The following is a 72,089-nucleotide window of genomic DNA, read 5'->3' as shown; positions in this document are numbered from 1 at the left end:
TGACCTGAGGACTTCAGGCACTACACAGGGCCACACAAACACAGGTTGCTGAGTCACAAAGAGTCTGAGGAGACCTCTGAGTTTTGTATTGTGCTTGACCTGAGGACTTCAGGCACTACACATGGCCATACAAACACAGGTTGCTGAGTGACAAAGAGTCTGAGGAGAGCTGGGGCTAATATTCTCATGATGTTTCAGAGGAGATACAAATTTGGATGGGCAACCCTCTCTTAGACTCTTTCCCATCCAGTTGTGACTTAATTCAAACCCAAATTCAACAAAATAAGGATTATTATTGTTAGTTCTCATTTTGTTTGATGGTTCTGGAAGGACTGGAGGTGTTTAGGAAGAGACTGGATGGGGTGCTTGGTGCCATGGTTTAGTTGATTAGATGGTGGTGGGTGATAGGTTGGACTTGATGATCTCAAAGGTTTCTTCCAACCTGGTTAATTCTATTCTCTTCTATTCTCTTCTATTCTATCCTATCCTATCCTATCCTATCCTATCCTATCCTATCCTATCCTATCCTATCCTATCCTATCCTATCCTATCCTATTCTATTCTATTCCAACCTTAATGACTCTATGATCAAGGTGTCACCCACGAGGCTGGAAATGTCACCCCAGCCAAAGCACACCTGAGCAGCATGGCCATGAACCTTTCACCTCCCTTCTGGGGTTGCTCAGCTCCTCTAACAGCCAACAGCACCTGAGTTGTCCCTAGCAGAAACCAGTGCTGTGTGCTGGAATCCCCTCCTGAGACATGCAAGTGCAGCACCCAGTCAAAAGGAGCTTCCCCCACCCACTCATTTCCACACCCAAGTGAGGTGTTAGGGTCTCAGGCAGAGCATCTGGGAGCTGGAAGGTGTCAAACTGGCAGTGCAGTGTTTGCAAGCCTCTTACTCCCAACCAGGGGCCAGTGAATTGCAAACCAACAGAGAGAAACATCCCTGCAAGCTGGGTTCAGGGGAAAGCAGGATAGCTGCAATATACCACCCACCACTTTTTCACCCTCTGCTTACTTTTCAAAGACAAGGGGAGGACTGGCCCATCCTCTGGGGTTAGGTTTCCTTGTAGAAAAGAAGTTTGTGACTTCCCTGACAGTTTTGAGCTCCATCCTCGCAGGAGGGATCAGCACCAGGTTCCACCAAAGAGACCAAAAGCAGCAGTGGGGCTCATTTCCAGCCACTGCCCTCCCTCCCCCTCTAACAAGAAATGTGGATCTGAGGATTTCTGTGACAAGCCACTGACTGTTCTCGCCCCATGAAGCAGCAACCACCCAAAGCTCCTCCTTACAGAAGCCCTTTGCAGCACACAGTCACCTGTGTGACACAATGCTGTTCCTCCTGCTCAGACCCATCTGCATACCCAGCAAGATGCATAAATAAATAGCCAGTGTCACACAATTTATCTTCATTTGTCAGGAGTGGCAGGAGAACTCACTTGTGACTCCCCTACTCCATCCTCTCCTCACTCATGAAGATTGATGCCCCTACAGACATCCCCCATCACGTATTCTTAGAGCCCTCTGGATGCAGGAGTTTCTTTGCCAGCAGCCTGGAAGTTGGTGGGGACCCAGAGCAGCTATGGCAGCAGAATCCACAGGGTCTCATCCCACAGCTGCAGAGGTACCCACACTGCCTGCACCTTCCAGGTGGTGTTTGGCTTATTTTGCTTCTGCCTCACAAGCTCTTACCCCAGCTTTGATGCAGCCTTTGGTCCTACCCCTCAGCACGTGTTCCTCAGCACACTGCCAAGCTTTGCCCCAGCCCAGAACCTCTGACTACTACACTGGGACAGAGCTGTCAGATGAAGCCAGGGGCAGACAGACAGACACCCACCCACCTCCAGTGCTGGGCACAGCAGAGTGGCCAACAGCTCTGCCCAGCCATGCTCCTGCTCCCCTGCACTTTGCCTTCTGGTGGCCATGAGGGAGGGCAGAAGGAGGAGACCAGCTTAGACACTGGGCCATGGCCAAGGTGGAGCACAGGAGCCATGGTGGGCAGCAGCTTCCCTTCCACCCCACTGCTGAAAGTCAGGTCCCAGGCTTACAGGAGCACTTGGCTCTGATGCTGTTCTGCCCCCAAAGGGAGGTTTTATTCCTATCTTTAGCTGAGCCATAGGGCAGAATTTGTTGGGCTCCTCCTGGCCCATCTCCCTGCCCACCTGGCCCCCTCACCTGGGCTCCTGCCAGGGCTTTGCACCGCTGGGAAGGTCACTTTACAAAGAGCCTCCTTTTCCAGTCATCCTTAACACCCCAACCTGCTCTGCTCAACACAGGCTGCTCCTTGCACGGGGCCACAGTTCCCAGCCTCTGCACACCAAGGGGCAGGGGTCTGCTGGCAGCCCCCTCAGCATGGCCCCTGAGCCAGCCTCTGCAGTTAAACACAGGCTGCCAAAAGAGCCAAAGCTCCCAAAGTGCTTCTCAAGCCTCCCCAGCTCCGCAGGCTCCGGGGGCTCGCCGGTCGGCTGCTCGGTCCAGTGGGTTTGGAAATTACTCACAAAAGCTTCTTATTTCAAACCCAGCTGGTGGTGAGGAAGCACATTTCCCCACTGTCTTATGGCCTGCCAGCATCCCAGGGGCAGCCTGCGCCCGGCGTTATGATTAGCAGGGAAATGCACAATGGCAAATGAGCAAACAGCTTCATCTAGCACGCACCTGTAGGACAACAACATTAGCGGCTGCCGTGTGGCAGAAACGAGCACAGCACCTTCCCGGGCCACACAGGAGCTCCCTGGGTTCCCAAATGAGATTGTGTGTCCCCTGTAATTACCCTGCAGTGCTCAGGCTGCTGAGAGATCACAGATTTCTGTCCCGCTGCCTGGCAAGAAACCTTTGCAATTCCCCAGAGAAGAGAATTATCTTAAGGATGGCATAAAGGATAATGACAAGATTACAACTCACCTAGTGAAAATAATAATGAATTAAGGTGGTGGCATTTCTCAGCCTTACTTCCAGCCTGAATGAATTGAATTTGTGCCAATTTCTTTTCTAGCTGCTGGCTGCTTAGATGGGATTCTGCTCCAGACAGCCAGAGCTGCCTGCAACTAGGAAATGTTACATGGGGGCAGCTTTGATAGTCCTGATCTGGCTGCAGCAGCCTTGAAAACACAAATAAACCAGAAGCTCAAGTGTCAATGTGGTAAATGCCACCTGGAACCTCACCTAAATACTGATTTAGTCATTTAAGTTTTTAAAACAGGGCTTTATTTCTCTCTCCCCAAAAAATCTGCTGCAGCCTTCAGGACAGGTTATCAGCTTCCCTTGTGTTATTCCTTTAAGGAAAGAGAATAGAATAGAATAGAATAGAATAGAATAGAATAGAATAGAATAGAATAGAATAGAATAGAATAGAATAGAATAGAATAGAATAGAATAGAATAGAATAGAATTAACCATGTTGGAAGAGACCTTTGAGATCATCACATCCAACCTATCACCCTGGGATAGGACAAGGAGCAATGGATGTAAGCTGCAGCACAGGAGCTTCCACCTCAACACAAGGGGGAACTTCTTTACTGGAAGGGTCACAGAGCCCTGGAGCAGGCTGCCCAGAGAGGCTGTGGAGTCTCCTTCTCTGGAGACTTTCAAGGCCCATCTGGATGTGTTCCTGTGTGACCTGAGCTAGATTGTATGGTCCTGCTCTGGCAGGGGGCTTGGACCCAATGATCTCTTTGGGTCCCTTCCAACCCCTACATCCTGTGATCCTGTGATCCTGTTAGGGGTTGGAAGGCACCTCTGAAGATCACCACGTTCAATCCCCCTGACAAAGCAGGATCACCCAGGACAGGTCACACAGGAATGCATCCAGATGAGTCTTGAAAATCTCTGAGGAGGGAGACTCCACAACCTCTCAGGGCAGCCTGCTGCAGGGCTCCAGCACCCTCAAAGCAAAGAAATTTTTCCCCATGTAGAGGTGAAACTTCCTGGGTTCCATTTTGTGTCCATTGTGCCTTGTCCTGTCCCAGGACATCACTGAAAAGAGGCTGGCTCCCTTCTTCTTGCCCCCTTCAGATGTTTAGAAAGATTGGTAAGATCTCCTCTCAGCCTTCTCTTCTTCAGCATAAACAGCCCCAGGTGTCTCAGCCCTTCCTCATCAGACAGCTTGTCCAGTCCCTTTATCATCATCACAGCACTGTATATTCCTGTCCCTCTTGAACTTAGGAGCCCAGAACTGGACAGAATACTCCAGCTGTGGTCTCACCAGGGAAAGATCTCAGATCCCTCTGCAGCACCACAGGCACAAACTGCTGCATTGCTTTTCTCCTCTCTTGGCATTGGGGTTTTGCTCCAGGAGGTAGCACAGCAGGATCTGGGCTCCCACGCCCGTGATGTCAAACAGGACAAGCACGGCTCTCCACAGCTCTCTCTCTCCTGAGCCCTCCATGCAGCCTCTCTCTTCCAGCAGCACCTGATGGCTCCTTGGTGTGAGTCTCTTACAAATGACATCGTTCTCTGAGCAACTGTGCAATAACCTCCTCCTTTATTGCTAACAGCCAACCTCCAAATGGAAAAGACCTTCAGATGCAATAAGGAGGAGGCACTGATAGCCCTCCCCCACCCCCCTCCAACCAAAACAGGGCATTTACCTTAGAAATATCAAATGATCAACTCAAGCAATTAGTGCAGAACTGCACATAGAGAGAGCGATTCCCCTCTAATTGGCTTGTTCTGGAAGCAAATTAACTTCCAAACGAGGAATGCTGAAAAGATTTCCCCCAAAATGATGGAGTCCTAATGACTGCAGAGGAAGGAGCCTGGCAAAGTTTAGCCACCCACCAGCACAAATGTGTGTGGAAACCACAATGCAAGACCTCCAGACCTCAGCTCTCAGATGCTTTATGATTTTTTTTCACTCAACCAGACCCATCCTGAGTGACTGAACAAGAGAAGCTTCCTTTTTCTTCATGAAGAAGGGGCAGCTGACGAACCTGCAGTGAGGCAACCAGCCCCAGAACAAGAGGACACAGTCTCAAGCTGCACCAGGGGAAGTTTAGGCTGGAGGTGAGGACAAAGTTCTTCCCAGAGAGAGCTGTTAGCTGCTGGAATGGGCTGCCCAGGGAGGTGGTGGAGTCCCCAGCCCTGGAGGTGTTCAAGAGGGCTTGGTGCCATGGTTTAGTAGTAATAGGATAGGATAGGATAGGATAGGATAGGATAGGATAGGATAGGATAGGATAGGATAGGATAGGAAAGGATAGGATAGGAATAGGAATAGAATAGACCAGACCAGGTTGGAAGAGACCTTCAAGATCATCGTGTCCAGCCCATCAACCAATCCAACCCACCTAAACAACTAACCCTTGGCACCAAGCACCCCATCAATCTCCTCCTGAACACCTCCAACGGCAGTGACTCCACCACCTCCCCGGGCAGCCCATGAGGTCTTGGGTAACAGGTTGGACTTGATGATGTTTGAGGTCTCTTCCAACCTTATTGATTCTATGATTCTATGATTTCTGACATGCAGGATGGGATGTCCAAGCTGGACACCCCTCCTATTCCACAGGATGTGTGCTAGACACCACCCAGCCTGGCAGTGGCCCTGCAGTAGCCCCTGCCCACTCCTACAGCTGAACCTGAGCAGACTTTCAGCAGGCTCAGCAATGGGTATGGTGGGGGCAAGGCTGTGTCCCAGCACAATGTGCTCTGTGGCACAGGCACCCACATTGCTCTCAAAATTGTGCCATGCCTCTAAGGAAGCTTCCCAACCTCCATCAGCCATCTCCAGAGTGACCCAAGCCTCACATTCATTCACCATTCTCCAGCAGCCCTGTGTGCTGGATGCAATCAGCTCTGTACCTGCAGCATTTTGCTCCTTGGCTGTTCTGGCTGCAGTTTTGCAGCTGCAATGACACCGCCTCCAGCCCTGTATTGATGGACTGGGCAGGGCAGGAGAGGAGGCTTCTCAAAAGAAAAAAGAGCAATCTGTATGAAGACTGAGAGAATAAATCCAAAAGCTGACTCTTGCAGCTCCAAGAAGGACAGAGGAGAACATCCTCACAGTTGCAATCATGTTCTAACAACTCCATTACACCTGAGAGTGCCACGTGCCTGATGTATTAATATCAAGGAGGTTGTATAAATATTAATAAGAGCTCACAGCTAAAGAAGGAGCCCAGAACTTCCATCCTTAATTAACCCAAAATTCACAACATCTCTAATCATACAGCAAATTTCTGTAATTTAGACCAGTGCCTAGAAGCACAGAGTTGTAAAAACATCTACCAGCAGTGAGTGCAAACAGCCATCCTCCTCCTCTTCTTCACAGCCCATCTTAGTCTTTGCAGTGCTTCAAGGAGCTTCATCTTTCAACCAGCACCAGAACAAGAGGACACAGTCTCAAGCTGCACCAGGGGAGGTTTAGGCTGGATGTTAGGAAGAAATTCTTCATAGAGAGAGTGATTTGCCCTTGGAATGTGCTGCCCAGGGAGGTGGTGGAGTCACCATCACTGGAGGTGTTTAGGAGGAGACTGGATGGGGTGCTTGGTGCCATGGTTTAGTTGATCAGATGGTGTTGGATGATAGGTTGGATTTGATGATCTCAAAGGTCTCTTCCAACCTGGCTTATTCTATTCTATTCTATTCTATTCTATTCTATTCTATTCTATTCTATTCTATTCTATTCTATTCCATTCCATTCCATTTTATTCTATGCTATGCTATGCTATTCTATTCTATTCTATTCCATTCCATTCCATTTTATTCTATGCTATGCTATGCTATGCTATTCTATTCTATTCTATTCTATTCCATTCCATTCCATTCCATTGCATTGCATTCTATTCTATTCTATTCTATTCTATTCTATTCTATTCTATTCTATTCTATTCTATTCTATTCTATTCTATTCTATTCTATTCTATCTTGCTCTGTGGAGACCAGAGAGGTGCAGGATGATGAAAGAATGTTTCTGAGACTGAAAGGGGACACTGCCCAGCTGGGCAGGAGAAGAGACAGTGCCTTGTCCTCCTGACCAAACTGACAGACCAAAGGGGAAAACCTCAGTGGTGGCACCAGCTGCTAGCTGGTAGTGTGGGTGGGATGGAGAAAAGGCCAGCAAAGAATGGCCACAAAAGGAACCTGACATTTCACAAAGCCTGGCAGTGCCATGTGCTGGAGGAGAAATGGGGCATCTGCCCACGGGCTGGCTAACACAGGCCAGATGGTTTTGACTGGAAAGGGACAAAAGAGAAGCTCCTTGGCATGCAGAATTGTGCTGCTTGGGGCTATGGTTTAGGGGTGAACATTGTAGAGTAGGTTCTGTCCTGGACTTGGTGATCCTGAGGGTCTCTTCCAACCTGAATGTTTCTGTGATTCTGTTAAAAGAAATGTAGGCTCTTAAAAAGAGGATTTTAGTGTAATCCCCAGAGTCTGGGCTCTCTCAAGGGAGAACTATTCCTCCATGGGCTCATTCCCAGGTGCTCATGTGCTGGCTGGCTGAGAAGAAACCTTGTTAAGAGCATTTTTCCCCCAGTTCCTCCAGCTCTCCTCATTACCTATTTGAGGCAGGCAGGTCTGGGATGAAGACAAATGCAGCTCCAGTGCTTAGGAAGTGCCAGGATCTACTGAAATAATGAATTTAATTCCTGGCATGAATCTTGTTTCACCTTGTGCAGTGCATGTGTAATTATTTGACAGGCTTTGATAGAAAGGACAACATTGAAGTGTCTGTGTATTGCCAGCACATGGCTGAATGAACTGAGCTTTAGGTATTGCTGCCTTCTAAATGGCTCTGAATGCACATCTAAGGAGGGACTGTAGCAGGCATAATAGGACAGGCACAGCAGAAAATAAAAGGAGCAGAATGTTTCAATTGGCATCTAAAAGGCATCAGTTGCTGTATGGGGCTGACAGTGTGAAAGTGCCTCTTAGAATAATCCATGGAAAATGCAAGAGATGAGTTAAATGTGAACCCAGGAGGAAGGTCTTGAAGATTGTGCTTGCAGCAAAAATCTGATCAATCGAGAAGGGAGAGCGAAACAATGGCAAAGCCTCGCAGCTAAGTAGGTCACCAGTTAACAAGAGTGACTCAGGCAGAGAGGGGGAATTGAATCTTAAAACACCAGCTCCAGAGTTTGCTTGAAATAAAAGGTATCCATAAATTTAGCAGCTGGTCAAATAAGATAAAAATTCCACCTCTTTTGTGGGGCTGTTTGGATTTTCAGGTGGCATTTGCTTACACAAGGCTTTGATGACTCTGACCATGGAAGTCTTGATTACCCAGCAGGAAGAAGCAGGTCCAGCTGCCCCTGGTGTCATCCAGCCTGGCTTTGTTTCCACCACCTGAATGAGGCCCACAATGCTCATTTCTCTGCTGTGTACAGTGTGTGGAGCTGATAGATTCAAGTTTCTTTGTGTCCTATCCCTTTGCAGATGTAATACAGAAATGTGTGTGTGTGTGTATGTGTGTGTGAACAGCACAAACCCCTTGATGTATTGCCAGAGAAAGTGGCTGCCCTACCAGTTTAATTGGTAGATCCTTTACAAGGCTTAAAGGATGTGCAAAGTGTAACTGAGGTGACATAATTCAGATCAATCCTCTCCTAACAGATTGGTCACATATGAGCAGTTCATTTTTACTTGTTTTTAATGCACTGCTTCTCTCCAGGAGCAGCTCCTAAGCTCCCTCCAAGCCCACTTCCAATCTTGGTAGCTGTAATTAGTGCTTTATCTCATTGATGAATGGAGAGAGATCTATAAGGCAGATCTTCAAGTCATTTAGCAATAAAACACTGTGTAATAATAGTGCCTTTGTCATATTTTTACCACTGACACAAAGAACTTGCACTTCCTCCTCAGATGCCAGCGCTGGATTTATGTTAATGAGAGGGAAATTCATTGTGGACCTGTCCAGCCCCAGCCTGTGCTGCTGGTAGTGCCCAAGCTGAGCAGCTGAGCTGTCTGTTCATGGAGGGACATGCTTAATCCTGATGATAACCCACTGAGAGGTGACATCTAGCCCCACTGTCTCCTTTTGTCTGCCACACAGTCTTCTGTTAGTGGGAAAATCTCATCCCATTTTCATGCCTGTGGCTTTTTTTTCCCACAGAGCAAAGGTTTTCTCCTAGAGTAGTCTTTTTTGCTTTGTTTTGTTGTATTAAGTCATCTATCTGCTGGTTAGCAGAGGGTCTGCAGCAGTCTTTGGCTGAAAGAGGGGTAAAAATGGGGCTAGAAACAGGCAGGGAAAGAATTGTTATTGTCCACACAGAGTCCCTGGTGCCTGTTTGTCAGTTCACTGCTGTAAAGCTAAGCACACCGTGCAGAGGATGCTCCTCCTTTGGCCCACAGAGTGCTGTGTCTTGTTCTTTTCTGGACCTCAGCTAAGCCTCCACCAGCTCCCCTTCAACAGAGTATGGAATGTCCACGTGAAGCTGTGCACAGATTAAATCAGAAGGGCTCTTCTGAGCTGTTCAATTCCAAACTGCAGCCAGCGACTAAAGGTGAGATTCCTGCTATTGTGCTTGGTCTTCTCCATTATCCAGAGCAGCTCCTTCTCAGGGGGTGTTGAAAAGCATCCTTGAGAGATAAGCACAAATTCAAGGCAGTGAAAGGGATTCAAGGAGCAGTAACATGTTTTGTATCTGGAAAACGCTTGAAGAGAGAGACTGAATCCTCACCAGGCTTTGGTGGTGGTGGTGGTGAAAGAGAAGCATCAGAAGAAATCCTTCAGCAGGGCAGGAGTGGAGCAGGAGCCAGGAGAAAGTCTGAAACAAAAGCAGAGTAATTGTCATGGAAAACTTCACAGAATCACAGAAACATTCAGGTTGGAAAAGACCCTCAGGATCACCAAGTCCAGCCCAGAACCCTACTCTACAAGGTTGACCCTTAAACCACATCCCCAAGCACTACATCCAAACCAACTTTAAACACATCCAGGGGTGGTGACTCAGCCACCTCCCTGGGCCTGTTTGTTTGGTTTCTTTCCAAAGCTCAGTCACCCTCAAAGCAAACAAAACCCAGGAACCACCAAACCTCCTCTGCAGGCAACTTCCAGCTTTTGGCAGCTTCCCAAGGTGAGGAGCAGCACAGCAGGGCCATGCCCCTGCCAGGGTGATGGAGTCCCTTTGCTTAACAGGTTGCCCAGGAAGGTGGTGGAAGCCTCATCCCTGGAGGTTTTTAAAGCCAGGCTGGATGTGGCGCTGAGCAACCTGCTGTAGTGTGAGGTGTCCCTGCCCATGGGTCGGGGGTTGGAACTGGCTGCTCCTTGAGGTCCCTTCCAACCCTAACAATTCTATGATTCCATGTGTCTGGAGACCACATAATAAGGTTCTGTAGACCTGGCTAGAAGAAACTGACTGTCTAGTGGCTGGAGGAGGACTCTGCATCCTTTCTGCTAGTGATGGAGAGGTGGGAGGGAAAAGGCTGTGGGGGTCACCTTTTGTTATCTACCTGCTGAACTTTATTCCTATTACTCTTAGTATTACCTAGACAGGTTGGACCAGATGATCCTGGGGGTCCCTTCCAACCTGGCATTCTGTGAATCTCCAGAGGATTCTTCTGGGGATGGGCACTTCTGGCCATTGCATTAGGAGATGTCACCTCTTGATGTTTGCAGCTCCTCTCAGAAGTCCAAGGAAGTTGAACCTGTGGTGTAAGAGGGACTCAAACAGCCCCTAAAAGCCTGCGGATAAATGAGAACTGCAACATCTCACTGAGATGTCCTCTAAAAACCATTCCTGGTGATCTTTAGCTGCCAGGAGCAGTGTAAAGGTGAGCTTTTCATCTGGCACCAGGCCCTTACACCTGCTAAATGCCACTTTCTGAGATTTCTCTAACACTCTTTTTATGTCTTTCTGCTTCTCCCCTCTTGGTATTTCAACAAGATGCCCAAAGTCTCTTGGGAGAAAAGCAAATTGAATACTTATTCTGCAGCACTTCAGAGAAGTGGCCTCCACAAAACCTCACCTCTACCACCTTTGGAGATACAACTAAATGTCACCAAGGAATTTGTCATCTCTTGAGGCAAATTAAACAGAGATTAGTCTCAGTTGTGCATTTGACAGCTGCCATTCAAACTCCCAGGGCATCTTTTCTCCCCCACTTTCCTCTGGCAAGCCATAGTCTGCTGAGCACCCCATAGGTTGATGCCACCTGCTGCTGTGACACCAGACAGAGAAAACAGGTCCTAAGTGCTGAGTTCATGTCACAGTGGTGAGACATGGAACAGATTGCCCAGAGAGGTTGTGGATGCCCCCTCCCTGGAGGTGTTCAAGGGCAAGCTGGATGAGGACTTGAGCAACCTGGGCTTGTGGGAGATTGGCAGGGGGGTTGGAACTGGATGATCTTCAAGGTCCCTTCCAACCCAAACCATTCTATGAATCTATGACTGGTCAGTGTCTTCTCCTGCCTCCTCCATTGTGGGACAGGCAACACCAGTGCTGCCTTCCACAGAAAATCCTCTTCCCATCACTTCATAGCCAGTTTTGTTTCTCTTCAAATGCTCTTTTCCAAATAAATCCTTGCCAAAAGCCACAGGCCAGCCCAGACTTTTGAAGTTCCAATGGCTATTTACCATTCCTTAACTTTGCAGATGTTCAAACCATGGCTTAGCTCTTCCTGAGGGAATTTGCCTTCTTTTTTACGCACAGTGACTGCAAGGGACACAAGGGAGATGATCTCCCCGCTCTGAACGGGTGCTGCTCACTGCCTGCTGTGACTAAAGGAGGTTACTCCACACTTAGGGCTGAGTCAAGCCTTGAAATTCAGGAATCAGGTTACTCACCAGGCAGTGCAGCTTAGAGGAGGTAACATTTGGGGAAAGAAGACAGAACTGATTGTCTGAAGAAGACACAGACAACTCTGCTCTGTTGGTACCCAGCCTGCTGCACACCCCACATACCACAGCCCCGGTGCAGGAAATTCCACATCAGTTGCTGGATTTGCAAAGCCAGGTCATATCTTGTCAATTCCCTCCTCAGACACCTCAGACAATTGGACTCTGCTCCACTGCCAGCCAGGAACACCCCACTGCAAGCCCTGTGCTGAGCCCCCTCAGCTCTCTGCTGCCAGCAGGGGACATGCCATGGGGTCACCCCCACTGTGCTGCTGCACAAGCACGTCCACTGAGCACTGAGGGCATGCAGCTCCTTCAGCAGCTCTTCCAGAAAACACCTCAGGATGAGGCAGTGCCAGAGTCTCCCCCAGCCATCGCCTTCTCCCTGCATCATAGAGTCATAGAATTGTTTGGGTTGGAAGGGACCTCTGAAGGTCATCCAGTCCAATCCCCTCTGCAGTCAGCAGGGATGTCCTCAACTAGATCCTCAACTAGGGTGCCCAGAACCTTGTCAAGCCTTATCTTTAATATCTCCATAGGTGGGGCCTCAACTACTTCTCTGTTCCAGTGTTCCACTACCCTCATAAAGCACATCTGCCCTGGAGGAACAGCTGCATGGGAGAAGCTTCCCCAGCACCTCCCTGGGACTTTCTGCTGAGCCTTTGCTGTCCTGCCTGCATTCATAAGCAGTGACCCTCTCCTGAGAGGACTGAACAGACCACTCTGTCCTCCTCCTGCTGTGGGTCTTCATCATTTTTGCACTCAGTTTCAAAAATTAATTTGAGGAACAACCCCAAAGCACAGCTCCCACCACCTCCCTGCTGTGTCTGCTGGGTGCCCTCACAGATCTGCTGAGCCATTAGCAGAAGGTTTTTTAGCCAGCTGAGTGCCAGCACCTCTGAGGAGTGAATCCACACGGGAGAAGCTGCTAAGTGACAGGACTCAGGCTGTGAGCTGCACTAGTGCCTGCCCTTGAGAACAATTCCTGTGATGGGCATCCTGGGCTTGTTTGCACCCAAACCAAATTCATGCACTTGCACAGGATGCAAAGGGTTCTGCTGGGGGTGATTGCTCCGTCCCTAGGAGTGTCCTTGGTAATCTCACGCTCGGTCATCTCCCCTTGCAGAGCACACAGCTCAGGCTGCAAGTGGCAGGGTGACAAAGCTGAAGCTTGCACTAATGTAGCAGATCAATCACTCGCCTGAAAGATACACAGGCTCAGAAAACATGGTTTATACCTGTCATATTCAAGGGTAAACTTCCAGCACTTGAGAGAGCTGCTCAGATAACTCTGGAAGGCAGACAGTTGTGCTAGCCTCAACGTCTAATCAAAAGGAAAAATATGTTGTCTGCTTAACAATACCAACAATTTGGAGACTCCTCAAAGCAGTTGACCTGTGGGCACAGATTCAAAGGCGCCTGAAGTTTGGCGAAGGACTGACTTCTCTGATTGAAAACCCTTGATGTAAATTTTAGACACTGAAAAGTCAAGCTGAGCCATCAAAGGGGGGGAGAAAAAAAATAGTGTCTGGATCCTGACACCTCAGAGAACAGACAGTGTGCTTTCCAGGTGATAAACAGGGGGAGAGCACAAGCTTGGGAGCAGGAGAAACCTTCCTGCTTTATACTGCGGGGTGGCTGCAGCAGCTGGGAAGTTCAGACAAACTTTGTTTGAGAGGAGTTGAAGGTCATGCTGCGTATCAGCAGAATGACAAATTCTTTCTCCTAGAAGCCCTACAATACCTTTTGAAGAAGGACAGAGTAAGGAGGGATGCTCTGAGAGCTCCAGGCTGCACGTCAGCCCTCATGCCTCATTAGACAGCTGAGAATCCCAATCCGAGATGCACATCTCTGAGGGGGATCGATACGCAGCCCTCGTTAATTCAGCTGCTCATGAGCAACCTGTTTTCATTACAGCCATGAATTAGCATTTTCTCCTGTCCTACAGCAACCCACCGAGGGTAAAAGGGGAGCTTTCAGATACAATTATGCCAAAGCTGAAGTCGAGGCTCCAGGAATTGTCAATAAAATGAAGGTCTGAGTCTGTCTGGAGAAGCGGAGGTGACATCTGGCCGACGGGCACTGGATGGCTCCTGCTCCTCTGCTTGTTAAGGCTCCTTCAGCCCACTGCAGTGTAACAAAGAGCAGAGACTAAGCTGAGAGAACCAGGCCCCTTCTTGGTTGCTGCTGCTGCTGCTGCTACATGAGGCAATTAGCAGCTGGCAAATTACCCTGCAATTTGGCAGCACCTCTTCGCTGGGTTACAAAGGACCAGTTGAGACTCCAGTGGCCAACAGTACAAACTGGAGAGGTGTTTGAGTTCCACCTTGAGTTAATTTGCCTTATGACTTTCCCCATTTCAAACTGTCTCTTGAGAAACCAATGCAGGACTGGCAGCAGTGCTGAGATGATGAGGGAGCTGGGGTTGTTTAGCCTGGACAAGAGGAGGCTCAGGGGAGACCTCATTGCCATCTACAGCTACCAGAAGGGAGGCTGTAGCCAGGTGGGGGTTGGTCTCTTCTGCCAGGCAACCACCGACAGAACAAGAGGACACAGTCTCAACCTGCACCAGGGGAGGTTTAGGCTGGATGCTAGGAAGAAATTCTTCCCAGAAAGAGAGATTGGCCATTGGAATGTGCTGTCCAGGGAGGTGGTGGAGTCACCATCACCAGAAGTGTTTAAAAAGAGCCTGGATGAGGCACTTAGTGCCATGGTTTAGTTGATTAGATGATGCTGGGTGATAGGTTGGACTGAATGACCTCAAAGGTCTTTTCCAACCCAGTTAATTCTCTATTCTGTATTCTTTGAACTACAAAGGTGCTGACACCAAAACCTCTTCACTCTCTGGGACAAAGCAGATCTTCCAAGGCTTCACTCAGATGAGTGTGTGTGAAACCATGCAGGGCAGGAGGTGAAGTGCCAGGTCAGATCTTCCACTTCTGACCAGGGCTAAAGTCTTCAAGCTGGACAGGCACAATGGGTGACAACCACAGCACTCAACAAGAAGGATGGGCTGTAGGATCAAGACCTTGCAGGGTAAAGAACTTTCCATGCAGAAATTAAAGCACCTGCAGGACCTGATCCCATTCCACACACGCACGTGTTGTGACACTGCAAATAACTCAGAGAGCAAACAGCCACGGAAAAACCTTAAACCAGCTTCCAGTATCTGCATTTTCGTCTTTGTTAGAGTGACCTCCAGAGGTACTAGGTAACAACTGAAGTTCTCAAGCATGAAATGACAAGAGTTCACTCCAAGACTGTAACTGCAGCTCACTTCTGTACCAGTTACTGGGGAAGTTTAAGCTCGAGGTGAGGAGAAAGTTCTTCCCAGAAAGAGAGATTGGCCATTGGAATGTGCTGCCCAGGGAGGTGGTGGAGTCCCCATCCCTGGAGGTGTTCAAGAGAGGATTGGATGTGGCACTTGGAGCCATGGTTTAGTTAGTCATGAGGTGTAAGATAACAGGTTGGACTTGATGATCTCTGAGGTGTTTTCCAACCTTATTGATTCTATGATTATGTCAGACATGAAGGTGGAAATCCCATTGGAACAAGTGTATTGGGATAGAATCCACATCCCACCCACACAGCTTGCCTACAAAGGGGACAGCTCCTTAAATATGTGATTTGTTTGAAATCCTTCCTCCTAGGCCTGCCACTAGCTCTAACAGCTCTGACAGTGTCCTCATGGTCCCAGGCTGCTGGACAGCAAAGTACACAATGCTCAGGTCCCACTCTGAATCAGTAAGTGGTGTGATTGCTGGAGGGATGGAGCAAAAAAGTTCTTTACCATGAGAGCGGTGAAATTCTGGAACAAGTTGCCCAGAGATGTGTTGGAGTCACCATCCCTGCAGACATTCAGAGTCAAACTTGATGTTTCCCAGAGATATGTTGGAGTCACCATCCCTGGAGACATTCAGAGTCAAACTTGATGTGGCCCTGAGCAACCTGCTCTAATTGGAGGTATCCCTGCTCACTGCAAGGGGGCTGGATGAGATGAGCTTTGAGGGTCCCTTCCAAACCAACGCATTCTGTGATTTCTCTGAAGGCTACATGCCCACAAGCTGAAAGAGCCAACCAGCTGGTCCTAGACCCCAGATGAGTGTCACAGCCAAGCTCCAGGAACCAGATCAGACAACAAGCATGTGGGATTTTCACTCCAGCTCCTCCAACACCCCCTGAAGCCAATTCCCCCCTGAGATGAAGGGAATGGCACCAGCAGTGAGTTACAACCACTGCAAGCCACAGAAGGCTGGAGCTGGCTGTGTTCACTAACCTAGTTTTTATTTCCTACCACAATTTCCCATCTAGGATGGTGTTTGTAAAGAACATTATGCAACAACTCATTAAATTCTTCATAACTGCACTACTTCATCCCACTTTCAATTGCAGACAGAGCCTATTTTTATGCAAACAAATACTTTCTGAACAACTTTGAGTTCTCATGTACACTAATTAAATGTGTCACATGCACAGTGGAACCTTAAATTATATTTACCCAATCCTTCAGCAGTAAAATGGTGCTTTGAACCAAGCACATGACGAATGAAATCTCATTCCTGGGCCTGCTTAGGGGAAAGGAAGTGGGAATTCCTCCAAAGCATCCTAAGTTCGATTCCCTGTCATTGTGTATTGAAGAATCAGCCTGCTGGAGAAGCATCACACCAGGCTCAGTGTCTCCAGAGGACATTCTGCTTCATAGGGGTATTTCAGGAGATATTGGGCACAGACTGAGGCTGGGAAGGCCAGGAATTGTACAGGAGGACATGCAGTGTCCTCTCCTGCACAAGGCAGAGGATTCATGCAAGTATTTCTGTGGCAGCGCCACCATTGCTATCTCAGCTGGCACCTCTCAAACCTGTGCAGGCTCAACTCAAACATTTGAGCTGGCTGAAAATCCACCTCATGGTGTATGGAATCATAGAATCAACCAGGTTGGAAAAGACTTCAGAGATCATCAAGTCCAACCTATTACCTAACACCTGACAAGTAAACCATGGCTCCAAGTGCCACATCCAAGCCTTTTTTGAACACCTCCAGGGATGGGGATTCCACCACCTCCCTGGGCAGCACATTTCAATGGCCAATTACTCTTTCTGGGAAGAACTTTCTCCTCACCTCCAGCCTAAACTTCCCCTGGTGCAGCTTGAGACCTCTTTTTCTGGTGCTGGTTGCCTGGGAGAAGAGACCAACCCCCACCTGGCCACAACCTCCTTTCAGGAAGCGGTAGAGAGCCAGAAGGTCTCCCCTGAGCCTCCTCTTCTCCAGGCTGAACAACCCCAGCTTCCTCAGCCCCTCCTCATAGGGCTTGTAATTTTGTCTCCGGGGTCACAAAACCAAGAGAGGCAGAGAAAACTGATGCAGCCCTTATGTTCACCCTGCCTGGGCTGTGGCATCTGTCGTGCAGCAGCCAGTGCCAGGGACACACAAGGGTGCTGGAGAGAGATCCTCTCTTCACCTACCTGTCTGAACAAGGGGGACTCAGGGGACAGGGATTTCCTTGGCTGCAGAGCTCCTGTCAGTGACCTTGCTGCAGAGGAGCTCACCAGAGAAACCAAACTGAGCATCTGGACTCGCTCCACACACCTCAGCCACAGGAAGAGCCATCCCACAGTCAGTCCCTGCATCCTTGCCTGCATGCAGAGCTCTCACTCACTCCTAACACTTTATTAGTGGATAGGGAATAGCAAAGCATTCGAGCTAAAGTGGTGGCCAACTGGGAAAGGACATTGCACATTTCTTAGCTTTAAGTAGGAAGAGTCAATGGGAATGGTCTTTAAGCTCTGTTACAGTAATGTGCAGTGTGTTTGTCATGGACACAGCACACTCCTGATTACCCTGTGTTTCTGGGAGACCAGCATGCATTATTCAGAGGAGGAGATTGAGCTGGAGCAAAAATATCCCTTCAGTTCATATCTCTGAGCTGCAAAAGACTTTTCCCTCCCAGTGCTTGCACTACTTTTTAAACACCTTAGATGTGTCCCCTCTGCAAAGCACTTAGCACATCTTGCTTGAAATCAACACTAAATACAAGTTCTCCTGTTGGACAGCAGTACCTCCTCCCCAGCTACTCTTTACCCTTTCCCACCAGCTCTGCTTGGAAGGGGCCATGCTCAAACCACCTCCCTGAGCCTGAGCATAGGGCAGCCCCAGCGTGGATCAGTGTTCAGGGAACCATGCAATGTTTGGTTTTAATCCCAAGTGCCCAAGGAGGGTACCACAGGCAGAGCCAGGTGGTAACTTCTCTTTTTTTGGCATTTCTTTCCTCAGGAGCCCACTGCCTGCTTTTGCCAACACCAGAGTACCCGCAGAGCCTGGGCTGTGGTTGGGTGCAAGATCTCCCCACAGCCAAGGGATCTCAAGTCACCACACAGCTCCTATCCTCCAGAGGAGAGGGAAATCTTCCTCTCTGAAAAGCTGACTGGTCTCTGCAAGGACTGGTTTCCTTCAATCATAGAATTGTTAGGGTTGGAAGGGACCTCAAGAATCAGCCAGTTCCAAGCCCCGTGCCAGGGCCAGGGACACCTCACACTACAGCAGGTTGCTCACAGCCACATCCAGCCTGGCTGCAAACACCTCCAGGGATGAGGCTTCCACCACCTCCCTGGGCAACCTGTGCCAGTGTCTCACCACCCTCATGGTGAAGAACTTCTTCTTAACATCCAATCTGAATCTCCCCATTTCTATTTCTTTTTTTTCCGTTCCCCCATGTCCAATCCATAACCAATGCCCTGCTCCAGCCCAGCCCTCCACACATCCTCCGTGCCCAGCAACCTCCTTCCTGCCGGGAACCACGCGCGGCGCCGGGAAGCAATCCCGAGGAGCTGCCAAGGCTCAAGCGCAGCTTTCCCCCTCTAGGGCCCTTATAACTCTGCCATCCCATATCCAAATAATCCTTCCAGCTCATAACATATTTTTAGACATCCCATTAATATTTAACGAGGCAGCCCCCAGCAAGTGAGATAGCAAAGCAATTAATTGTTAACCGCTGACATTTATTACAGCATGTAACTGCTACCTCACTTGCTGTGGGCTATCTGGATAAATGTCAGTTAAAGAGCTAATAATTCTTTACAATTTAATATGAACATTAAAAAAAAGAAGAAGAAAGAATGGGGGGGGGGGGGAAGCTCTGTAATTATCAGTTATTTATAAAATTTAATTGAGAGTTGAATTTGGGCTTTTTGGGTTTCCCTCTCCCCCCTCTGAGGCTGAGTCGGTTGTGGTAATTAATTTCCACATTGATTAATTTCGTTTCATCTGATGTTGAAAGCCGTGCTCGTAAGGCCCAAGGCAGAGGACAAAACAGGACCCTGCTGGATGTTGCAGCAGCAGCAGCAGCAGCGAGCAACGAACCGAAGGGAATGGGCAGAGCCTCGACCTGCAGCCGGCAGGGTGGAGCTTGGAGGTGGCTTCAGGTTAACCCTGCCCCTGCCTGCCAGTCCAAGGAGATTCCTCACACCTCGATTAAGGGATGAAGTATTCATTAGCGGCTTTGAAACCTCGGAAAGTCCTTCTAAACAACAACAACAACAACAAAATAACCTTCAACACTGTCATTTTAAATAGGAGGAAGAAAAGGCTTTGAGTTTATAGCTATCAAGAAGTTTTAGGGCAGGCTGCATCTTCCCAAAGCTACAAGAAATGATTCCATTTATTCAAGCAGAGTTCAAACACCAAAAATTGCACCTTCCCCCTCCTCCCCCCTTCAGAAATAAAATTGTCACAAAAGAACTATTTGTCTGGGGTGCACCCCTGTTAGAAAAGGGGTTTTGATCCAGTCAGTTGGAAGCTTAAGCATGAGGTAGGGTCATAGCAAAAAGGCAAAACACACTGGTTGCAGACAGCTGTGAAGTGGCCCAGTTTCAGGTTGGCTCCTTCCTGGTGAAGGCTGAGGTGAGCACAGTGACTGCAGCTGGGTTACAGCAGTCCCATGGGAACGTGAAGCAAAGGTCTCATTGCACAGCAAAGTAGCCAAGAATGTTTGCTCCCATCCTGGGTGATGCAGCCATGCTTTAGGCTTCGCAGCTTCCAGCTAGCTCCAGGATTGGCCTTTGAAGCCCTCCCCAACTCCAGCAAGGTTTATGAGCCCCAGAGCACCCAAACAGTTTGAAACACCCCAGGAACTTAAACACTTAGAATCACTGCATCACGGAATTGTTTGGGTTGGAAAAGAACTCCAAGATCATTAAGTCAAATCATTGACCTAACACCACTCTGGCCACTAAACTATGTCCCTAAGTGCCATGCCCACACTTTGCTTGAACACCTCCAGGGATGGGGACTGCACCATCTCCCTGGGTCACCTATTCCAATGCTAGACTGAAACAAAACAAACCCAACCCCAGACTCTTTTCATCCCCCCTGCAGTACAAATGATCTACACCCACAGCGCATGGCAGGATGGAGTTACTGGGACCGCTCCCCTCTCCCACAGTGCTGCCTCCCCACACCCCTGCACATCATCAGCTCTGGCAGTGGGGATGCTCCAAGCTCCAGCCATCCATCAGCTGCCTGGAGAGAGAGGAACAGCCTCCAGGGCCTCATCTGCAAACACCAAGGGGACTTCCCCCTGTGTAAAGCAAGAAAGATGCTCTTCATGGCCCCACTGCTGGTGTTTGCAGCTGTGTGAGTCCATGAGCAGAAATAAAATGGGGAAAGTAAGGGAAGAGGGGAATGTCCTGGTCTTAAAATCATACTGCTGCTGTCTGGGGCTGCAATGGTGAGACAGCTGTAGTCCTTCTGACTAATTACTGCCGACAAGGGAAACTCCAAGTCAGTGCTGAGCATGTACCACACACAGGAGCTGGTTTCCCCTTCACAGCCCTAAGTACCAGGGCAGAGAGACTGAGCCCATGCCTGCACTTGTACCACGGCCCCAGAGGACACTGTAAGTGAATCCTGAGTACTTTGGACATGAACAACACTCCAAACTGTGAGCAGGGATTTTGGCCTCCTTCCAGGTGCTCCTCAGATAGAGACCTTGAGTAAGGAGAAGACTTTTGCCTGCCAAGTCCGTGGCTGGAGGTGACCATTGCAGCTGAAAGCAGCAGAGCCAGCGCTGGCTCCATCAAGCTCAGCCTGAGCTCACGCTGCGCCTCGTCGCTAACAGCCTACAGTGTAAGGAGCTATTGAGGCTTCCCCAGAACACACTGCTTCAGAAACAATCCTGCTCATACAGCATACATCTCCCTGTCATTTTTATTCCCTTGGTATTTTATTACTGAGGGATATTTGCATGAAAATGGAACCTTTGTTTCACAAGCATTAATCTGCTTCTGTACCACGGGTCCTGGAGGAATTTACAGTGAATGAACGCTCTGTATTCCTCATGTTCTCACACACCCCCCAAAAAATTGCCAATTATTTAAATTATTGTATCTTCTGGAGGGTTAATTTCCCTCCATGAATCTCTTGTTCAATCAATGCCACAGTAATCTCCAGAGCTGAATGGGAAGGAAGCTCCTCGAGCAGCAACTGCGGGAGGCTGGGGCTGCGAGACAGTTGCCTTCTGCAAGGCAATCCTGGAGCTGGCAAACGTCAGGGAGCTCGAAGATGAGACATAAGGAAAGGGAAATCCTGGGTTAGAGTCTATTGTCTGCCTGTCAAAAATCAGCAGCTACATCCTCCCCCAGGAGAGGTCTGTGCCCAGAGGGCGATGGGTGTAAATGAGCAGCCCCGTTTTTCATAACTCCAGATGACTTTGGGGAGATGTCTGCAGCAGCAGCAGCACACTTCACAGGTTTCAGTTCACAGAGCTTTAATCAAAATTTGCTTTGAGAGACTTTCCAAAAGCTTTCACAGGAATATTGTGTTTTTTTTCCAAAGGCTGCAGGAAGAACACTTGTAATTGAAAAAGCAGCAAAGCCAGCGCCAGAGACTGACCTGATAAAGCTTCCCATTAAAAATTAGGGTTTAAAAAAAAACCCAAAAAAACTAATAAAAACTTCACAAGATTAGAAACCAAACCTCACAGGAAATGGAAAGGTTTAGATTCACTGACAAACAACTGCATCAGAAGGGCGAAGTTCTGTGTGTCCCTTCGGTCTGCCGTCCCTCCCCCTCCTCCTGGCCATCCTGAGGCCAGGGGAGGGTGGCTGGACCCCACACACTGCAGCCACAGGATCATCCCCTGGGTTCACCTTACACGGGTGCTGGGTACTTGGGTCTTCCAAACTCTGCCTGAGCTAAACCAGAGGTCACTTCAGAGCTGGATTCTGACACCAGCCCAGCTGGAAATGATGTGAGATCTAAGATACCACCAGCACCGAGCTGGCCCCACTGCTGAGCCCACCCCTACACAGCTCTGACCAGCCAGAGGCTCTCATCCTGGCTCCCAACAAGTTGTTCTGCCCTCACCCTGGTTTGGGTGGGCTCTCCACATTAATTCTTGGCCCAGGAATCAGAGGAAATCAGATGGAAACCTCAGTCTATGATGCTACCGAACAGGCATTTTGTTCTCCCCTCTTTATTTAGCTGAAACAAATGAGTCCATTTAAATCTACATATCTTCCACATTTCTAATGCCTCCTGTAATTCATGCCAATCTTTTATCACTTGAAAAACAATCAGGTTCTTTACTTGTCTAATTCTGTTTTGCTTGCTCCCAGGCAATTTAGCTCCTGAACCATCAAGCTGGTGCACATGTTCATTAGCCTCATCCATTTAGCTGCCTGGGCAGCTGTGCTATTTAATGGAGCTGAAAGCACCACAGCCCTGCTCCCTTCCAGGGCAAGCTGCTGGGAAGGATCCTGCAGGATTTCCCACCACAGAAACAGCTCATCCAGGGTCAGGGAACGTGAGTGGCAGAGTCCAGCTCATCTTCTGGTTTATGAAGTTGCAATCTCATGGCTTCATGGCTTTTCTGTTTAGGTTTTCCCTCCTCATCAGCTGCTAGCCAGGGTCTCCCTTCTCTTGGTTAGATGAACATAAAGGGTGGCTACCAGGAGGATGGAGACACACAGTCTCAAACTGTGCCAGGGGAGGTTTAGGCTGGAGGTTAGGAAGAAATTCTTCATAGAGAGAGTGATTGGCCATTGGAATGTGCTGCCCAGGGAGGTGGTGGAGTCACCATCACTGGAGGTGTTTAGGAGGATATTTGATGAGGTGCTTGGTGCCATGGTTTAGTTGATTAGATGGTGTTGGATGATAGGTTGGACGCAATGATCTTGAAGGTCTCTTCCAACCTGGTCTGGTCTATTCTATTCTATTCCATTCCATTCCATTCCATTCCATTCCATTCCATTCTACTCTATTCTATTCCCTTTTTACAAGGAGTCCCATGGAGAAGACCAGGGATGATGGAGCAGGTTACTGCTGGGGACAGTCTCACTGGACTCCAGAAGAAAATGTTTCCTCATAAGAACAGTCAGAGACTGGAATCATCTCCCAAGGGAGGCAGTGGATTCCCCTACACTGGGCAGTTTTAAGACTGAGCTTGCCAGGCTGCTGGGCCAGCTTGTTTCAACTCCACTATCACCTAGCAAGGTTGGACCAGATGATCCTTGGGGTCCCTCCCAACCTGGCATTCTGGGATTCTTTGAAAACCAAGAGCAACTTCACTGCACAGAAACAGGAACAAAGAGGACTACTCCCAAAGTACCTACTGAAACACAAAACTGAGCATGGCCACTGGCAACACAAAAAGCATTTAGGTTGTAGTTTCCTAACAGCCAGAGCTCCAAGAAGTACAAACCCCACGCTGTGTTAGCAGGGCTGGAGAAGTTTCTAACACAATGTTGCAGGAGGGGATTGAACATCGTCACACCAAGAGACACCCAAGGAGCTGAGAGGGCTCTGCAGAGCAGCCAGGGCTCATCCAGATTCTGTTCCCCACACACAGCAGCCCCAGCTCAGCTCCCCAAGCCTGCTGCCCTCTGATTCCCACCAGCCCCTTCCTGCTCACAGCACTGCTGATAAACTGGCAGCTGCTTAACCTTTTCCAAAGGGCATTCCCTCATCAGGAACCATTCACACCATCTCACAGAGCACATCCCAGAGGACTGGGAGGTGAGGCCATGTGAACAATAACCTTTGAAAGCTTCTGGGCCCACAGACTACCCTTTGGGAGAGGCAGACACTTGAGTAAACAAAGCTGAGCAGTCAGGCTAAGGGAGCCAGAGCAGCCCCCCCTGTACCCCTGCCCTCGCTGGGCTGGTTAATTTTAGCCCAGAACTCGCTGAACTGCTGCAGAGAAGCAGCTGCCTGGGGACTCAGAAGATGATCTGACACATCAGGAAAACATGTTTCCTGCCTTAATCTGGATGAATCACCTCGTCTGTGCCTCGGGTCTCCTCTCTCATTTGGTGACAAAGACCCCAACAGCTCTGCAGCTGCTCCTGGGAGAGCCTCCCTCTTACCCCAGAGGGGACCAGTAACAACCAGTAGCCACAGAGTGAAAGCATCAGTAATGAAACTCCAGGACAACACTAATGCTTGTATGATAACCCCCTGTGTGGGCACAGGCTTGTCCAATGCCTTTGGGAAACACTGAGCACACAAGGTGAGAAGGGACAGGCTGCGACACGCAGCAGAGCACAACCAGGAGAAACTTGAATCACCCAGAAAGGAAAAGCTCCTGTGAGACATTAGGGAATCCCAGTGGACAGTCACCCCCAGCCAGCAATGCTTCAGCCAGAACCTGGGCTGTAGATACCCACAGATGCTCACCAGCAGGTGAGGGCAGGTGAGGGCAGTGCTGCCCACCCAGCCTGGGGAATGTGTACAAAGCCTCCATGATGGCACTGGGTAAGAGTCAGTGCAGATCAAGGCTGCAGACACCACCTTGGCCGAGGGAAGTCTGTCCCTTCCCGTTGCTCAGATGCTGCTTTCTCAGCACCTTTCTCCAAAGAAAACAGCACCATACGAATGTACAAACACATGAACATCTGAAAAGTGTGCATGGTGGTTCACCAACAGAGCCAAACCTGCTCAGAGCCTTTCAGCTCTGACAGTGATCTCCCCAGGGCTCTCAGTTACAGCCCCATGACTCCTGAATGGATCTGGGGTACAGGAAGGGGCTTCAGCTGCAGTGCGAGAGCTGCACAGGCAAAGTCTGGCTACAGGATGAATTTGGAAGGTGAGGACAGAAAGGAAGGCTCCAGTCCTGACTGCAGAGCTACATGGGAGGGACTGGCACTCAGTGATGGGCACAACCACCCTGCTCAGGCTCATGCAGAGCTACCATCAGGAATGGAGGCACAGAAGATGCTCACGAGCAAGGTTTGAGTGTTCCTAGCCAAACAGCAAGCAGCTGAGCTGGACAAACAACAAACCAGGAGAAGTTTCTCTAAAGGACACATTTCTGGGAAGTATTTTAGGAGTTGGGAACATTCTGTGGTTTGCCCATGGGCATGTGCAAACACAGATACTTGCAAGCAGTTCACCTGAGTCCCTTGGCCATCTCCAGTTCCTGAAGTGATGGACCTGGTTTCATATTTAGGATCTTTTTTACAGATCCATTTTGCTCTAACCTTGTGCCCTGCACTGGGACCCCTCTCCTGAGCCAGCTGGCCCAGAGGACAGCCAGCAGCAGCTCGGCCCCACAGCTCAGTGGCAGCACACCCAGCACAGGCTGCTCACACCTAGGGGCAGGAATCTGTTTGCAAGCAGAGGTTCTTTTGTCTGAGCCCAGTCCCAGCCCTCCCCTGCCCCCACGAACTGTGCTAATCCCTTCACCTGCTGCTAAGCAGCCCCAGCAAACCTGCTTCTCTGGTAAACTGGGTGATTCATTACCAGGATCTGGTGGAAGGCTGCCACCAGCATCATAAATCCCCACAACACATTTGGAAGCATTTGCCAATGGCAGAGCCTGAAGAATAAAATATTGCCTCATTATTTGTCTTTCTCCATCGCACAGCGAGAGCAGGAGAGGCAGCTACAGCCTTTTGTTGATTTAAATTATTGTGAAAGTAGCAGCCTAGCACAGGATTTATTTTTATAGATTTTATTCAATGAGAACATGCCAGAAGCTAAGCTGCAGCCTGGCCCCAAGGCCAGAGTGTCCTGCGGTGCCTCCCGGGGCACAGCGCTGCGTAATTGGCCCTTACAGCACAGCCAGCCTCCCCCCATTGCCACTCAGGGCAGCCAAATAGACAACAGATATGAAACACAAGGAAGGGTCAAAGCAGAACTCAGAGGACAGCTATAACACATCCCCCAGTAGGGGAAATTGCTGTAAAAGCTGAGGTTTGAGCACACTTTTGTGACCCAGTTTGGGATCAAGCAAAGGAATTGAGGAAATGGCGAGGAAATTATTTTCCCAACTATCTCCAGAAGTATCTCCCTAAACCAGAATATTGGCAGTGGCAGATTTGTCTTTGCTCATCCTTGATTAATTTTTACATATATTTTACATATAAACAGGAAGAGAGAAGAAATAGAGAAGAAACAGAGAAGAGAAGAAACAGAGAAGAGAGGAGAAGAGAGGAGAAGAGAGGAGAAGAGAGGAGAAGAGAGGAGAAGAGAGGAGAAGAGAGGAGAAGAGAGGAGAAGAGAGGAGAAGAGAGGAGAAGAGAGGAGAAGAGAGGAGAAGAGAGGAGAAGAGAGGAGAAGAGAAGAGAAGAGAAGAGAAGAGAAGAGAAGAGAAGAGAAGAGAAGAGAAGAGAAGAGAAGAGAAGAGAAGAGAAGAGAAGAGAAGAGAAGAGAAGAGAAGAGAAGAGAAGAGAAGAGAAGAGAAGAGAAGAATTAACCAGGTTGGGAAAGACCTTCGAGATCAAATACACCCAGAAAAGGGTAAAATACTTGTTTGGGATGAAAACACAGCATCAGAGCAGGAGGTGTAGCAGTATCCCTCTCATTCAGTGAGACAGAGGCAGGGAAGTGTCTCCAGGTGTTTCCTCTGTGAGCTTTAGCATAAAGCCATCAAAACAATTTTCTTCTTTACACCTAGAGCAGGCAGTGCAAGAGCTTCCAGCCACGCTCACACCTTGACTTGCTCCTTACCTGAAACCCAAAGTACCCCAACCAGAGGTCACTTTGTCCTTCAGGATCCCCTGGAAGAAAGGACAGGGTGGCAGATTTTAAATGCCAGTGTTTTGGTGGAGCCCAAGAGCCTGCCATCACCAGGGCCCACTGGGCCAGCCTCTGAGAAATGCAACAACACTGCAGTGACCTTCTCAGAGTAATCCCTAGATGGTCTTTCCATAAAGCCACTAATCCCTCCAGCCAGCAAGGACCGATCTTGTCTGCAGGAGCAGGCTCACACTTGAAGAGCAGCTCAGTTCTCCTCCAGCACATTCCCCGGGGGACAGCAGCCAGGAACAGCTGGTTCCAAAGCCAAGCCTGCTGCTAGGCAGGCAGTGCTGCTGTCCACTCGCTGCTGAGCTGATTCCCTTCCACTTGCACACTTGAAGAAGCAGCATTCCTCGGCCACCTGCCTATCCTCACTAGAACTGTGTTCTGCTGAAAGCTCCAGCAGCTCTGGAAGACTTCCTGGGGGAGTGATAGGTCCCACAGGCTGGGAGAATCCAGCCAAGGTTGTCTTGCCACCTTTGTCAGAGAAATTATGGCGAGCATTGCAATCTGAACAGCTGGGGCCCAGCAGATGTGCCAGGCATCCAGCTAGGCAGCGGTGATGGGTTTATTACATGTCACACAGAACAGCTGACACCCAGAGACTGAGGGAGAGCCCACAAAAACTTCCAGGGACCCTGCCAGAATGAAATCTTCGGCACTGGTCAGGAAACAGAAGATGATATTTGGGTTTGGTGCTCATAATGGCCATCTGCAAGCTCCAGGAGTGCCCAGCCTCTGGGGAGAGCTGCTGCAGCCACTGGGACCATTTCCCTGAGCCCCTCTGCCCAGCACAGGAGCAGCCCAGGAGCAAGCTCTGCATCCTGGTGGCACAGGAATGCAGCTGCAATTCATTGGAAAGCATTAGGAAGGGGCTGCCCTGCAGTCAGCTCATCTGAGGATTTTAAGTGTCTCCAGATTAAATGGATGTGACTAAGAACAGACACAAAATATTGCCTTGATTCTGCTCTTCGATGGGAAATTTGTTTGCTCACCACTGCCAGGAGACTCTGCTAATGAAGTGGTGATTCAGGCTGGAGCTTGCTCAAGTTCTGAGCAGCGCTTGCAGAGAGAGCCTGCCTGCCGCAGCTCGGCGCTGAGGAGATGCAAACGTGCCTTGCCTACAGCCCCAAGGCACACACTGAATCCCCCAGCTCCTCCACAGGCTCAGGAGCTGCTCCTCTGGGATGGGCAGGAGGGGGAGAAGGGATGACACCCCTGGTCTTGCTCACACCCCCACATCACAGCAGGATCTGATCAGTCACAGGCAGGGTTACAGGACTCCTGACAGACTGGGGATCCACTCAAGCATTTTGTTTCCATGCTTCAACCACACACTGGGCACAGAAGGCTATTTTCCAGAATGTGCTTTTTTGTCTCATCTTAGAGCTGAGAACAGGGAGGTCCCCCAGGAGCAGACACAGCAGCAAGGCCATCCCCAAACACAGTTCAAAAGCAAGCACATCCCTTCCTCCCAGCTACTACTGACAGCTCTTCAGAGACTCAACTCATCACTTGCACAGCGGCAGCTCAAGCTGTGCACTTCCAGCTGGGGCTTTAACCTCAACAAGTGTCAGAGTGAAAAGGGCTCTGGCTTCATACAGCCACCAAGTAACAACCAATTCGAGTTCAAATCATCAATCCAACATCAAATTGGCTATTAAATTACACCTGGGGTGGGAAAAATCAGGATATATGCTTTGTACATCTTCTATCGTCAGCAAGAGATGCTCCCCTGGTGGTGGCCTGCTCTTGAAGCAGAGCAGGGTGCCCCTCACTGTCCCCAAGGTTCACCAACTGAGTGGAAGGAGGATTAAAGCTTTCAGAGCAAAGCTGGTCAGTGCCATCTGCATTCAGTGTCAGGATGTGACACAGGCAGAACAAGTTCTAGATGACATTTGCATCTTTCTTTTGCTTGTGACAGCAAAGGGAGGTCCTGCTGTCAGACTGAATTTCCAGTCATTGAAATCCAGAGAAGAAGGGAGGATTAAAAGATAAAAGCTGTCAGCTCAGTCTTTTAGCTTGTCCTGCCTCCCCACTTCAGAAGCTTCCAGTACAGCCCATGAAATGCCTCCAGTGCTGGTGTTTTGTAAGCATGGAAGACACAGCAAAACAAAACCCCACCTCTAAACCCGATTACACGGTGATAATAGGAATATGCTAGATGCTTAGGTGGAGATTTAACACATCTAAGTGCTGGGTTCTACACATTGGCCACAGTAGTGCTACAGGCTGGGGTTGGAGTGGCTGGAGAGGAGCCAGGCAGGAAGGGACCTGGGGGTGCTGGTTGATAGTGGGCTGAACATGAGCCTGCAGTGTGCCCAGGTGGCCAAGAAGGCCAAGGGCATCCTTGCCTGCATCAGGAATAGTGTGGCCAGCAGGAGCACGGAAGTCATTGTGCCCTGTACTCAGCAGTGGTTACGCCACACCTTGAGTCCTGTGCCCAGTTCTGGGTCCCTCAGTTTAAGAAGGACATCAAGACTCTTGAATGTGTCCAGAGAAGGGCAATGAGGCTGGGGAGAGGTCAGGAGCACAGCCCTGTGAGGAGAAGCTGAGGGAGCTGGGGTTGCTTAGCCTGGAGAAGAGGAGGCTCAGGGGAGACCTTCTTGCTCTCTACAACTCCCTGAAGGGAGGTTGTAGCCAGGTGGGGGTTGGTCTCTTCTCCCAGGCAACCAGCACCAGAACAAGAGGACACAGTCTCAAGCTGTGCCAGGGGAAGTTTAGGCTGGAGGTGAGGAGAAAGTTCTTCCCAGAGAGAGTTGTTAGCCATTGGAATGTGCTGCCCAGGGAGGTGGTGGAGTCCCCATCCCTGGAGGTGTTCAAGAGGGGATTGGATGTAGCGTTTGGTGCCATGGTTTAGTAGTCAGGAGGTCTTGAGTGTCAGGTTGGACCTGATGATCTTGGAGGTCTTTTCCAACCTTACTGATTCTATGACTCTATGATCATTGTGAAGCACAGTTTTTGCCTTTAGAATAATGCACCCCAACTGGGGCCACGAGCCCCCCATTAGTAATACTCAGAACTGCTACAGTTGAAATGATAATGTGCATCTAAATGAATAATGCAGCTCCCCATTTCAGGATCTGATGAGCTACAGCAAAACTTCCTTAAATCACTCCCTGTTTTGCCAGCTCCAGCTCTAATCAGGCCAGGGCTGCACATCTGTCTTCACATCCCAGGGCTGTGCTCTAAGCCGTGGCAAACCCCAGTGTGTGATGAGCTGTGTTAATGGGACAGATAACAGAGCTAATGATGGTGTTTGTAAAACAGGACCAAAAACCAAATAAACAAAACATTCTTTCGGCTGCTAAATAAATATTGGAGGCAAAATTAGCAGGCTTAGCATACAACTCCATGATCAGCCAAGAGAATTCTTGTCCTCTTCAGGAAGAACCCTTGTGGGTTTGGATTCATAGAATGGTTTGGGGTGGAAGGGACCTTAAAGATCATTTAGTTCCAACCCCCTTACCTCCCACTAGCCCAGGCTGCTCAAGGCCTCATCCAACTTGGCCTTGAAGACCTCCAGGGAGGAGGCATCCACAACCTCCCTGTGTAACCTGTTCCAGTATCTCCCCACCCTCACTGTAAAGAGTTTCTTCCTAATCTCCAGCATTAATCTGCCCTCTTCAAACTGCTGAAGCAATGAGTTGTGGAGCAGTGATGTTGTTCTGATGACTTTTTCACTTCATCCCTGTCCTTTAGGGATACATTTAACAGCATTGCCAATATTCCCATAGACTTTTAGGCAGGGTCCCACTATCCCAGCCTGACAGGAGCCATTCTTCTCCCTCCTATCAGGTGATAGAAGGAGAGGAAATGGCCTGAAATTGTTCCAGAGGTGGTTTAGGCTGGAGATTAGGAGAAGTTTCTTTCCTGAAAGAGTGGAATGGTCAGGCTTTGGAACAGGCTGCCCAGGGAGGTGGTGGAGTCACCATCCCTGGAGGTGTCCAAGAAATGTGTGGACTTCGGGGCATGATTTAATGGCCATGGTGGTATTAGGTTGAAGGTTGGACTCAATGATCTTAGAGGTCTCCTCCAGCCCTAACAGTTCTATGATTTCCAGGCACCCTTGGCATGGCCAGAACCAGCCCCCCTAGAATCACAGAATTGTTAGGGTTGGAAGGGACCTCAAGGAGCAGCCAGTTCCAACCCCCCTGCCCTGGGCAGGGACACCTCACACTACATCAGATTGCTCACAGCCACATCCAGCCTGGCCTTCAAAACCTCCAGGGATGAGGCTTCTACCCCATGCAGCCACCCTGTCCTGGCTTCACCCCAGGAGAAGCCCAAGCCACACACCCCAGAAGTGGCCAGGGACAGCCTTCTCCAGAGCATCTCTTGGTGTCCTCATGGCTGAACTTTCTCAGATTTAACTGTGAAATGACACAGTTCAGCTAAGGGCTGAGGCTAACTAAGCCCTTTCCCAGTGGGGCAGAGTAAGTTAATTAGAGTAATTTCAATACTGGTATAAAATGCTCAACCTCAGACCTGCCTCAGCCAGGCTCTGCTCCCCCCTCCTTGTGCTGTTGTTTACAGAACTGGCTGTAATTAAGCTGGGTGCCCAGCCAAGATTGTAGCTGCCTTCTAAATTAAAAGAGCCCCTTCAGCACCTGCTGATAGATGCAGCTAATTCATTTAAATTCTCATTTCAAGAAAGACATTTCATTTCAAGTTTGAAACTGAATTAGTTGCTCTGAGCCCTGGAGACCATGCTGCTTTAAAGGGAAGTGATTATGATCTCCAGCCCCCTCTTTAGCAATCTTGTCCCTGAGACAACCAGGGAATCATAGAATCACAGAATTGTTAGGGTTGGAAGGAACCTCAAGGATCAGCCAGTTCCAACACCCCCTGCCATGGCCAGGGACACCTCACACCACATCAGGTTGCTCACAGCCACATCCAGCCTGGCTGCAAACACCTCCAGGGATGAGGCTTCCACCACCTCCTTGGACAACCTGTGGCAGTGTCTCACCACCCTCATGAGGAACAACTTCTTTAACATCCCATCTGAATCTACCCGTTTCTAGTTCTGCTCCATCCCCCCCAGTCCTATCACTCGTTGACACCCTCAAAAGTCCCTCCCCAGCTTTCTTGTAGCCCCCTTCAGACACTGGAAAGCCACAATGAGGTCTCCTCAAAGCCAGCCTTCTGACAAGGTTTTTCCATGTGTAGAGGTTTATCCCTGCTGCCCTCCCAGCACCACCTTCAGCAGGCTTCTGCAGCTACCCCCCTAAAGTCCTTCCCAAAGAGCTACAGCCCCAGGTTTCCTGTGCAGTAGTCCCAGGTGAAGCCCTTCAGTCTCGAACAAATGAGCTGTGGCTGCTCTTATTGACTTGCTGGGGGATTTTGTGCTGAAGGTTTCCCTTTTGACAGGGCTCCTTATTGCTCAGGTTCTCAAAGCTGGCAACAAACACCACTTTATTTCAGTTTATTTTCTCTTTCCAGGATGAAATTGCACTGCTGAAGCACAAAACACCAGAGCCAGTCTTCTCAAGGCATGAAATATTTCACCTGCCCCTCATTAAGCTCTTTAGCTTGTTTAACCACAATTTTTCTTTCTTTTTTGGCAATGGAAAGGACAAAAAAAAGGGGAAAAAAAAGCAGAATTATTAAGAGACATGAAAACATCAACTGAAATGTACAATGAGGAGAGCTTTGGAGAAGGCTGGCTGCAGCAACATTACATAAAATGGTTTAATGAGCTCTGTGGGAGCAACATCAGACAAAGTCAGCAGTCCAGCTGCAATGGATTTCAGCTCACTTGTTCATTAAATGGGTTGCCCTGGGACTCCAACTTATTTTGTTAGTGATGATGAATGTAGCCCTGCATTCTCTGGGTTCTTTTCCCTCTATTTCATACTTGCCCCTTGATTCCAGGGTCGAGGGGTTTGGTAGTTGATGAGGCCCATTAGTTAGCACTGTGTCAAAGCATCCATCCCAGCGAGGGATGTTGAGGGAGGGTTGGGCTTGAAACGTTCTCAAGTGGTCTTCACATTTGGACTTGAGCAGCCCAGAGAGCTCCAATGGTTCTTCCCCTGACCAGATCTGCAATTGGTAACGGGTGAATGGTGGATGTCCTGTGTCCAGTTCGGGGCCCCTCAGTTTAGGGAAGATGTTGAGGTGCTGGAAGGTGTCCAGAAAATGGCCACAAAACTGGGGAGGGGTTTGGAGCACAGCCCTGTGAGGAGAGGCTGAGGGAGCTGGGGTTGCTTAGCCTGGAGAAGACAAGGCTCAGGGGAGACCTTCTTGCTCTCTACAACTACCTGAAGGGAGGCTGTAGCCAGGTGGGGGTTGGTCTCTTCTCCCAGGCAACCAGCACCAGAACAAGAGGACACAGTCTCAAGCTGTGCCAGGGGAGGTTTAGGCTGAATGGTAGGAAGAAATTCTTCCCAGAAAGAGAGATTGGCCCTTGGGATGTGCTGCCCAGGGAGGTGGTGGAGTCACCATCACTGGAGGTGTTTAAAAAGAGCCTGGATGAGGCACTTGGTGCCATGGTTTAGTTGATCAGATGGTGTTGGGTGATAGGTTGGACTTGACGACCTCAAAGGTCTTTTCCAACCTGGTTAATTCTGTATTCTGATGTTTTGGAGAGGTGATTTGGGAATCAGCTGTGCTGACTTCGAGCAAGATTCCACTTTTCAAACAGTAATTTTGAAGTGTCACTGAAATTCAAATCAAACAATACAGAAATATCACAGCAGATCCATCTCTGCAATGGAAAACCTTGCCAGAATAGAACAACAATGCCAGAAGGGATGGTTACAAGGCAAAATTTCAAACAAGGCAAAAGACTTGAAGAAATTCCACTCATTGGAGGCCAGCCTTTAGCCAAACCCAGCTCACTCTGGGCTTTGCCTGGAAAGCTGACCCATCCAAGATGGAAACAAAATGTATTGTTCAGCTCTAAGCAGGGCTCAGGACATCCATCTTCACTGACTCCCCCAGGAAGAAGCAGAGCTGGTGACTGCTTTTGACCTTCTGATGTTCTGCTCAGGTGTTAAAGTCTTCACTTGGATAAAAATCTGCCTTTACTCCTTGCCCCTGACCACTTCAGCTCTTTTGGTCATGTATGGATGAAGCCAAACCAGCAACACTCTACACCTGCCCAGCTCCTGGGTGCAGGCTGATATGTGTAAGCCCTGTGTGTGTGCAGGGCTGGTACCTGAGGCTCCCACTCGCCCTCAGCCATGTGTCACCCCAGGGACCACCAGCAGGAAAAACTTTGGGGCTTCTGCACCCCTCACATTGCCTAACCTGGAGCCATAGGTCATCCCTCAGCTGGAAGTGAGAAAGGGATCTCTTGGTAGGAATAGCAACCACTTGTGAGAGTGCTGGGAGTAGAATGGAGAAAGGAAGAGGGGCAGAGGGGCATGGGGCTGGTCAGTGCTTCATGAGGTGCAGATGTCAGCAGCCTCACCAAGGCTGTGATTTGAGGACAAGTGGAGGGTAGTTTTCCTCCAAGGTCTCCAGATTATGGATTTTACACACCTAGGATAATATTACCCAGCTGCACAGAGTCTGATCAGCAGCCTGCCACAAAGCTTCCTTTTGACATGTTCATGGATCTGGGTTGTCACACTGCACCTCTGCTGTGGTGCAGAGCCCAGCACAGCCCTGCCTCCTGTCAAAGGCCTGCTGCCAGCCCCCAGCAGGGGGCTTGTGTTTCACAGGGAAGGAGCCTGGGGACACGGGAGGGGACCCCTGCAGTCAGGGCTTCCCTCCCTCCTTCCCTATCCATCTTTTCACTACACCTCTAAGCCCTCAAGAGAGATTCCAGGGAGCAGTCTGTACAGGGGCAGGGCAGAGCACGGGTTTGAGCATCAATTGCAGTCTGAGTTCATGAGCAGTACAGCCACAGAATTTTTAAGTGATCACAGTAATTAAGATACCCTGCTAGCACAGAGCAAGACATTCTTAAACCACCTCTTAATCTGCAGATGTCCTCTCAGCCCTTCAAAGGTGGGCAGAAGATGGGAACTGTGTTCTCTCTGCAGACCAGCCACGAGGACAGAGGGTCAGCTCCATGACAGATAGACATCAGCACAGCTCCATCAAAAATTGTTTAGCCCAGTTCAGAGAGCAGCTTACATTTCTCACTGCTACAGGTCTAGCAGTAGAAAGAAACAAGGCTTTTTCAGGGGGATGATCCCTTTTGCTGCTCTTCTGGGAGGTGTTGCAGCTCTGCATTTTGTGGAGAAGAGCAGATTGAGCCAGAGCTGCTCAGCTGAGTGTGCCCTGAGTTTGTGTGCAGTGAGGTGGAAAGTGCTGCTCATGCAACCACAAGAACTGGCCCCGAAGACAGCTGCCCAGGATCACAGCTCTGGCAAAATCAGACACCAAGCTGCAGAGCTCCCACCCAGGGAACCTTGGCTGCCAGTGCCAAGGACTACAGAGCTGTGTCATGCCAGGCTTTGTTCAATGATTCATTATTCTAAGCTGCTGAATAATTCAGTGTGCAGGATTAATGGCATATGCCACTGAAACATTCCATATGGAACCTGGCTCCCTCAGGAGCAGCTCTCTCCAAAGGCAACTCCATCTCCCCAAGCATTTAGCTCATGCTGTGGGCAGAGGCTTCTCTGCAGTGTTACAACTGAGGAGCTGGGGGCTTCCTGGGGTCCTCTGCTGTGCCAGGGTGCAGTGACAGAGTGGGTTCTAGAAACACAGGAATGGAAAGGGGTGGAGGGAAAAAAGCTCTGCTCTTCTAACCCCCTCACCCAAAACACCAGAGCCATGTGTCAGGCAGGAGCAGCAAAGCTCTGGCCTCATCATCCCAAAACACTTGGAGCAGCACAGGACAGGACTGAGCAGAGGACACACTCAGACCAATTGCTCTCTTCATGACTGAAGTTGTCCCCAGCCTTTAGTGGAGGCAGCTGTCTCTTCACTCAGTTCTACAGGCAGATTTCCTGTTTGAAAGCCAGAAAACTTAGGGAACTATGAAGAGAGACATCTCCTCCTCACTGCTCTTAGGTGTACATCAGGAATAGACTCATTCAGTACTCTGGAAGGACACACACATAGAATCATGGAGTCATACAATCATAGAATCAACCAGGTTGGAAAAGACCTCAGAGATCAAGTCCAACCTATTAGCTAATACCCAACACCTCCTGACAACTAAACCATGGCTCCAAGGGCCACATCCAAGCCTTTTTTGAACACCTCCAGGGACAGTGAATCCACCACCTCCCTAGGGAGCACATTCCAGTGGCCAATTACTCTTTCTGGGAAGAACTTTCTCCTCACCTCCAGCCTAAACTTCCCCTGGCACAGCTTGAGACTGTGTCCTCTTGTTCTGGTGCTACTTGCCTGGGAGAAGAGACCAAACTCCACCCATCTACAACCTCCTTTCAGGTAGTTGTAGAGAGCAATAAGGTCTCCCCTGAACCTCCTCCTATGAGAACCTGAGGCATCTGAACATCACTTTCGGCCTTCCTTGTCCTGAGGTGATTTTTGCCAACAGCAGAGAGGAAAGGACTGTCCTGGAAGATAGGCAGAGAGTGCAGCAGGTGCCAGAAACTCAGCCATGCTGCTCAGCCAGTGATGAGGGATGCACTGACCTAGCAACTCAGACAGAACTGGCATCCTCCCATACCCTAATCAATAACTGAACAGAAGGTGATAACCAATTCAGAAGATAAAGATCTCACTAAATTAAATTAACATGTACAGTGCAGTCAACATTCATCAAGCCAATTTAGTCAAGTGATGACCTCAGCAGCTTCTACTTAATCATATCCTTAAATGTCAAATCAAGCTGCAGATTTTTGTGTGAGCCCTTCCCAATTCTTTCTCCTTAAAAAAACTTTGAACAAATAAAATCATTGTCACTGGAGTCAGCCATGCCCATGGGACACAGCTACAAAGACTCAGACCAGTTTGCTGCTGGTGCCCATGTCACACACCCCTAACTACACAAAGTAGTTGCAAGTGCTCATGCACCCAGCTCACAAGCACCCAAAAGCTCGTTCCTCCCCTCTGGTCTCACACAGAAGTGGCTGCATGGACCCTCCATGCCCTGCTGCCTAGCTGCTTTCATCACATTTCAATTGTCAGCTCTCTCCAGGGACTTCTCTTACCCCATTCTCTTTCCTGCTGCGTTTGCTGCTCTGTTCCCTGTGGACCTCACTCACCAGGCTGTGAGAATCATCTGTAAAAATAACATTCCCAAGTCTATTTCCTAAGTAAGAAGCATGCTTTGAGCTGTGTGAAGCTCAGTGCAGGTTGAAACACTCGGTGGGTTTCCTCTGGACAAGCTGGGTGCCCACACAGAGCATTTCCAGAGCGAAGGTCAGCCCTGCCGTCACCCCGGTCAGCACAGCAGGGCTGGCAGCCTTCCTGCAGGCTTGTGTGTCAGCACAGAGAGCAGCAAATGGTCCCTTTTTCCTTCCTGCCCAGTGATTTTGGGTGATTGCAGGGCTGAGCAGGTTGACAGGCAAACACTGGTGCTGTCTCAGTAACATCACAGCAGGGATCAGGGCTGTGCTGCGTGGGCAGCGGATCCAGCAGTAATGGACTTGCCCTGACACTGGGCTGTCAGACACCGACTCTTCCCCTCATCCTCCTCATCCTCAGGGCCAAGGCCTGCTCTGCTGCAGGGGAACTCATCTGTGACAGCTGGGAAGAAGAACAAGAGCCTCAGGAGACAAAGAAAGAGAAAACCTCCTTACTGTGAGGGTGCTGGAGCCCTGGAGCAGGCTGCTCAGGGAGATTGTGGAGTCTCCTTCTCTAGAGACTTTCAAGACCCATCTGGATGCATCCCTGTGTGACCTGCCCTAGGTGATCCTGCTATGGCAGGGGGGTTGGAATTTGATCTTCAGAGGTCCCTTGCAAACCCTACCATTCTGTGATTCCATGAAAGGTTTGTTGAGGCAAATATTCGTGGTACAGGCAAGGGAGTGAGGAAAAAACCCAAGGCTGTGGGACCCAAAAGGCAGAATCATTTTTAGGAAGATGAGCAGAAAGTCCCCGGTGTCATTAACCCTCTACACTGGCCAGAAGCACAGCCCCCAGCTCCTCTGTGGCTGCCCCATCACATCACAGTGGTGGCACCCAGCACAGCTGGCAGCCACAGCAGGGACAGAGCTCTTCCACCCTTGCAGCTCCAAGCAGCACACAGCAGACTCGGGCGGCGGATGTCCACCTCCACACCTGAGCATCAGCCAGCACTGCACTGAGACACTCTCTGCAGCTTCAGAAGAAGGTCACACATGCTCCTTGCACCAGAACTCAGACAGTTCTGGGGTACCTCTGGCACACTTCAGCCCTGGGCACAGGCTGGGCTCCTGGGAAGCCAGGTGCAGGTTTGCAGAAGGCTCAGAACAAATGGCAGAGGTGGTGCCAAGAAGCCCAGGCTCAGCAGATGTGCCTGGTGTGACAGGGAGATGCTCCAGACCCCATTTCTATCCCTGGAATGAATACCATGAACAAATCCTTGCAGTTTCTCCTTCTCACAACCTCCCATGTCTTCAAGAAGCCACTCCCTGGTTGTGGAGAATTTTATCTGGGGAGCACTCATTCAAATCCAGCAGGCAGATGAAAAAGTGAAAGGAGGATAGTGGGTCAGCAGGAGAGCTGTGCTCTGCACCAGACATCTCTGTGGCTAATTTATCAGATCTCTCATCAAAATCTCCCTCATGTGGGGACTAAATCTGCTTTAATGTATCATACCTATTGCTAACTCACAGAACTGAAAATCTCATTTCATGGGCTCCAGCTTTACCAGATTACAATTCCACTGCAGAGGGTTTCTTAAAGTCACACAAGCTACTAACACAAATCCTTGCTGGGAACAGCAGCAGCCCTCTAATTGGCCCCAGCATGGGCAGTGCTGCTGAGGAAAACCATGGTCCTCCCACCCTGGCCCTGCAGAGCCCTGGGATCCAGGCAGCCAGGCAGGAGACAGCCACCTTCCCCTGACTCTCAAATGGGAGCAGATTTCATTTGTGTGCTTTTCCACAGGGAAAAGTGTTTCCTTCAACAATAGCTGTGAATTTATGATCAAGTTGAGATGTCAAGATTGCTGAGACACCCTCTTTAAGGCAGCTGTAAATTGTTCAGACAATAGGAGATGACAGCTTCTTTTAGAGCTTACAGTGGGAAGCCCAGGCTGGAATACAGATTTATTGTTTGGCAGGTAGGAGACCAGAGAATTGAATATTCTTCATGGGGAAGTAAGTATCTCTAAACCCATGTATTTGCTTATTCTTTGTTTGTACTCACACTTCAATTCACTCAGGAGCAGGAGTTAATTCTCTCCTGCACAGCTCTTGCTCCAGGGCTGCTCAGAGGCACACTCACAGCTCAGTTGCCTCCTGGCTGGGTGAGGGACCCAGCACTCACTCAGAGCCTCCTGGCTGGGTGAAGGAAGCAGCACTCCCACATCAAGGGGTTCTGCAGCCACCTTTCTATACCCACCACATGTCTGGCTGCCCACCAGCTCTCTGTCTTCTTTACTGCAGGAAGTGGTTGGGTCACCAGCCCTGGACATATTTAAAGGTCCTTTAGGTGTGGTGCTTGGGGATAAGGTTTAGAGGTAGAGTAGGGTTAATGGTTGGACTGATGATCCCAGGGGTCTGTTCCAACCTGAATGGTTCTGTGGTTCTGTGAGGCTTGTGTAGAGCGTTTTCTGAGCTGAACATATGTGGAGTCCTGCACTTCTGGGTGGTGGCACAGCAATGGGAATGTTCTGTTCAGGAGCTCTTGCAGCTCTAGGTGAGAGCACTGCACCCTGACTGCCAGACTGGAGCTGCTTTCTGGTGTGGTATAGTTTGTGGATGTCACCTAGCCCAGAGAAGCTTTACCCATTTGGAAATACAGGACCCAACTTTCCAGAGTGAAACCCACACAGCTGAAATAAATAGAAGATAAAGGCAGAGGGCTCCAGGCCACACAGCACTGGCTGCACTTCAGGGGTGTCTAAAAACCTCCCTATGGAGCCTTGCTCACAGCCCAATGTTCCCATTTCTACTCACATGCCTCTGGCTCATCTTCACCCCAAACTTGCAGTATTTATCCACAGGCAGGCAACCAAAAAAGAATCAAATCCATCCAAGAGATTTCATCATGTGGAAAGCACAGTGATGAAGCCTTAAATTGCAATTGACTGCATTTTTAATTAAGCAATCAACTGATTAATTACTTGACTTTTGTCTAATAAAGCAAAATGTAAATGGCAATGGCAAGGGAGCTCCAGCCTATGGCTGCAGCTTCAGCTCTGCTTTGCTGCATGGCAGTGGAATCACCAACAGACCAGAGATCAGAGGCTCAGAGGATGTCAGGGGTTGGAAGGGACCCAAAGAGATCATCGAGTCCAACCCCCCTGCCAGAGCAGAACCATACAATCTAGCTCAGGTCACAGGGGAACATATCCAAACAGGCCTTGAAAGTCTCCAGAGAAGGAGATTCCACAACCTCTCTGGAGAGCCTGGTCCAGTGCTCTGTGACCCTTACTGTGAAGAAGTTCTTCCTTGTGTTGAGGTGGAAGCTCCTGTGCTGCAGCTTACATCCATTGCTCCTTGTCCTATCCCAGGGAGCAAGTGAGCAGAGCCTGTCCCCTCCCTCCTGACACCCAGCCCTCAGATATTTATAAAGATTTATTAAATCCCCCCTAAGTCTTCTCTTCTCCAGACTGAGAAGCCCCAGGTCCCTCAGCCTCTCCTCACCAGGCAGGGCTGCAGTCCCCTAACCATCCTCACAGCCCTCTGCTGGACCCTCTCCAGCAGATCCCTGTCCCTCTGGAACTGGGGAGCCCAGAACTGAATGCAGTACTCAAGATGAGATCTCAGCAGGGCAGAGCAGAGGGGGAGGAGAACTTCCCTGGATCTGCTGGCCACACTCTTCTTAGTATACCCCAGGATCCCATTGGCCTTCTTGGCCACCAGGGCACATTGCTGTCCCATGGATCACTTGTTATCCCCCAGGACTCCCAGGTCCCTCTCCAAGTGGACAGGACTGTCAGAAAACGCCCAGTTCTCCTCTGCTGTTGTTTTGCCTTTGCCATACAAATTGTTGCAAAAGAGGAGAGAGATGTTTCAGTATCCAAGCCACTCTTCTGCTTCCCCATGCAACAAATAGCATGGCCCAGGTTATTCTGTCAGCCCCAGCCTCCTCCATCAGCATTAAAGCAGATCCAACCCACTCCACCTTTCAGATTGATTTCACACTGGTGAATGGGGGACTGTCATCTTGGTCAGTCCTCCCAGATACATTAATCCAGTCTGAGGTCATCCTGGACTCATTTAAAGCAGTTTTTAATGTCTCTTTCTGTCCTGTGATCCCTCTGATAAATGGGCAGCAGCAGATAGAGTCTACCCTGCAGCACGTCAAGGCCAACATGAAGGCTGTCAAAAAATCAGCATTAAAAACCTGCTCCTTTAAATGGCAACTCTGCTTCCTGACATTAATCAGGGGTGACATCCTGTGCAGGGCTGACTGTGCATGTCAAAAGGAACTTCTCCAGATCCTGAAGACATGAATCACCTGGGAAGCAGGATGGCCACATTGCTCTGATGGGCAAGGCTCAAGTGATTCCTGCCAGCATCCAGCCATGAAGCAGCAGCAGGGAGCCAGCCCCAGCCTGGGGTACTGGGGGAATGCCCTGCTGCTGGGGGGCTGCCCAAGGGACCCCACCTCTGGGTGCCTGCTCCCACAGTATGTCCTGTGCAGCTGGGACAGCAGCTCAGCTCCCCCTCTCCTGGGTTTCCCAGGCAACCTCTGGTCAGGACCCAGACCCTGTTGGCACTTTTGTTGGTTTTAGAATAAAAAGACCTTCTCCCAACATGCAGCACCAGCAGCTGAGAGTTCTGTACCGGCCCTCCTGTCCTCCACCAGACCACAGCACACTGCAGCTGGGTTTGTCCTGCAGTTGATCTCGCAAGCAGGTGGGCAGAGCAAAGGTCCAAGACTGCAGGAAGGTCACACCTGAAGCTCTGCTTTCTGCAGAACATTTGCATCCCAGCACTGTTTGCTTTGGGACATTTTGCATTTTTTCACTTACTATTTTTTGCCATGAATCTGTGCATAAAGACTCAGTACTCTGTCAGCATCTTTTTGGACCACAGTGGATGCCAGCTGCTTTTTAAACCAAATCTAATTGTGGTTCTGAGCACAAGACACAGGACACCAAATGAAATTACCAAGTTTGAAGCCAGTGAAGCTCCACTAAGCCTCCACTCACCACCACTCATCACTTCCCACATTGACCCAGAGCTCAAACCACACAGCAAGGTCCAAACAGAGCAGAAGCCTACAAGCAGGCAACACAAACCAGCATCAGCATCACTGTTCCAGTTTGTGCCTGCTCCCCTGTCCCCTCTGCTGCTGAAAGACACCTTGGCTTGTTCAGACAGGGCTGTCCCTACCCCCACAGTGGTTTTTCACTTCTGGCCCCTGGAGGGACAAAAACATTGGGCTTGTTTTTTTCCTTTTCCCTCTCTCCTTAACCAGAAAACAACACAAGTGTGTTTATTTTTAGCTGCTGAACATCAGCACTCCTCTGCCTTTTACTGACTCACAGCCCTTCAATCCCTCTCCACTTTCCACCCCCCCCCCCCCAACGACCTGGGAGAGTGAGCACCAGCAATGTTGTCTCCAGGTGCTCCAGCAATGCCCAGAGCCAGAAACTGCCCCGAGTGCAGCTCCAGCCACGGCAGCTCCAGCTGGGGTTGGGAAATCCAGGACACCATTCCTACCACAAAAGGAGTTCTAAATTTAGACAGGCAAAAAAAAAAAAAAAGGAGAAGAAAGAATGGCTGCAGGCCCAGATAATCTACACATCAGCACAACAAGATGCTTAGTCAATAAAATAGTTCAGCTAAGTGATCTCAGCATGTAATTCCATGAGGATTTTTTTTCCCTCTTTTTTTCCCCCCCCTTTTTTCCGGGGGGGTGGGGGGGTGGAGGGAAATGCTATCATTTTCCATTCCTGTTTAATGAATCATGTGAATGATAGTAACATTACAAATGGCTCTTTGCAGCCTATTAGTTTGTTTCTGTAGGGTTCTAATGGAAGCCATGCTTCATTTGCATCGTAGCTTGCCCCCGAGCCATAAAGAATAAATTATATTATCATAAGCATTTACCTTTTCAAATGATCTTATCAGGGAAAAAAAAAGGAGCCTTTTGCATTGTTGGGGAGGGTTATTGCCATTTTAGGCAGAATGCTGCAGGCATTCCACTTTCTTCTTCAGTTCTTTTTTCTTATCAATATAAATAATTGCAGCAGAGAGACCGGGGGGGGCTGGAACCATCTGGGCATCCCCTAGGCAGGAGGATGAACATCATCTTCTGAGCACCGCTGTTCCCAGCAGCAGCAAATCGAATCATTCACAGGTTCACAGAGTTTAAGGCCGTAGGAGACAGTCCAGCCATTTAGTGTAAGCTCCTGTGCATCACAGCCTGCTGCATTTCACCCACTCACCCCTTCTCTGAAGCCAGGAGCGAGCGCACTTAACTACAGCGCAGCTCGTGAGAGGCTGGAGAGGATCTTCCTGAAGAGCATCCTGTCTGCACTCAGGCACTGTTGGGAGAAGTGGGATTCAGCCCTGCCAGAAGGTGCTCATCCGAGCGAGGGATCACTCTCACTGCCTCTCAGATTTTTCCCTTGCCATGACCCTGAAGCTCACAAGGGTCTCTATTTTTACTGACTGCCGTCAGAGCCTCGCGGTAGCACAGGCTGTTTTAACCGTAAATAACCACCCAGCCAGAGAGAGATGTATTTATACACACACATTTACGTAGGAAAGTGTCCAAGAGAAATGAGGAGACACCTTTAAAAGGTGTCCTGACAGCGCAGTGGGACTGACCAGTCACTGCACACTTAAAACCCTGCAGCCTGGGCAGCTGATGGCATTGCTAGAGATATATAGATAGAGATATAGAGATAGAGATAGAGATAGAGATAGAGATAGAGATAGAGATAGAGACAGAGACAGAGATAGAGATATATAGAGATAGAGATAGAGATAGAGACAGAGACAGAGATAGAGATATATAGAGATAGAGATAGAGACAGAGATAGAGATAGAGATAGAGATGATAGAGACAGATAGCTAGAGATAGAGATAGAGATAGAGATAGAGATAGAGATAGAGATAGAGATGATAGAGACAGATAGCTAGAGATAGAGATAGAGATAGAGATAGAGATAGAGATAGAGATAGAGATGGTAGAGACAGATAGAGATGATATAGAGATGGAGATATACACACATTTATGTAGGAAAGTGTCCAAGAGAAATGAGGAGACACCTTTGAAAGGTGTCCAGACAGTGCAGTGGGACTGACCAGTCACTGCACAATTAAAACCCTGCATTGCCCCAAGCCTGGAGCTCCCCTTGCCTGGACCATGCTTGGCAGAGCAGGACAGACCCACAGCAGCCCCAGGAACAAGTAGGCATCTGGCACCCAAGGCTGGAGCAATTCCTCTCACCCTTCAGATCCCTGCCCAAACTTCTTAAAGAGATCCAGGACTTCCCAGGCACGGTGCTCCCATGCTCCAGTGGTGCCAACAGTGGAAAGGACATTTCACAGTATTTAATTAAACTTCATTTTTCCTTCTTCTAGGCCTGCCTGAAATGGACAGAGGATTTCTTCCTCTGCCCTTTGGGAAGGTTTGGTTTGGTTTGGTTTGGTTGAGAGAGGTTTTGGGTTGGTTTGGGTTGGTTTGAGAGAGGTTTTGGTTTGGTTTGAGAGAGGTTTTGGTTTGGTTACATTAGGAATTAGGTCAGAAGGCTGCAGGCTTTTTAGTTTACATTAAAAAACTAAACAAGTTACTAGTTCTAAAAAAGTAAAGTGAAAACCATGAGTTTTCTGATGCCCATAGGACCACTTGGCTGCAGAAAGGACCTGAAGCGGGATATGGGAGAGCTGAGGGGGGACTTTTGACAAGGGCTTGTAGTGATGGAATGAGGGGCAATGGCTTTGAGCTGGAAGAGGGAAGATTTGGGCTGGAGGTTAGGAAGAAATTCTTGACAATGAGGGTGGTCAGACACTGGAACAGGTTACCCAGGGAGGTCATGGATGCCCCCTCCCTGGAGGTGTTCAAGGCCACATTGGGTGAGGCCTTGAGCAGTCTGGGCTAGTGGGAGGTGTCCCTACCCATGGCTCTTTAAGATCTCTTCCAACCCAAACCATTCTATGATTCTCTTGCAGGTTTGAGGCAACCCTATCAGCTCAAGTCTGTAGCTCTTCTAAGCTAGCTGAATATGGATGCCTTGATTCACAAAATGTTATGGTTTGAGCAAGAATTTAGACAAGAGAGGAATCACTTCTAGGTGATAATGTGCATGTGTTGACAATGAAGTGTTCCACTTCAGGACACATCATCTCACACAAGCTACCATCTAGGTCACCAACTGCAGGAAGCCTCCAGTTATTCAGCATCCTGTGCCAGAGTTTGTCTTCTGACTAAGTGATAGATATTCATAGTCCAGCTGCTATTTGGACCATCAGGAGCTGGAGAGATGAGCAGTGGTGACATAAAACCACCAGGTAGCTCAGCCACCACGCTTCTCAGCAATAAAAATGCAAATCAAAGAGGAACTAAGAATCCTGGCTGGCATCAAGGAAAAAGAAATTAAAGTGCTGTCAATTTAAGGCAGTTTTGCTTTCTCAGTAAAATAGCAGCTGCTCCATCACACCCAGCAGTGATAACACCCCCAAAGCAGGAGGTCAAAGCCTTCTAATGACACATTATGAAGCCCACTTTTGCTGTGCCCATCTCCTGAATGACAATCTTTAAGAAGTGAAAGAAGAGAGAATCCATCTGGGACATGAATATTTTAATTACAGAGCAGTCCACAGAGGCTCTGACAGACTTCACAGGGTTGTTTCTCTCCAGTGTGCAGGAAATGGATTTGAACTGCTAATGAAATGGACCTCTGCACACATCTGCACAGGCAAGCAGCTTTGGCAGTGAGGGGTGTGGAATGAAGACTGCTTCAGACTCCACAGGCACTCCAAAGGTTAACACGGCCAAGCAACAGGCCAGGAACACCCCCTGAATTTCCCAGCTTTATGCAGTCCAACACAAAACCAGGCAAAGCCAACTCTACAGAGATAACCACAAATAACTGGACACTGCCATGCTCAGAAAAACAGAGGCACAAGGCTCACCTGCTGTCAGAGTACTGAACTGTTGCGGAATGGCTTGCAAAGACATGGTTCTACGGAACAATGGTTTTAACAAGAGCATGTAGGCCGCACTCCATCTTGTTATTTACTGCTCACAGTAAGCTAGTGTGTTGATGCAGCCAGGCCACCATGGCCTTGTAGCTGTGCTTGCAGCTGCCTGCAAAGGATAACAGGATACCAAAGCAAGGTCACTACGCCCTTACAGGAGATAACAAGTAAGGAAGAATGTAAAACAGAATTCTTGTGATTATCTCATCAGGATGGGAGAGCAGGATGTTTAACCGCAGAAGGTGGGGTTGTCAGCTAGGCTGCTGTATATAAGAAGTGTCTGATGCTCAATAAAGTTGGATTTCGTGGATCATATTGATCGTTTGCGACCCCTTCTTGCGGCAAGTGGCGCCTTGAACAGGGACCTTCCTTTGGAACGACACTTCCGAAGACAGAGAGCGGCGTTCACCGAAGCCCAAGTCGTAAGATTTCCGGCACCGGTTCTGGCAGCACCGGCGGCGAGCTCGGACCAATAGGGGGGAGCGCGCTCGGACCAACAGGGGGGAGCGTGGCCGATCGATCACCAAAGAAGCTCGGGCAAACGCAGAGCGGGATCGATTGCTGAAGACGCTGCAAAGTCTGGGAGACTGCCATACAGTCTGGGAGACTGCCTGTGCGCACAGGTACCAAAGCAAAATGGGAAGGCAGGCGGCGTATGATTTATTTAAGTGTTTGTTAGAAAAACGCAAAGTATCAGGCATTGATCTGAAAAAGGAATTAGAAGGGTTATTGTGTATAATGTGCTAGCGGAGATAGTTATTCTGATGAAACTTGTTTGGAGAGACTATGGAAACAGACTGTGGGACTGGGTCACTACCAAGCTGCAAAAGCCGTGGCGAGAATGCATAAACTGTATTAAGAAATATAAACTAGAACAGCGAATGGCTGCTGCAGTTACAGCAAAGTTCTATCTGAGTTGCAGCCGGACGATGTGTTTCAAAGTATCGACCGATCGACCGGGGCCGCCCCCGATACATCTTACGGCGGCCACATCGCGTTTTGCTAGCCAGCACTACTGTCTGCACCCAGCGGGGAAAAAGCCGAGAGAAGGCAGCTCAGTGCGTTCGATCTCGTTCATGAACACCTTCCTCTGATATCGCCAGCGAGGGCTCGGACTCGGAGGACCACAACACCGACAGCGAGGAATTCAAACAGGGCCGACTTTGCTTAACGGCCCCTCTGAGAAACAGCGGAGCGCTTGGGGGCTCGTGGTGACGGTGTTCTTACCACCGCACCCTGCCCGCCAGCCCTGCCGGCCCCCGCGGATACCGACGGCTCCGACCAAGGCAGTACCGGCTGACGCACCACTGATACCGGCAGCACTGACAGCAGCAGCAGCTCAGCGGCGGCCGCTTGCCCGGCCCCCACCTCTTTCCCTCGCAGAGGCTCGCACCAGCGACCCCCCTTCCCAGCGGCTTCAGCCGCGACTCTGCTCTGATTTAAAGCAACAGTGCTAATTTTCTCATTTCTGGTTGTAATGTCTTTCAGAGATTTGCTATTTAGAGTTTTGCTAAGTTTTTGTAATAAGAATGATGACTGGTACGCATTTGGCACTTGTGGGTGGTTAATACATAGCCATTGTGCTAAGGTGTGAAGATTTGTTATTTAGAGTTTTGCTGGGTTTTCCTGGTGAGCATAGTGAATGGTATGCATTTAGTACTTGTGGGAAGTTAATGCATAGTGGTTGTACTGAGGTGTGAGTACTTGGTGATGAGTTCACCTTGTGAGATTTTCTTTTGGTTCGAACCTTCTTGTCTTTGTTTTTGTGTCTGCCTAGGCATTTCAAAGGAGCTCCATGTAATATTGTAATAATGTTAAGGTTTGTAGTGAATAGGTATTCATTTTCTAAGGTATTCTTTAGCTAATGTAACGTCTTTAGATTTCTTTCTTACACATACCCAAATAAAAAAAAAAAAAAAAAAAAAAAAAAAAAAAAAAAAGGTGTGAACAAAAGGGTAACAAATGCAAAGAACAAAATTTTAAAATGGTAAACAAAAAGGTATCAAGTGTAAAGAAAAAGTTTAAACATAGAAAAAATAACAGGTACAAAAACTTTGGATACAAAAAATAGAGTACTAAATAACAGAATAATAAACAATAGAGTATTAAATAACAGAGTAAACAAGAGCAACAATAAAATTAAAATATTAAAACCAAAATATGATAAACTAAAAAAATCATAAGGATTGCTGACATAATAGCGGTTAACAAAAATGTAAGAATTGCTAGTAATAAATAAAAGATAAGGATTATCAAGACTACTAGGTTAAAACAAAAACTCTATAAGAAGAAGACATCAAGGAAGTTAAAATGCACAATAATAATAAAAGGAATTAATAGAAAAGCAGGTTACAAATATAATAAAAAGGCAAAAATACAAAATTAAAATAGAAAAATAGATTAAATGAACTAAACATGCAAAAAAAAAATTGAAGAATATAAGATCAAACAAAATAAAGGATTAAATACTGGATTAGAAAAAAAAAGGGGTTAAAAATAAAAGGTGATTAGAATAACAAATTAAAATACAGATTAAAAACTGCAGCAAAATGCAAATGATAATTAGGAAAGTAAACAAGAAATAAATTTTAAAAACAGATGACAAGTAGGTCGCCTCAAGCCTTCTTTCCTGCTACCTGCGATCATCGCAATAAACAACGGCAGAGGAATCAAGACCATGAGGACACAGCATTGCCCATGAAGCTGAACATCGATCATCTGGGATCACAAACGCCATTCAGAAGAATGTACCATGGCACCATGTGAATTAGGACTGAATACTATGGTTGTTTGAATAACTTTGTCTTCTCTCTTGTTAACTAGGGATAAAGTTTCATCTTTACATTTTGCCAAACAAAAACTGAACCAAAACAAAATCAAAACAAAAAAAAAAGGGGGAAAGAGAGAATACCCCCACAGCAGAAAAAATTAGCTCATGGTAACCCTAGAGATGCTGTAACCCTAGAAACATCAACCCTAGAAGTGCTGTAACCCTCTCACCACAAGACACAGCACAACTGTCATGAAAATGACAACCAGCAAACCTGCTTAGCACTGACCTCAACGACTGTCACGATGACCCAAGATGTCAACAGAAAGCATCTAACTTCTAACTGAGTGTCATGACTGCTTAACTGTTGTGTGAATGTGAAGAGATCAGAATTACTAGGATGAGCAAAAACACGTTATTTTGTGTAATTTTATGTTGGGCAAAGCAATGAAGCTCTTTTTGCTCTTGCTGTTTTCCTGCAGATTTCTGTCTGTGAAGCTAGAGCCTGGCCAGATCTACCTTTACAGATTAAAGAAATCTTGCTGCCATTAAGCAGTTGATGATTTTTGACCATCCTAGAGAAAATAAAAATGCAACATACCCCTAAAGCAGATTGTAAAAGATAGTGCTAAGGATTGCATTTGTGTCTTAATCTCAGTGTGCAATGTGTTCAGGCATAATCAAATCTTGTCTGTCAATAAGTGAAATGTAAAGATTGGAACTATTAAGATCTAAGTTCTTCTTTACAATGTCTGTTATCTTTGACCATGTATTATGCCAACGCTGTTAGAACATTCTAACTAGTTCAACTTAAGCACCGTGTCTTGTATGGGTGACATGGGCCAAGGTGACAGGCAGTAATAAATTTTGTTTGAGCTTATAGACAGTGGGTTATACAATTGATAGAAGAAGTTTTAAGGTTTTTAGGTATCATTGTGTTAATTTTGATTATTGATAAGCCTGAATGTATTGTGTAGAGTTATATAAGGCCTTATTTGTATTAAAGAAAACGGGGGAATTGTTGCGGAATGGCTTGCAAAGACATGGTTCTACGGAACAATGGTTTGAACAAGAGCATGTAGGCCGCACTCCATCTTGTTATTTACTGCTCACAGTAAGCTAGTGTGTTGATGCAGCCAGGCCACCATGGCCTTGTAGCTGTGCTTGCAGCTGCCTGCAAAGGATAACAGGATACCAAAGCAAGGTCACTACGCCCTTACAGGAGATAACAAGTAAGGAAGAATGTAAAACAGAATTCTTGTGATTATCTCATCAGGATGGGAAAGCAGGATGTTTAACCGCAGAAGGTGGGGTTGTCAGCTAGGCTGCTGTATATAAGAAGTGTCTGATGCTCAATAAAGTTGGATTTCGTGGATCATATTGATCGTTTGCGACCCCTTCTTGCGGCACTGAACAGCCCTCAGGCTTGCAGGATCTGTGAGATGAGCTCAGAGAAGCAGCCTTGGTCCCATATCCTGTCCCCTGCCAGGCACCATCTATCCACCCATCCATCCTTCTATCTTTCTTTCCTTCCTTCCTTCCTTATCCCCCCTGTGCAAGGGGCCACTGACCACCCCTTGGTGAGGCTCAAACAGCAGCACCAGCCACAGGCTGGACCAAGTCCTGGAAGGGAAAGGACATCACTCATCCCTTGGGCTTGGTGACCAAAGTTCACATCACCTACCAGCCCAGGGCACTTCTACTTGAGGCACCTGCCTGAGTGAGCTCTGCCCCAAGCCCAAGCAGCTTCCCCATAAGCAGGTCTGGGCTTTGTGAGCCCTCAACCAGTCCTTCAGTAGCTCATTTTGTGCAGTCAGCTACAGAAACTTGTGTTTGAGGCCAGCAGGAGAGGCTGACAGTCTCCACAGGTTCTGCTGCACAGATCTGAGGTGTCCTCAGCTCCTGCCCTTCCCTTGCTTCATGCTGCTGAGCTCCCACCTCCAGAGCAGCCCAGCCTCACCAAGCTGCCCAGCTCCATGCCACAGAGAGAGGCAGCAGGGCTGTCTGCCCCTGCCTCATGCCTACACTGTGCCATCTCCCAGGCTGCCACATAACTTCAGCCTCACCCCAGAGCCTTGCAAGTCCCTGGATGTTGGAAATCACCTGAGCAAAGGAGCCCCAGGCAGCCAGGATGTGCCAGTCCTGTGCCAGCCCTGTGCCAGCCCCGTGCCAGCCCTGTGCCAGCCCTGCTGTGTATGCTTGGACTGTCAGAGGTACAAATGTGGCCCTGAACAGATAACTTGGGGTACTTACTGTAATAATTTGCAGGCTAAAGCTTTAACAATTGCTTCAACCTGCAGCTGTCAGGGGCAGGATAAGACTCTGCACATTAAACCAAGCTGGCAGCCACTTAGAAGTGTTCCTAATGGGTTTGGCTGTAGTAGCTTATTAACTAACTTGAGGAGTCCTGCCAGAGGGAAAGGGGCTTCCTTTTATCAGTTACAGAAAGTAAGTTTCATATTTTGCCTCCACTCTCTGTACAGAAGAAGCTCTTTGATACCCAGGAACATGGAACAACAAATGGTCATAAAAGAGAGACAACCAATTTCATTTAAAAGTGGAACCTGTTCTGCTGTTTCACATCTGTACACACCTCTGGGGATGGTTCCTCTGGTGGTACTTGGGCTTTGCTTCCTTTAGAGAGTAGTTGAGAGAGACAAGATCTGCAGGCCCACGGGTCAGAGCACTTCAAGCCTGGCTCTCCTCTCCCACACCTCAAGGTTTTGGACCATTTGGGCTGGGTGCTGCTCCCACAGAACCTCAGGCAATGGCCATGCAGCTGCCCTGATGGGCTGGAGCATGTCTCCTATGAGGACAGACTGAGGGAGTTGGGGCTGAGGAGAAGGTTTCAAGGAGACTTTATTGTGGCCTGCCAGTATCTGAAGGGGGATACAAGAAAGCTGGGGAGGGACTTCTGAGGGTGTCAGGGAGTGATAGGACTGGGGGGGAATAGAAAAAAAAGTAGAAATGGGAAGATTCAGATTGGATGTTAGGAAGAAGTTCTTCCCCATGAGGGTGGTGAGACACTGGCACAGGTTGCCCAGGGAGGTGGTGGAAGCTTCATCCCTAGAGGGTTTTAAGGCCAGGCTGAATGTGGTTCTGAGCAACCTGCTCTAGAGTGAGATGTCCCTGCTCATGGCAGGGGGGGTTGGAACTGGATGCTCCTTGAGGTCCCTTCCAACCCTGACAATTCTATGTGAGCAGCTCAGCTTCCTCCAGGCTGTGCCAGGTGCAGGCTCCTGACCAGGGAAGTGCCAATTCCCTGAGGAAAACTAGGCAAGGACAAAAGAGGGCCTGGGGAGGGGGATGAGCACCTTGAGCTCTGAAGATGGGGAGAAAATTTCACAAGAGAGGATCTCATGGATGCAGAGGATATGTTAAGGACTGTGTGCCCTTGGGAAACAGAGCAGAGACTGGGAGCCAAGGGAGCAGGGCACAGCAATGATCCTGGTGCTGAGCTCTCCTGCCCTCAGCAGCTCTTGCAGGCCACAGGAAGCCAGGTCCATGCAGGAGTTTGCTTTTAAACAGATAACTTCACAAGGGGAGACGTAGACAAATTCACCTTGGCATGGGAGCAGGCAGCTCAGGAGCCCAGATCCCAAAGCTCTGCTCCTGCCATGGGCTCTTCCAAGGTGCTGTTTTTGCAGCAGCAGCAGCCCCACGTTGTGCCTTGCCCACCCTCTTCAGAAAAAGGTTTCAGATTTGGGGCAGAATTTCTTTGCAGAGAAAAACCAAAGATTAACCAACAGTTTCTTCTCTCCCAGAGCTTGGTCAGACAGATGGCTGTCAGGAACTGACCTATCCTACTCTGCACTTCCCTGACCAAAAGCTACTCCATCAAGTGCAAAGCACACAATGAGATAGCTTAGCTGACTGCCAATGAACAAACAGCAACTCAAAAGTCTGAATGCAGACCACAATCCAGCAATGCAACATCCCTGTCCTTATCTCTGCACTGCCCTCCTCCACCAATGCCAGAGGCATGAGTCTTTACAGGACCAAAACATGATCAGTTCATAATTGCAAAGCTCTCCCAAGCACCAGGCTTTTAATTGTTTCTCTAAGTTTTGCCTAAGAGCTATTTTCATTCCAAGCAGCTGGCTTAGAACAAGAAAACAACTGAATATGTAGGGCTTCACTGTGATGGCTCATTACTGATCGAGAAGACAAGAAATAATTAAAGTGGCTGGGGGAAAAAGAAAATCCATTTGATGAATCCTTTGTGAAGAGTTTGAGGTTAGAAGAGGGATTGAGGAAGGGAGTTGTGCATCTTGGCACAGCAGACTTGCTCAACACCTGCCCTAGGAGTAGGTACTTTGAGGAAGTTGAGATCTTCTTCAGGGTGACAGAGTGCTTAAAACAGGTAGGGAAAAAACTGCCAAGTATGGGTGGCAAAGGAGAGAAGCAAGCCTGGCATCCTGGTCTGTATAGATATCACCTGGAAGCAGATGTAGGTCTAGCTCAGGCAGGCTGGACTATTCCACAGGCCACTCAGAACCAGCCTCAGATCTGTGCTGGTCTAGCAGGGCCACCACATGGCAGGTTTGGCCTCTTCAGCAAGCACAGACCTGGCTGCTGGCACCTGCTTGGGCACAGCCTGTGACAAACCCATCCAGTGTCCACTGCCAGGTCTGGGGCTGGGCATCTGGGGGCTGTGCCTCCCCATTCCAGCTCAGCATCAGGTCCAGGTAAGGTATCTGCTGGCCTGGAAAACCCCAACCATTTCCCCTCTCTCCCTGTAAATCTTCAGAACCTTTGAGGCACTTTTCATCAATTATCACAACCCATCTGGCTTCTTCTCCAAGTTGCATTGATTATGAGCATCCTGTGCCCTAGAGATAAACACACCAGCCCCATTTCCCCCCCTGTGCCTTCTCCATATTGGTGCAAACGTGATGAGACTGGTGATGAATAATAGCCTGCTGGGAAATCAATAAGAGCACAGACATGTCACAGCCCCAAGATTAATGGAACTGACTTGGCACAGAAAACTTCCCTTCGTTTGCACAGACAGCCCACAACACTTGTCAGGTCAGCTCTCCTTAACCACAGGCACAGATCTGCCTTGCTCAGCCATCCTCTGTGTGGTTGCTCACCAAGGGCCACAGTCCTGGCTGCAGAGTCACCAGTTTTGAGGCCCATGCCAAGCAAAATCAGAAGAGACTGGAAAGACTGAAAGGGAAAAAAAGAAGAAAAAAGCCTTTCTCTCTTCCTGAGTCATAATGAGCAGGATAAAAAACCCAGCCAAACAAAAAGCCCCAAACTCTGTCTTCACAGATTGGTTCTGGCAGGTCAGCAGCTGTATTTGGTTAATGGTAATCACCTGGGGAAGGCCAATTAACTTTCCTATTAATCCATCAAATCAGTCAGCCCCACACCCTGCTTGTGTTTTGAGTCTGGTACAGCTCAGACTGGCTCTGCCGTGAGAGGTTGTGGGGTCCCCCTCCTTGGAGGTATTCCACAGCTGTCTGGACATGGTCCTGGGAAACTGGCTGTAGGTGACCCTGCTTGATCTGGGATGCTGGACCAGATGACCTCCAGAGGTCCTTTCCAGCCTCAACCATTCTGTGATTCTCCAGCCCATGGAGAAGCCCTTTCCACATCCAGCCTCCAGTTAGCACAGCGCTGCCAAGCTGGTCTCCCATTGCAGAGCTGCCTCTTCAATCTGGCAAAGAAACCCCTCAGACAGTCTGTAAAAGCTCAAGGGAAATAAAAAGGACCTCTCTAAGCAGCAGCTGCTCTGGTGGCTGAAGCCTGCAGCAAGCAAGAAAGAAAAAGGCAGAGACAGGAAGGTGCTACAAATCTTCCAGCTTCCCAAATCTATAACCTGCACCCAATGGGTCTATAATTTAAAGTGCCTTTGATTAGCTATTAAGTAGCAAGTAATAGCTGCCATTAACTCCAGAAGAGCAAGGTCATGCAAACTCCAAGAATCTCTGCTGCTCAGTAATTTCAGCTCAGCATTTTCCCTCCAGATCCTGCTCAGCAGTGCAGTTTGAGGTTCCATTTTCCTGCCTAATGCTAAGGGAAGGGAAATGCCTACACTTTGGCAACTGCTTAAAGGAAAATGTTTCTTCATCTGGGTGCTGCAAGGCAAAATATTTCAGTCCTCACCCTTAGTGCCCAGCCTCCAATTGCCTTCTAATGAGCTGGAATGAGGCAGGGTGTGGACAGAACTCCTATTCATTCCCAACTCTTGATGATACCTTATTTGAATAAGGTGAATTATTCATTGGTCACTTGAGAGAGGAACGGCAGAGAGCTGCTCCTGGAGGGTGGGGTGGGTGGAGGATTTCATGGCTTTACAGAATACAGAATCAGCCAGGTTGGAAAAGACCTTTGAGGTCATCGAGTCCAACCTATCACCCAGCACCATCTAATCAACTAAACCATGGCACTAAGTGCCTCATCCAGGCTCTTTTTAAACACTTCTGGTGATGGGGACTCCACCACCTCCCTGGGCAGCACACTCCAATGGCCAATCTCTCTTTCTGGGAAGAATTTCTTCCTACCATCCAGCCTAAACCTCCCCTGGCACAGCTTGAGACTGTGTCCTCTTCTTCTGCCACACCTTGCCAACCCCCACCTGGCTACAAGCTTCCTTCAGATAGTTCTAGACAGCAATAAGGTCTGCCCTGAGCCTCCTCCTCTCCAGGCTAAACAGCCCCAGCTCCCTCAGCCTCTCCATACCATAACTGTCCCATCAATTTCCCCACCTCTGAGCTCAACACCTGTAAGTTTCTGATCCTTGAAGACAAGAATCAAATAGTTCCATTTTCAGCCCTGTATCTGTGGGGGCATAAGAAACAAAGAGTACAAAGCTGCCTCATTGTATGCAAACTACCCAGCACCTCTGAAAAGCCAACCTGGGTCCTGGAAACAGAGAGGAGTGGGAAGGAAATGAAAGAGCATGTGTGTAAAATCCAGATAAGAAAGCAAATCCCAGCTGCCTTCCTTATCAGCCCTTCCTATTTCTCTGGCAAGAACATGTAATTTTGTGCCATAATAGCAAAGGTTGGAGTGACTGCTGTCACATTTGAATGATACTGCTACAGATTCTCTCTTTCTATGTATCTGAAATGGGAATCTTGGAATCTGCTCCCTTGGGTTTCTCCAGCCCTTGTCTTAGTGCCTCCTTTTTCTACAAACCTCACCTTTCTGAAGCAAGGAGCTGAGATAAAGAACAATCCTGTGCCTTGCATGCCCACAGCCCTTCAGAGCTGTGCTATCATCCATCCTTTCGCTCAGCTATCATTGGTGCCAAGGTAAAACTGACACCAGGAATAGGATTTACTCAGGCCCAGGGCAAATTCCTGTTGAAACAAAGCTCCCTCTGCCTAGGACTGAAATGAAGACTTAATTCCTTCCTAGGACTGAAATGTAGATTTAATTCCTTCCTAGGACTGAAATGTAGACTTAATTCCTTCCTAGGACTGAAATGAAGACTTAATTCCTTCCTGGAACTGAAGTGAAGACTTAATTCCTCCCTAGGAGTGAAATGCAGACTTAATTCCTTCCTTGATGGAAGGACCAAAGAATGTGTTCGCCTCAGACCAAAGGGGACAGTCCAATTTTATTGTATCAGTGGAGAAATCACAAATGAGGCTGTTCAGTCTTGAGAAGAGAAGTCTGAGAGGGGATCTCACCAATGTCTATAAATACCTTAGGGGTGGGTGCCACGATGAAGGTGCCAGACTCTTTTCAGTGGTGCCCAGTGACAGGACAAGGAACATCAGGTCCAAGCTAGGACACAGGAGGGTCCAGCTCAGCAATGAGAAGACACTTCTTTAAGGTGAGGGTGATGGAGCACTGAAGCAGGCTGCCCAGACAGGTTGTGGAGTCTCCTTCTCTGGAGGCTTTCAAAACCCACCTGGATGTGTTCCTCTGCAGCCTGCCCTAGGAGATCCTGCTTTGGCAGGGGGGTTTGGACTCGATGATCTCTGGAGGTCCCTTCCAACCCCTACTATTCTGTGGTTCTGTGACTTCAAAGAAGTAACTGCAGGTCTCAGTGGTTGGTTGGATAGGGACTGGACCACAACTTCCCCAGGAAGCATCAGACCTGGGGACTGCTGAGAGCAAGTGACTTCTCCAGGCTGCCTCGGCCGGTCTCAGCCTGCAAGTCTCCTCTGGAAACTTTGGAATGAAGATCTGTGCAACACTTCCATGCAGTAGCCTTGAGCACATCCTTCATTCCCATTCTGCTTTGGGATTTCCCTTTTCTGCTCACAAGTGTCAGCACTGCACCCATGCACACAGGATCCCATTTAGGTGGAGGGGGAACATGAATCTTGTAGATAATCAACAATTTTGCGATGCAGCTGTGAGCAAGAGCAGAATTCATCTTCTGTCTCCAATCTTAAATCTTTACTTAATGTGTACCCAAGGACCTAGCATGAATTCTGCATACCCACACTTGCCAGGTTTTTACCTAAATTAATGGGGTAAGAAGCTGTAGGAAAAAAGATTAGGTGAGGTAAATTCAGAGACTTGTGAAATTACAAAGGTGCTCTTCTTTTTTTTTTGACCCAACACTACAGAATGAAACTGCAGCTTCTCCTTAAAGGTGCCTAGAATAGAAAGCACCAAAGATCAGCCAGTGCTAACCCTCTGCCATGGGCAAGGACACCTCCTACTAGACCAGCTTGCTCAAGGCCCCATCCAACCTGGCAGTCAAAACTTCCAGCCTTGGAGCCTCCACATCTTCTCTGGGCAACCACTTCCACTGGTGAAACACTGGAACAGGTTGCCCAGGGAGGTCATGGATGCCCCATCCCTGGAGGTGTTCGGGGATGGGTTGGATAAGGCCCTGAGCAACATGGGCTGGTGGGAGGTGTCCCTGCCCATGGCAGGGGGGTTGGAACTAGATGATCCTTGTGGTCCCTTCCAACCCTGACTGATACTATGATACTATGATACTGTGATACCTCCAGGGATGGGGACTCCACCACCTCCCTGGGCAGCACATTCCAATGGCAAATTACTCTTTCTGGGAACAACTATCTCCTCATCTTGAGCCTAAACTTCCCCTGGCACAGCTTGAGACTGTGTCCTCTTGTTCTGGTGCTGCTTGCCTGGGAGAAGAGACCAACCCCCACCTGGCTACAGCCTCCCTTCAGGGAGCTGTAGAGAGCAAGAAGGTCTCCCCTGAACCTCCTCTTCTCCAGGCTAAGCAACCCCAGCTCCCTCAGCCTCTCCTCCCAGGGCTGTGCTCCAGACCTCTCCCCAGCTTTGTTGCCTTTCTCTGGACACCTTCCAATATCTCAGTGTCCTTCTCAGAAAGAGGAGCCCAGAACTGGACACAGGACTCCAGGTGTGGCCTAACCAGTGCTGAGCACAGGGCAGAATGACTTCCCTGCTCCTGCTGGCCACACTATTGCTGATGCAGGCCAGGATGCAGGTTGAACGGAACAGAGCCTTTAAGAATTCCCATCTGCTCCCCTTGCTCTGCAGGGAGGAGCAGAGCAGTGAGGGGTTTCATGCACTGATGTGGCATTAAAAAAGGACCCAAGCTGTGGTCCCTTCGCCCTGCCCGGGCTGCCTGGTGCCTCACGCTCCATTTCCCAGCTGACAAACAGGGCTCAGCCTCGCTTCCCAGCCCTGCCACTTTCTGACTGATAGCACCAAATTGAACTGCACTAAGCACACATTAGAAAATCTGATAAATATTGTTTGGAAATATAATTGAGGTTTAACTGGAGCATGAATTTTTCACTTTGAAGCAAAGATTTCTCCACTTATTTATGAGAAAGATTTAGCGGTACAAACAGCGATGACAGCTCAGATAAATGTTAACCCAACTTCTGCTGCTCCTCACAACCTGCCAAGCCTTTGTGCAGAGCTGCTTGAAGTCACCACTGCTCACAGCACTGCAAAAAAAACACAACCCTCCTCCACATTCTCCCATCCTCTGCCTGCAAAAGAGATCAGAAGCATCCAGCACATCTGGGGCTCAAACTCCCGAGGAAGGTTTTTGAGCTACACGTCGAGACGGCAGCGTGTTTACCCTTAGATCAGGTTTTGTGTCAACATGACTTCCAACACATCAGTTGATAGCTTTGCTGTGAATATTTAAGAGCAAAGTGCTCACTAAAGTTGTTTTGTGATACAGGAACAACTCATCTCGCATGGCAGTTGTTTTGCTCTCAGCCTGCACGACACTAAAAAGAAAGAGAAATCCCATGGAAATGGCCATTCTCTGGGTACCCAGAGATAACAGCAGAGGCTGGCAGGTTTTAATCTAAAGCTCTGTGTTTTCATATTCTAGGATATGTCTCACTGATGGTGCTGACAGACTGGTGATTAGAACTGCAGAAGCTGCTTCTCTCTGGAGAGCACCCAGCCACATCCTACACCTTGTGCCAAGCGCTGTGCAAACACACAAACCAAACCTTACACCCCAAACCCCCTTCATAATCCCAGCAGATGAAACAGGAGATCTTTTGACAGATGGAGAAGCAGCTAATTCCATTGTAATGGTACCAGGGCAGCTGATATTCATGCATTCACAGAATCATAGAATCACAGAATTATTGAGGCTGGAAAAGACCTCTGAGATCATCAAGTCCAACCTCTGACCTAACACCACAACATCAGCTAAACCATGCCCCCAATACCACATCCAGACCTGCAGTGATGGTGACTCCACCACCTCCTTGGGCACTCTTCCAGTTTCCCCTGTTTTCACAGTATCACAGAATGTTAGGAGTTGGAAGGCACCTCCAGACATCATCTAGTCCAACCCTCCCTCCAGGCCATAGCAGCATCACCTAGCGCAGGCCACCCAGGAAGGCATCCAGGCAGGCTTTGAGTGTCTCCAGAGAAGGCATAATTCAGCATTTGAATGCAACAAGCACTCAAACGTGCTGCTGGAGTCAAAGCTGCACTAACAAGGCCCCAACCACATCAAACAAGGCCCCATTAAATCAGGGATGATTGTTAAAAATTCCTGTACAGCACCAGGTCAGGGCAGCGCTGGCCCAGAATGCCAACAGCTCAGCTCTGCCGTGCTGGAGCTTTCCATTAACACCTCCTTTTCAACTGTGCAAACAAGGTAGTAACAACACTCCACTACACAGCAAATGCTACCTTCAGATCCCAGCTCCATGCCTCATAAATTCTCATCCTGGCATCACTTCTTGTTCTTTTTACAGCGTTTTAAAACTGCAGGTTATCCTTTGCATCTTAAGCAGCAGCGCCGGTATCAAATGCCTGCGTTTTACGGCAGCCAAGATGCTCCCAAGTTTGATGAACTGATCTCAAGTGAGATAAATTATGTCAGTTGTCTGCTTTGTCAGTAAATCAGGAGCTGACATTTCCCTCATTTGTAAAGGTAGAATGTTGGGGTGAGGAAAAGGCTGTTCCTGGAGCTGCGTGTGGCAAGGTGAGATTAATAAGCAGTTTAAAGAAAATGTCCCAATGTAATGGGCTTGGAACATCCAAACTCAATTCCAGTTCATTTGCCATTTCCCTGGGTTTCTTTTTTTAGGAATTCAAAACCTGCTGTATAAAAAACAGCTGATGGAATAGTCCAGCTATCTGCTCTCTTGCTTTACAATAATTGACAACATTTACATATATTTCCATGTCATATTATGCCATAAATTTGCATAGATCCAGGTAAAATGGTTCAGATTTAGACACGCTGCTTCAATGAATTCCAGGAGCACCTCTCACATCTGAATTGCATTGCTCCCAGAACCCCATCTCCTGGGACACCCTGCAGAATACAGCTCCACTTAATAGCCCTGCTTAATACAGTCTCAGCTAACAGCCCTGATGGTGCTTCTGCACTGCCCTGCTTAATACAGCCTCAGCTAACAGCCCTGATGGTGCTTCTGCACTGCCCTGCTTAATACAGCCTCAGCTAACAGCCCTGATAGTGCTTCTGCACTGCCCTGCTTAATACAGCCTCAGCTAATAGCCCTGATGGTGCTTCTGCACTGCCCTGCTTAATACAGCCTCAGCTAACAGCCCTGATGGTGCTTCTGCACTTCCCTGTTTAATACAGCCTCAGCTAACAGCCCTGATAGTGCTTCTGCACTGCCCTGCTTAATACAGTCTCAGCTAACAGCCCTGATGGTGCTCCTGCACTGCCCTGTTTAATACAGCCTCAGCTAACAGCCCTGAGGGTGCTTCTGCACTGCCCTGCTTAATACAGCCTCAGCTAACAGCCCTGATGGTGCTTCTGCACTGCCCTGCTTAATACAACCTCAGCTAACAGCCCTGATGGTGCTTCTGCACTGCCCTGCTTAATACAACCTCAGCTAACAGCCCTGATGGTGCTTCTGCACTGCCCTGCTTAATACAGCCTCAGCTAACAGCCCTGAGGGTGCTTCTGCACTGCCCTGCTTAATACAGCCTCAGCTAACAGCCCTGATGGTGCTTCTGCACTGCCCTGCTTAATACAACCTCAGCTAACAGCCCTGATGGTGCTTCTGCACTGCCCTGCAGAATATAGCTCCAGTTAATAGCCCTGATGGTGCTGAGCCAGAGGAACCACACCATGTGGCAAGAGCCCCACAAGAAGGTCTGTTTGGTCTCCTCTCTGTATGCTGAGAGGGAAACCCAGGGTTTGGGGTTGGGTGGTGTTCAGGATGGAATCACATTTCCCTGGAAGGCAGAACTGAAGAGAGGGATTCTGCCTTTTCACACTGCGAAGTAATTTGAACCCAGGTTAACCTACTCTGCTCCTCCACACAGCTTCCTGGAGCTATTCCTGTTGCTCTGCTTTAGCAGCACAGATGGTTCCTGACATGGACAAAACCAAGCCTCACTTGAGCCCAGACTGGGACCAGTTAGATTAAAGTGTTCCTGGGTCTTTTAAAAGTCATTTGGGGTTGTGTTTTGCGTTTCAATTTACACTCCAATGTAGCAGTTAACATCAGAGATGCCATCAGGTTCTATGTGACATTTGGCACAGGGACCAACCATCTGGCCCCTGGAAAGTGTGTACAGGGCATCACAGCCTCAGGGGGCATATACTGAGCTACACTTTGACCACCATCAGAAGGGTTTTTTAGGACCAGCCCACCACTAAATTGATTGAGATGAGGCTTTTGTATTGGACAGTAAAGCAGAGGAAAAACCACAGACAGTAAAAGAAGGGGAGGTGACACATGCTGGTTAGTGTCCTTTTGAACATACCCAAAAGACTGATTGTGGTGGGTTGAAAATTCCCCTCCCCCAGCATTAAAGGCATAGTCTAAAACTACCACACTGATGAACCATCACTTGGACAACTAACTCCTCATGCTTTGCCCTCAAGGGATAAAGCCAAACTCCAGCTACAACACCCAGATCCCACCATGGATGGACAAAGTAAGGCAGCCCCTTGTACCTAAGTCAACTGCTTTTTGAGAACCCTCCTGTGATATTAGAATCACAGAATTGTCAGGGTTGGAAGGGACCTCAAGGATCAGCCAGTTCCAACCCCCCCTGCCATGGCCAGGGACAGCTCACACTACAGCAGGTTGCTCACAGCCACCTCCAGCCTGGTTGCAAACACCTCCAAGGATGAGGCTTCCACCACCTCCCTGGGCAACCTGTGCTAGTCTCTCACCACCCTCATGGGGAAGAACTTCTTCCTAGCATCCAATCTGAATCTACCCATTTCTAGTTCTGCTCCATTCCCCCTTGGACAAGGTCACCAACAGGGATACAGGTAGCACACAGCCCCCAGCATCCAACTCTTCCTGTTTAAAAGATCTCAAATCTTCAGTGACTTCAAGGCAACAGAGGCACTGAGGCAGCATTTGAGCTGCCCAGGTTCATTCCAGAGAGCAGAGCTCTGCTCTGAGCATGTTATTTTCAGCTGAAGGAAATAAAGCAGGAGGATAAAATGAACTGAAAGTATTGATTGATGAGCCTGCACCACTGAGCTAACTCCAGCACCCTGGTTTTTCCCCTGAACTAGCACCATAAAGCCATGAAATCTTCACACTGAAGACCAAATTCTCCCCTCCAGGAACAACCCAAACCTTCCATCATATGGTGTAAAATATTTCACCTCTCCAACTACCGACCTGAAATTGGGAATGCACAGCACAGCCTTGCAAGATTATCCCGTGGGAACAAACTGCATCTAAGCTGCTGGATGGTGCCAACAGCTCCTTACCTGATCTTCCTTTGTTATTAACATTTGCATCACAATAGCACTGAGAGGCTGCGACAGAAGCCAGCAAACCATTGTGCTTAGCATCCTACAAGCACCAGAAATAGATGATTCCTGTCCTGAGAGCCCCGGAGTTCACTCTCACAATAAGAGGGAAGATAATTAACTTTCTTTTACCAGGGAGACACTTTAGCTGTCTTTGGAGGCTGGGCTCAAATCAACACCCAATGCAGTGTTGGCACCGGGTCTCCTCTGCAGCCTGCAAAGCTGTGTGCCCTCCCCCGTCCTCCTGAAGCTGGGGTAAAGCTTTGGTTCTTTGCAGCCTGAGGAAGGCAGGCAGGGGTGGCCACACATGAGGCTCACTGTTGGTAGAGTTGCTGCAAGGTTTTGCTTTCATTTGAGAGACTTCAAAGCAAGAACCCAAATTCCATTTCCTCTTGCAGCCTCACTGGGTCAAGGCAAGTCCAATGTCAAGCAGCAGGAGGAAGCTGCTCCCCTCCTATCCCAGGACTGTCACAAATCTCAGCTGATGCTTGGCCTCTCCTCACCCAAGAGCCCACTGAGAGCCCAGCCACAGCAGCCATGCTGCTACCCATGCCCTTAGCTCACAGATGTGCCCAAGATAAGCATTTAGCACCAGATAGATCAGTAAGAGGGCAGGAGGAGTGGATGACAGCAGGGACTCCCATGAGCCCAGGGCAGTAACCACGACAGTAGGACAGGCAGCTTCATTATTTGCTGTTTGGTTTCTATGCAGCCCATTTGCCAGCCAGGAGCACTGGGTGCGTGGAACCCCAGCTGGGTGGCCAACACATGGCAGTGGCATGCCCAGAGTTGCCCAGGGGAGAAGTGAGTGGGGACCCCTTGTGCATCAGCTGCTTTCAAAGTAACAGAGAATGTCACTGCTTATCTCTTGGACTACATTTGAGACCAAGCTGAACTCTGCTGGCTTAATTAGCTAACCATAAATAAACATCATTTACAAGGCCTAAACATTTAAAACACCCTGTTAAGCATCTGAAACATAAATGCTTTAATTATAGACTAGCTCAAGATTTAAGCAAGGCTGGGAGAAACGCTCTGGAGCAGCTGTCTGTGAATATTTTACAATGAGATTGCTCTCTGCTCTCCCAAGTCCAAAGATACCACCCTGGTGAGGAGAGCACATCCATCCTTTCAAATGCTTCTTGTCCTCTCCCTGCAGGGTGCAGCAGCCCAGCTATCACCATCAGCTCTGCAGGTTCTGCTAAAAGCTTTGTCCCCGGTGAAGTGCTCACAGTGAGGCCAGAGATCTGGGGTTTCTCTGCCGCTGTGCTGAATTCTCTCCTGTTGTGCCGCTCTGCAGACTATCCCAGCTGATTCTGCACCAACACGATATAAAAACCAGCTCCAAACAGATGCCACAGAACAGCTTTTGGTGCTTTATCCACAATCAAGTATCTCCTGAGCTCCAGCCTCATGCTAGATCTCAAACTTAGTTAGCTAGCAAATGGCAGGAAGGACTTGCAGTGCTGGCATTGCTATTTCATCAGGACTCTCAGCACTTCTCCAGTTTGAGTCAGTTTAATCGCTCTAAAGATAACAGTTCTCAAGGGCTCTTGTCCTGAGCATTGATAGGATGCTCACAGGTCTCTTATTTCGTGTAAAATAGGAACAAACAGACAAATGGAACCAGCCTTCAAAGAGCAGAAGGAAGGGGCCAACTGCACCTTCAGCCAAGGCAGCTCCATCCCTGGATCTGTGAACACCTGCAGCCTATTGATTGCACTTCACCAGCTACCTTTGGAATGCTAATTCCAGCCCTGCCTCCAGAACGCAGCACTTCTTTACACAGCACTCCCTGTGCAGCCTTCTTTTTTTTTTGCTGTAAGGAGTAAATGGAGCAAGTGATTTTTATTTTTTTAACTGCAGGCTGGTAACTTCATTGGCATTACACTGACAGTAATCTATTAGTTAAGGAAATCAAGTTTTTACTCGCTACAGGAGGGGAAAGAGATACTTAAGCTTTTATGTCAGTTCATTCTCTATTAATGACAAACACTGGAAGCCTGGCAGGGATAGATCATCTTGCATTTATTGTCATGAGTATATTAAAATTAAACATCAGGCTGAGCAGCAATGAAAACACCAAATGCCTTTACCCTCAATGTTGCCAGAGCACCTCATGGCACAACTGGGTGGAGCAGAACCAGAGAATAACAGAATGGTTTGGGTTGGAAGGGACCGTAAAGATCATACAGCTCCAATCCCCCTGCCAAGGGCAGGGACACCTTCCACTAGCCCGGGTTGCTCGAGGCCTCATCCAGCCTGGCCTCACAGCAGAGGTGCTCCAACCCCCTGATCATTTTCGTGGCCCTCCTCTGGACCTGCTCTGTCAGATCCATGTCCTTCCTATATTGAGAGCTCCAGACCTGTGTCTCACTGGAGCAGAGCAAAGTGGCAAGTACAGGCATGTGAGTGGTGCTCTGCCTGTCCCAGGACCCAGGTCTGCAGGATCTTGTGCCTGTCTCTTAAGAGATTTGGTCTCTGATCAGAAGGGCCAAGAGGATGAGCAGAGGGCTGGAGCACCTGTCCTATGAGGACAGACTGAGGGAGTTGGGGCTGAGAAGAGAAGGCTCTGAGGAAACCTTATTGTAGCCTGCCAGTATCTTAAAGGGGCCTACAAGAAAGCTGGGGAGGAACTTTTGAGGGTGTCAGGGAGGGATAGGACTTGGGGGAATACAAAAAATGTAGAAATGGGTAGATTCAGATTGGATGTTAGGAAGAAGTTCTTCCCCATGAGGGTGGTGAGAGACTGGCACAGGTTGCCCAGGGAGGTGGTGGAAGCCTCACCCCTGGAGGTTTTTGCAGCCAGGTTGGATGTGGCTGTGAGCAACCTGATCTAGTGTGAGGTGTCCCTGGCTATGGCAGGGGTGTTGGAACTGGCTGCTCCTGGAGGTCCCTTCCAACCCTAACAGTACTAAGAGTTTATGATTCTGTGTCTGAGAGCGCAAAAGGAGCAGAGGAATTTTCCTCTGGCTCCCGCTCTCAAATAAGCATTCTTGAAAACTCCAGCCTAATCTTCACATTATTTGCTTTATGAAACAAGCTGAAAGCAAGCAGAACTTGGGAAGGACTTCCTATCAAATGCATATATTAGCAAATTTTTTCCTTTTTTTCTAATTTTTTTTTACTCTTTTTGCTCTGACCTATTTCTCAGCCATTCTCAGGGAAAAGAAAAACTAAAGTATTTATAGCAGTTCAGCAGAAAGGACTGAAATTAGGAAAAGAAAAAAAAAAAAAACCCAAAACCCACCCATGAATAGAGCAGCACACACATTGTGGCTCATTTCATTATTTAAATGTCTTCCTTTCATTCTCAACAGCCAAATTAAATAAAGGAGGGAAAGAAATATTCCAGCATTCAGAGCGCTGTCGAGAGTGACTTGCATTCATATCTCTGTCTACATCTCTATGCTCATGCACAGAGGGGATGGCAATGCATCCATTCTATCTAGCAAATGGAGTTAACTCTCCTGCAGCAAATGTGCCATTTAAATTCCAGACTGGATAATGAACAGCGCAGGAGAAAAGACTACAAGAGGGGGGGGAAAAAATACCACCCAACAACCACCCTACACGATAAGCAACTGAAAATTGCTTTCAATGACTACAATGTCTTTTATTATTTAATTATTTCCACCCCCCCCCCCCCCCCCCCCCCTTCCCCTAATCTGCTGCGTGGGAGTTGGGTTGCTGAAGCTCTGGCCACTTGCCCAGTTTGCTGGGGTAGGTAAATCAGTGGAACCTAGCAGCCATCTGTTCCAATTGGCTGTGCGCAGCCCAAAGAAACATCATCAATATGCAAAGGACTACAATAAGACCCTGATGGAATAGCTGGATAACAATGGCTTTAATTTTTCATTTGTTTATTTGATTTGCTGTAATGAATGAGCTGCTGGAGCGTCTGAAGTAAGTGAAATGAGACAAATGGAACTTCAGGGCAAAAGGAATCTGTTAGAAGCAAATCCGCACTTCTGGTTCTGCTGCCGGTTTGAGGCGATGCTCTTTGCTCAGCCATCTGCACCGCTTGGTGACGCAGAGCTGGACGTGGAGCCTGGCTTTGTTTATCCTTTAACTGCTAGCTTGGAGGGGCTCTGGTTAATCTGGTAAACGAGACAATTTCATGGCTCCGTCACTCACAATCAAAACATCTGATTTAATGCTTGGAGCGAGGCAGAGGAGTCACAGCCCCAGACGAAAACCCAACGCCCTATCGCAGTTTGCTATCAAAGATGCTGAAAGCATTTTCCCTGGATCTTTGCAATTCAATGGCATCAAAAAGACATAATTGCAACTGCAGGGCAGGGGTGGATGGACTAATGCAAAACCACTTGAACAAAACCCATCGTAATTAGAACCGACGGGAAGCTCAAGGTAGCCTGCAAACCTACCCTGCTGCTCTGGCACAGGGAGGGGAACCAACAGCTGAACAAGGGCTCCAGAACAGCTGCACAGACTTCAATGCTGTGACAGAAAGCAGGGACAGCAAAGAGCCACCAACACCCCACACCGGTTCCTGACACCTACAGACAAGCATTTAGTGCAGGCATTTGCCCAAAATCTTTCTTTACTACTCATGCAGCAGGCCACAGCACTCTCCTGGCAAGGCCAAAGCCAGCAAGATCCAAGGCAAAGAAAACAAAGGATACCCAAGAGAAACATCCTGGAGCCCTGCAGTGCTTGGCCAAGGGCGCTGGGTGATCCTCCTAGATCACTGATGCAAGACACTGCAGTTGGATGTGACTTATGTTTTAATTGTGACTGGGGTTTGGGTTGGGGAAGCTGCCTTTGAAGAACAGAGCAGTGACAGAAGCTGCATGCTGGAAGGAGATGCAAAGTAGTGAGATAGAAACCACCCCAGAACAACACCCACTGCCAACACCAGAGTTCAGAAAGTGCTTTAATGCATCTTACTTCAAGCAGCAATTCTGCAGAGGAAATAGCAATCTTCATTAAGGATTAGGTAAACAATTAACTTATTATGTTCAATCTTTTTAATGTGTGTCTGGGTACACAGAAATGAAAACAAACAGCTTAAGCACAGTACAAGTCAGGTTGGTTGCCTCATTTCAGATTAACTCTTTGTAAGTTTTGCCTTTGATGTCTCAAACTTGGGACCCCAGAAATCCACTCCTCTGAAACAGTCAAGCTGGAGGAAATCCAAACCTTGAACCCTTTGCCAGGTGAAGGAGATCAGGATTTAGTCCTGCATCACTGTCCTCTGCTCTACACCACCCTCACCATGGAGCCACACTTGGGCTGGGCACAGCCTGGAACAGTTGTCTTAGGATCATAGAATGGTCTGGATTGGAAGGGACTTCCACAGGTCATCCTGTCCAACCCCCCTGCAGTCAGCAGGGACATCTTCAGCTAGATCAGGTTGCCCAGAGCCTTGTTGAACCTCACTTTGAATATCTCCAGGGACGGGGCCCCAACCACCTCCCTGGGCAACCTGTGCCTGCAGTGCTTAGGTTATTAAGATTTTTATATTCCACCACAAAACAACTGGGAATCCAGTTTCCAAGGAGTAGGCACCATGCTGCAGTCACAGAATGGCTTAGACTGGAAGGGACCTTAGGGATCATCTAACTCCAAACTCCCCACCATGGGCAGGACTCAGCTGCTCAAGATCTCAGTGCTACTTATGAGGGACTAACTTGAGCACAGAACACAGGACAAGGGGCAATGGATATAAACTACAGCACAGGAGGTTCCACCTCAACATGAGGAGGAACTTCTTCACTCTGAGAGTCACAGAGCACTGGAACAGGCCCCTCAGAGAGGCTGTGGCGTCTCCTTCTCTTGAGAATTTCAAGACCCATCTGGATGTGTTCCTGTGTGACCTGTGCTGGATTCTATGGCTCTGCTCTGGCAGGGGGGTTGGACTTGATGATCTTTGGAGGTTCCCTTCCAACCCTAACATCCTGGGATCCTGTAATAAAACACAGGAGCCATCCCCAAGCAACCTCTTTCTCCTCATCCATCCCTTCTCCACTGTAAGAAAGGGCCACAGATCAGCAGCAGGATGCCTGATGTTTTCAGGGAAATCTTTGTCACATTCTTGCTCTAAGCTTGCTTTATTATTTCTTTGTCTGTTTTATTTTATGGGACTTTTAATGGGAGGTTTCAACAACCTCATCATTAAAAGGAAAGGAAAGAGAAAAGGGGGGGGGGGGGAGAGAGAGAGAAGGAGGAGAAAAAGAAAAAGAATAATTAAATTTTTAAGGTTCTTTCACCAGGAAAATGGTTTTATATCATTTTAAATGGTTCAAATCTAGCTGACTGCAGCATTTCTGCTGATGACTTCAGCAACTTACAGGGCAATTTAAAGAAATGAAGAGAGCTGGGAAATACAGTCTGGAGTAAAACTACATGGATTATCCCATTTGGGGGGAAAGAAATGGCAGAACAGATGCAGAAATTGCTGCAGATGCTGGGAGCTCACCCAGCCTTGTTCTGCTGCCTTAGAAAGGAGCAACAAAGCGCTTTCTGCTCTCAGTCTGAGCTTTGTTATTTGCAGATAGTGCTAATCCTGGTTTTGAACTCGCCACAGAAGGCATAAACAAGCTCAGCAACCCAAATTACAAGCAGGCTCAGTTGGGGAGAGATGAGATTGGATCTGTTTGGGGTTTTCCCTCCTGATTTTGTTTAAGGTTGCCCTGTTCACTTTGATGCTGTCTTCAGTGGGAGTCCTTTTCTCCTGATGTTGCCAACCTGGTCCTGTGCTGCTGACATTTATTTCCATGAACCCTGCAGAACTGTTGGAGAAAGTTCTGGCAAATTTTAACACCACTTTTCCCTTTTTTGCTTTCTGAGCTTTTAGGGCACTCAGCCACACTTTAGCAATGATTCTAAAGGCTAGGAAATAGAAACACTGCCAGTTGCTGGGGATGCAAATGGAGATCCACACACAGGCACAAGACTCCCAGGTGTTTCTAGCAAATACCAAAGTCGAGAGTCAGATGCTAAAGCTGAGTGTTGGCACCTGGGCAGCCCTCATTTCCCCTGCCAGAAAAGAGGGGAGGGGGTAGAGGGGCAGCCTGCTAGGAGCAGGAGAACTGGAAAAGAGAACAGCAATTAAGGTGCACTTGGTTGAAGCCCTTGAGCAAGAGCTGAAACAAAGTATTGAGGCTGGGCTTTGGGCTCTGATGCTTTCAACTGAAGAAAGAAGGCTGAGCCTGGGGTGGGAGAAGGGGAGGGAGGAGCAGGGGAGGAGGGAAAAGAAATGTTGGAAGCTAATCCCAAGCACTGTGAAAAGGTCATGTGCTTCGATATGAGTAATTAATTTTCTTAGAGCAATGTTGAAAAGGTTAACCTGATTTATGGGATGCAATTTAATTCCAAATGTGTTGTGTACCTTGTTAAAAGGGTCCAATTACAGCTGCTAATTCCACGGACTGACACCCGTGCCGTGGTCTGATAACAAGGCAGTGCGAGGGGGGGAACATGTGCCTGTCAATAATTAGACATGGCCTATTGAAAGTCGGGGGAGGGGGGGGGTTGTGTGGAAAGAAAAAAGGTAGAAATGCTTCAGGAACAACTGTTCTCTTTGTATCCCATCATGTCCTCTTTCAATTACCTGCGCTGTGAAATGCTCAGCGGTTCATTTCCAGCCGGAATGGTTTATCGCGATGCTCTGAGGCAAGACTCAAAATGCCAGGTATTTACAGAGCAGCCCACATGGCTCCTTGACCTTCATTCTGTTAATTCTTGTAGCAGATATTTAATATCTCTCTCTCCCCCTCCCCCCCAGTCCTCTCTCCCTGATTTGATAAACAATGGACAATGGGATGACAAAATCACATTAGTGCTGCTTGTCTGTACATCTTGGTAATAATCAAACTACCCCAGGCAGTGTGGAGTGGGGGATCCTCAGCCAGCAGGGCTTGTAGTCTTGAGTTTCCAGTCTGGAAGGTTTTGTCCTCATTAACTTCTCGCTCCTCCTCTTGTCCTCTGCTGTGTCCCCATTATTCCCCATCCCTGGGGAGCAGGCTGTGCTTGGTGGCCCTGAGGTCTCTGTTGCTGTGCCTGCTGGAGCAGCCCCGCTGCTCTGCTCCTCAGCAGTGGGCAGTGTGAACACATCCCACGATGATGCAGCCCTGAAGCCACTTACTACCCAGGCTGCAGTGAAATAGGTTCAGTTGCCTCGAATTGCTTCTCTAAATTCTCACTTTCTGTCAGCAGCAGCCAGTGCTGCTCCCTCTGTGTTTAGTCGCCCCTCCTTCAGTGAGCAATTAATGCAAAGTGACTAATAGCTGTGGGGGCACTGCTGCATGTGGAACACAGTGTTCCCTGCAGTGCCTCCCCCCCCAAACTTTGCTCCCTCCAACTGTGAGCCTGTGCTTGGTTTGATAGGCTGCAGATTGATGGGGGAACAATTGTAACCCAAAGAGCTGCTTGACAGGACACATATTCCTACAAGGAGCAGAATAAATGGATTCATGCAGCTCCAAGCTACCTCTTGTTCCCCAAGTGTGTTGATAAATTGGGTTGATAAATGCCTGTCAAAACTCTGTGGCTGCAAATGGGGACTTTGGAGGGGGTAGCCCCAGCTGTACAGAGCAAGGAACTCTGTGGTCTTAGCTGGGGCTGTCCCAAGCGAAGCCATGTCCTGGTGAGCAGGAGAGAGCAGATGTGCAGCTGACATGTGCCTGCTCCTGCTTGCAGTTTATCATGAAGGCAGGAAAAAAAACCCTCAAGAAACCCACCCTGTGCTGCAAGTGGAGTTTGCCAACCACAGCCACAGGTGTCTGCAGTGTCAAACTCAGTTAGTGAGATGTGAGCAAATGGATTCCCAAATTACTGCAGACTGTAAGGACTGAGCAATCCCTACATGACAGGCCCTGTGTCTGCCTCATTCCTGGTGCCCTCTCATGCATCATTTGTCAACAGTGTTTGAGGCAAATAAGCAGAGATGGACTCAGGAAAGGTGATTTGATGATGAGCACAGCATTCTTATTGCTTTGGTATTACTTCTGCTGAGCTGGAGGAGGACGTGTGCATCAGGCTTTCCTAGGAAACTAAAGTGCTGTGGGGGAGAAGTGAAGCAGCTTTTTTTGTTCACAGGATCACAGGATGCCAGGGGTTGGAAGGGACCTCCAAAGATCATCAAGTCCAACGCCCCTGCCAGAGCAGGACCATACAATCCAGCACAGGTCACACAGGAACACATCCAGATGGGTCTTGAAAGTCTCCAGA

Source organism: Dryobates pubescens, chromosome 20 (assembly GCF_014839835.1).
Source record: "Dryobates pubescens isolate bDryPub1 chromosome 20, bDryPub1.pri, whole genome shotgun sequence".
In the NCBI taxonomy this organism is placed as follows: Eukaryota; Metazoa; Chordata; class Aves; order Piciformes; family Picidae; genus Dryobates; species Dryobates pubescens.
Note: the sequence above shows the minus strand (reverse complement) of the source record.